The sequence below is a fragment of the Pinus tabuliformis genome, chromosome 6 (assembly GCF_031772625.1).
Source record: "Pinus tabuliformis cultivar Carrire ecotype Pingquan chromosome 6, CPIR1, whole genome shotgun sequence".
Classification (NCBI taxonomy): Eukaryota; Viridiplantae; Streptophyta; class Pinopsida; order Pinales; family Pinaceae; genus Pinus; species Pinus tabuliformis.
In genome coordinates, this window is record NC_142292.1 from 1,684,947,860 (window position 1) to 1,685,019,948 (window position 72,089).

At 37.2% G+C, this 72,089-nt stretch overlaps 1 protein-coding gene across 2 annotated transcripts; it reads right to left on the bottom strand.

The window, feature by feature from the left end:
* Positions 1–22,965: 22,965 nt before the first annotated feature.
* Positions 22,966–39,749, bottom strand: LOC149265444 (small ubiquitin-related modifier 1-like). Of its 2 annotated transcripts, XM_089429399.1 has the most exons (4): positions 39,378–39,749; positions 24,362–24,413; positions 23,478–23,627; positions 22,966–23,331 (listed from the first exon to the last, which is right to left on the bottom strand). In XM_089429399.1, the coding sequence occupies exons 1-4, from the start codon at positions 39,464–39,466 to the stop codon at positions 23,269–23,271; spliced, it is 354 nt and encodes a 117-aa protein (XP_089285525.1). In that variant the 5' UTR covers positions 39,467–39,749; the 3' UTR covers positions 22,966–23,268. The 2 variants fall into 2 exon arrangements, with proteins under 2 accessions (XP_089285525.1, XP_089285526.1); XM_089429400.1 differs by lacking the exon at positions 24,362–24,413 and having other exon boundaries at positions 39,378–39,721.
* Positions 39,750–72,089: the final 32,340 nt, after the last annotated feature.

The window sequence follows — 72,089 nt, forward strand, 5'->3', positions numbered from 1 at the left end:
CCTATTGATTCGATATAGTAGACCCTTCTAGTAGCTGAAAAGACAAGCAGAACATCTAAGGGACCAACCCATTCCAATAGTGAAGAAGAAGTTGTAGAGAGGAGGTATGAAGAGTGAAGCCCATGTGACAGAGAGGAAGAAGTTGTAGGAGCATTTATATCACCAAAGGATAGAGGAAGTGTTGTTAAAGAAACTCAAATAAGAGCCCTTCCATCATCTCCTGTAGAGCCTAATGAAATCCCCAGCGATTACTGGAGGATATTCATGGAACATATAACCTCCACTATTGACTTCCTAATTGGGGATCATGCCACTGGCACACCAACAAAGCCCATTCCTTTAACAACTTTACCTAGCTTTCATGGGCTTAATTTAGAAGATCCTGACACGTTCATGTTTGAATTTGGCATTGTGTGTCGGGGATATGATTATATAATGGATGCTCATAAATTGAAAATCTTTCCTGCCACACTAAAGGGGACAGCCCTGCGATGGTTTATGGATCTTGGGGGAAGGACTATTTCAACATGGGAAGAGATAGAAAAAGGAATTAGAAAGAGAAGGGAAGGTTTGGACCATTTCTTTGATAGAAACTAATGAGAAATAAATCCCATCAACAATACAAACCCTAGATCTAAAGTGAAGCAATATTCACCCACATAACAATATATAATAACAGACAAAATGAGAGAGAAAAATCTCTAAGAATAATATCTTGATTTTTTGGGAGGGCTATCGAACCTCTATCTACATTTACACCTCAAAGCAAATCAAAATGCACTTAATCCACATGTTGGTTTATTTAATTTCTTATTGAAAACAATAAATGCCAATATCAATTGTCAACTTGAGAATTGTCTAGTTGTTTCAAAAATTACATGCAAAATCTATGCAAGCTATAACTTCGAGTCACACATTTGTTTTCTAACTTAATAAATCTTATAGTGAACTTACATTTGGAGGAATCTCTTAAGGGGGATATAAATTATTTTTTTATACATGTTTAATCACAATTTTTTCATATTTAAAGCTTAGTTATGTAATAGAGTATATGAAATAAGGGAACATGTTCAAGCAAGTGTAATGACAAAGTGAATAAATGGACATATTTTCAATATTTGGTAATAAAACAAATGCCTAAGAACAATAGCAAAAAAATGAATGCTAAATGTAATGATACCATTTTGATCTATTTACTTCCAATAGTTGTTCCACTTCAGCATTTGAATTCATACTAGTTGTCCTACACATATTCATGAGACCAATGAGGCAAACTTAGATTGAATTTGACCAAATATTAAATTTAATTGCGTGAATAAATAATAATTAAAAATAATTGAGTGAATGAATACCTGAATTCGCTCCTCTTAGTTTCGAGAATAAATTATTGGAGTAGCTTAATCTTGGATCAAACCTCCTTCCACTCAACGAAGAAAAAACGATGTCAACATTGACTTTGTTGTTGTTCTTTTGGATCAAGGGTGTTTTTCTCCAAGATTATCCAAATCCTAATTTATTCTCTACTGAACACAACCAACCAAGTGAATGTGGAAGCTCTCATGGCCTCTCCCCCTGTCCCCTTGTTCCCCCCCCCCCCCACATCACTCTCAATTCCCCAATACCCAAACTATCTACTAGGAAATAGTTGAAAGTAAGACATTAAGACACATAAAGAAACAAATAGAAAACATTCATTCATTCATTCGTAGATCCACAAAATATTTCATCTCAATAAATTTTATCATAAAAAATATGTTTACATGGAAAATAAAATTTTGCATGATGCTCTGGCATCATACATCAAAAATTGAAATTATTCATGGACTCTTGTCCATGAGGTCCCATTTGACTACCTTTTTGTAACAATTCAGAAGATACCCAAGGTTTCTTCCTTGGGTGGTTCCCCCATTTAGGTAATCCTTTCATTCATTCCTTCCATCATAGTTTCATTAAATGTAGTTGAGCTTTCCACCTTTTATCTTGATACGGAACATGATTTTCTTGAATTTGTTTGTCCTGGATTAATGGTTTGTTCTACGCTACTTCAATGAAGGTAACTCGCATGTACATGCAATCGTATTTAAGGCAACCAACGTATATCTAGCAAACTTACGATTTAGTTAATTCATCATATGTTGATTTTAATCAGTACTTCATTAACTGTATAAATAGTAAATATGTGTAGTAATATTAGAACAAACCATCACACATAAGAAACACACATGAACACCAAGATTTAAGGTGGAAACCCAATGCAGGACAAAAACCACCTGCCATTGTCTTCTTTTAATATAGTAAAAACTTGTTTACAATCTTGTACTAGTGCAAACTCATACCAGTATGAAAGCACCCACCTGCAGAAGGCTACAACCTTCTCTCGTTCTCCAGCTTCTATTGGAAGGGAGCTACAACCGCCTAGCTCTTGTATTAGTCGATTTATTTACTAGTACGTAGGCACCGGACTACTGAAGGCTCCAACCTTCACTCATTTTCCAGCTACTACTAGAAGGGAGCTCCAACCCCCTGGCTCTTGTACTAGCCGATATTTTTACCAGTACATAGGCGCCAACCTACAGAAGGCTACAACCTTCTCTCTTCCTCCAGGGATCACGTTTCATAAATTTTCAGACTGGATATTCTTGGATCACAACATTATAATCTGAAGGACCCCTTTCATCCAATTTTCATACTGGACCCATCAACTACATTGAAGCTCAAAATCGATCACCAATGCAATACAACTGTCAAATACGTCTGCATCAACCAATCATTGAAACTTAGACATCACAATTGAATCAATCAATCACTTTGACAACCCATCATCACTATAGCAAATCACAATCAATCAATCTGATCATTCATAATAATGTCACTAGAATATAGTCACCAGAACCCAAAGTAGAACCTAGAACTTTGCAACAGCAAACAGAAGCAATTGAAACATACTTCACAAGGTATACACTATTTCCCTATGTCTAGCCTACGTGTGTACGCTCTTTCTTCAAAGCTAACCAGCGTATACATCTGTAAATATTAATTCATAATTTTGCAGCTATTCCAGACTTCAGTTATACCCATATCATAACATTTACAGAATAATACATGCGTCAATATTCAGATCTAGAATATACATGATCAAAACCATATAATGATAATTCATTTTAAGCCTTAAGATCATGATCCATCATTAGATCTAATCCCTCATCAACTGCTAATGTTCATCCTTGGTTCAGATCCAACAATGCACCATAAGTGAATAACTTGCATACTAGATCTCACACTTCATCAGATATTTGATACTTTCACAGCTTGGCCTAATGATCTTCTCCTCCTTTTATAGTTTTAGGCCTTTCTCAATGCCATGGACCAAAACCACTTAATACCAATACCTTGGACCAAATATCTAGGGTCAATACCTCAGACCAAATACCTTGGACCAGTACCATGGATCAAAATACCATGGACCAAATACCTCAGACCAAAAACTTAGTTTTCTAAGATATACATGCTTTTCCTTCTGTGAAAGTGTGTCTACTTATACGCTAGTTGTGTTCAGTGAACCTGCATGTATATGTAACTTGGTCAAGGTGAACCTGTGTATACCTCTCTTTCTTCATTCTTTGTAGCCTGATCTGTAATTCTTTGTTGTTAACCTAGTGTACTGTGATCTTCCATCTGAATGAGTTGCCATCAAGGACAACACCTATATCATAATGCCAACAATATCCCCCTTTGGACTTGATGGCAACCATAACACCAAAACACTCTCCCCTTTGACATCAAGGGCAAGGGGTGGACCAAGATATTTTTTCCCCTTGACATAGATTATGTTGTCCATGCTCCCCCTAAGTACATGTTGAAATCTCTGATTGAGGTCCCCCTTTGTACATGCTAAGATGTACTAAACCGTCCATGCTCCCCCTGAGCACATGTAGAGTCTGCAAAAATATTTTTCAAAAGAATAACATGACTCTACAACTTAACTAAGTGAGTATGACCTTCCTATCACCAATGACTCATACATAGATCAATCTCCCAACCAAGTGGGGATACACCGATTTTGACTCATGCACTCAACCAAGTGGGCATATACCAAATGTTTATACATGACTGACATAGAAAATATTACATCATCCTTCTCATGCATAGTGGGGTTAAAAATTACGTATTTTCATGACCTTTACATCAAATTATATACATGACATTTATAACAGGGACAACCGATCTAAACAAGACCATGATAGTCATCGACAACCATCATACACCATATTTGATCTACACCATAAGCATCTGTCAACTGCATCCAGACCTGTAACCTGCAATAACACCATTCTTTTGGCCAACCAACAATAATATGCAACTTATGTAATCATCCATGAATCTAACCTGAATACCAACAATGTGACCCCAAGTATCATCTAAGATTTTAACATAGCAAGATGTATTGTTTAGCCACATAAGCATCATCGTCATTGATTATGTACCAAAGACTTCTAACCATAATGCCAACAATGCTTTATTAGAAGCATAGCATGTTCTGAACCTGTTCCACCTATTCACTATCAGATCTGATCATGCATATATCAGTAAGAGGTATCAAGTAATCATCATGAATCAGATATACATCAAGTTATCAACAACTTGTGAGGATCAAAATCACTTCTAAATAATATCCACAAACTGTAGTCATCTATCATCACGTCAGAAAAGATAACTGATAATTGTCTGAATCATATCAAATCAGTCTTTCTGAGTTTCTCCCATTGCATTTTTCCTCAAATCACATATACACCACTGTGCAGCTTCGAACTCGCGTATATACATGCCTTGTGTTCATGAAACTTGCGTATGAGATTTAGAACATTGAAGTTTCATACTTTTAGCTCCCTCTGAGTCTGTTACATCTGTATACTTTGCTATAACACATCTTTGTGACTGTACTTCATTTTCCTTCCATATCTTCAAGTGTGATGATGATTTCTCCCTTTGGTATGGTGGCCGAAATTTTCTTCTGCATTCCTTTGCTTTATGTCCAAACTTGTTACACACATAGCATCTTACATGTCTCATATTCCTTCTATAGCAGTCAATGGCTTTGTGACCAAACATATTGCAAGAAAAAAAATATCCCTTAAAGTACCTGGAAGATGATGATATTTCTGTGTGACGGTCTTGAACCATTCTACTTCTGCATCTTGCTACAACATGTCCAAAATTATGACATATAAAACATTCAACATTATTCATCGCAGGAAATAACCAACTGTAACTTCCACAGTTAGGAGTAAAAGATTTTCTTTGAAGACTTTCTTTCCTTTGTTGTTGATGGGGTTGACCTCTCATCTCCTTGTTGAGCATTTCAGATTTTGCATAAGAGTTCCTTGCCTCATATTGTGAGCTAGATTCACCTTCAAAAGATTCATGAAAACCAAGACCAGTTTTGATGGTAGGAGACCTTTGACTACTAAGAATATTATCCAAAATCTTAGTATTGTCTTCAAATCATAACAATTTATCCTTTTCTTCTAATTTACCTTTTAAGATATTTACCTCAACCTGATATTGCTCTTCCTTTTCCAAATATTTCTTCTTCAAGATTTCTTCAGACTTTCTTCCTTCTTCCACTTGTTGTCTTAATTTGAGAATCTCATTTTCTTGTTCTTCATCTGCTTGAGGTAGTTCTTTATTCTGCTTATTTTCAAGATCTTCTTTTAGAGAGAGGATCTTAACTTCAAGACTTACATAGTAACTAGATCTATCCTTAAGTCTCTCGATTGTTATACTCTGATCATTTATTGCATTTCTTAATGATGTCACTTCATCCTGCATCTTTTGACATTGACCTTCCCTTTCCTTGTACTACTTCCTTACTTTGTTTCCTTCCTCCAGCTGAGATTTTAGTCTGGCAACTTCTTCTTTGAAGGTACACTCCCTTTTGTTAAATATATCTTGTTGATCTCTGATTTTATCTGCGAGTCTTTCAACTTCTATCTCTATGTTTCTTTCACGATCACTTCCAATAGCTACAATATTGCATGAACAAAGAAAGATATCACTGGAAGACCAAATATTTGTACGTAATGCTTCATTTGCTTGTTCATCTTCAATCTGAGCTGACTGAGAATCTGAATACTTTCTTCCACCTAAAGGCCAATTGTCTCTCCTACTGTCACTATTCATTTGATTTGTGTTCTTCTTCTGAGACGTTTTCTTCTTTAGCTTCTTTCCCATTGTTTCTACGGATCTCCTTCAAGCGATCAAGCTTCTACCAAAGGAATCGCTCTGATACCAATTGTTGGAAATAATACTGAGAGCGGGGGGGGTGAATCAGTATTAGTCAAATCAATAATCCTTTTCTTTTCATACTCAAATTCATATATGCTACTTCAATGAAGGTAACTTGCGTGTACACGCAACTGTATTTAAGGCAACCAACGTATATCCAAGAAACTTATGATTTAGTTAATTCATCATATGTTGATATTTAATCAGTACTTCATTAACCATATAAACAGTAACTATGTGCAGTAATATCAGAACAAACCATTAGACATAAGAAACACACATGAACACCAAGATTTAAGGTGGAAACCCAATGCGGGACAAAAACCACATGTTGTTGTCTTCTTTTAATATAAGAAAAACTTGTTTACAATCTTGTACTGGTGCAGACTCATACCAGTACATAGGCACCCACCTGTAGAAGGCTACAACCTTCTCTCACATCATGGTGGATAGCTATAATAGCACTATCAGAGAAGAAACCTTGTAAATTTAGATTTGAACAAATAATTCTAAAATATTTTTATATAACATAGAACCTTGCAGTATTTTGATGGAGTAGAGAGTAATGCAAAGAAGTGAAAACAATTAACCTCTTGATTATGTTCAATAGGTAGAAGTGGTCAACCATAAGTTTTATAATACATACTTATTAAGAGATGAGAATTATGTGCAAGTTAATTTTTTATTTCATTTTATGTTGTGGAAGTTCTTTCCAAACTTATGTTCCTTTCAAATGCTCATGTGATGGCACAGAGTCTCTATACCATGATTTAAAACTGGTTTAAGATACTTACACATGATAGACCTAGATTCAGATGCTCATAATCGAGCTTGATGGATGAACACATTTGAAATAATTGTAAGGTATGATTATGGAGAGTCTACATGATGAAATTTATTGGCGTGGTCATCATGGCTTATGAATATGAAAGCAAGTGTTGAAAGAAGTAATGGTGGATAAGGAAATTTTGAACCCTATGGGTAATTGCATGTAGATAGGTCTCCCCTTACATAGTGTCATCATATTACTTTTCTTGTATTAGAATTAAATTATGGGTTGCATGATTTCTACGCGTAGTATAATTAAAGACATAGCTTAATAGACTGAAGTTATACTTATAAGAGATCTTAAGGGAAGAAAAGCGTTGAACTCTTATGAGGTAACGAGAAAACAAAAATAGATAACATAATAAGTTATATTTCCATAGATCATCGTGAACATGAAAAAAGCTAGATGGAATCTATATACATCTCACGAAAGAAGTTCATGACATTCTATCAACATAGCTAAAATTGATGGGTAAGTAATTGATTTGGATCATAGTACAAATTCTGGAGATTTTATTTAATTGTATCTATTCATGAATTTCCCATGAAATATTGTTAATTTCATGAAATACAAGTCCCTGTGTGTGATATAAGAGAATGGATTTTTTTTTTAAATTGTCTTTCAATTTAATATTTTGTGTTAATTGGTGTATCTACATGTAATGATGCATTTCATTTTTTGATGTGATTATGGAAACTGGTTGAACCGTTAAAACACCCTTATGGGGAAAATTATTCAATTATATGCTAGTGAAAGGAACTAAACCTTATATGTTCGTGAGCAAGTTGCAGAGAGGAACATAAAGGCGTAATATTTTGGGACAAAGGAGCAAATAGTTGACATCTTCACCAAACCTTTACCGCATGATTCGTTTGAGTATCTTCGATAAAAATGTGGGATTCTCCCAAGTTCACATTGAAATCATTTTTATCCATCCAAACAGACAGGGGGAGCAGAAGCAGGTTACAAGTACACAACAGCGAGCATATTTTCAAGGGGAGTGACCCATTTCCATTGATGTCAAAATGGGAGAGAAAACAGGTCAAAAATATCAGATTCATGGAGTCAAGGGGAGAAATTATCGCAAGGGGAGTACGTGTGTTGCCATCAATGAAAAAGGGGGAAATTGTTGATACGTGGTTGTCATTGATGTCAACCCAAGCAGCACCAAAAGATGTCTCACCTTTGTTTACCAAAATGACATGGAAAATCATGGTATTTCAAGTCTAGATCATCCTTGTTGGATTCTCCTCGTCAATCTGATTCTACTTGTATGTAGCACGCGTGGAGAACCCTCACGGTTTGTGAGTTATGCCAATTTGAATATGAAAGACCCAAGTTATGGACAAAAACCCCAAAGGATAGTGATGTGGCACCCCATCAATGGCCATCATATTATACCAATCATACAAAAAGGTTTTACATAAAAATCCCATGATTAAAATATTTTATGAAAGGTTCCAAAGATGATTTTTTAATTCACAAGCCATAAATGGGTTTTTTTACTTCAAATAAAAATCATTTCCTTATCTAAAGGTAGACGACCTCATTACTTGGGATCCGATTTTTTTAAAATTCAAAGTTTTAAATGTTGGTCTCCCCTCCAAAATAGCAGCTCGGACTGCCCCTTATGATCTCCTCCAAAACTATAACAAGGCACTCGATCTCTCCTCCAAAGCATGAACTTTAACGCAAATATTTAATGACATTGCTCCAATATTATTTAGCCCCTATGGAGACATGGATACATCAGATGACAAGGTATTTTTTATTTGTGTTTATTTTTGGCTCAGGGATTCATTGGATTCAGACAAAAAGTTATTTCAGAGGTTCAACCTCTTGTCTCCGTAGCATTTCAGTCCAACGAAGGATCTATTTATTTCCATCTAGGCCGGGATCTACTGAAATGACATTCAAGAAAGCTATCTATTCTAACCTTGGGTTCATCAAGTTCTAGATTCATTGTATAATCACTCCATCGATAAATGGCTTCCTAAAGTGGTCTTCGACCTAACCCTTCTGAGCATTACTTAGTTTGTTGTATAACTAAATTTTTGTGACAAGCATAAGACAAGACCAACAAAGAAGTTTTGAGTTTTGGTCTTGTGTTTTTGTGGCTCCTCTGAACCAGCTAAACAACAAGAGTGATGGAGTCTCCGGTGAGCTCATTGATCTATGTGATTGTCTTTTAGGGCATAATATTTTTTAGCATTAAAATTTGTCTTTACATCTCTTTAAAACAGCAAGGTGAATCAAAACAAAGTCTAATAAGCTTGTCTCTTCGGCCTTGATTTCTAAACAATTAACACATCCCTTTCAAAGATAAAGCAACATATTTGAGGCATTAGAATTGGAAGATTTCAGATCTTAGTCATGAGGAACAACCTTGAGGGTTTGACATTGTAAACATTTGAGTACAGTGATCTAATCACAGTCTTGAGGGCACAAATTTATATTTATGTATGTCTATTAAAGCGGACTTTTGTGCTTCAAGCAATCAATCCAAGGCACATGTAAAACTAAAAATTGTATCTCCTATGGTATTGAAGCCTCGATCTTTGGATCTTGGCTTATCCTTCTCTATACAAACCATCAACAATTTTGGGATTGTTTGAAGATATTTTATTAGTGTTACAGACCTAATGCAAGAGGTTCAAACTTGAGGGCTTGAAAGGCGCAACAGAGGTACATCTTATCCAGGTTTGGAAGTGTTTTGTCCTTTGTTCTCAGTAATCTAATTTGAATATTTTAAAGGTGTGTCTCAAGATTAGGACTTGCTTGAATGGAGAAGTATTGATTTGTAAGGAATTCATTATTCCATTGAAGTATATCTGCATTATGGTCTTCTAATCGTTGAATTTTGTAAAGGTTTCACTTTATCATTGTAGTACTCCTGCAAAGGGTTAATTGTCTGCAATAAGGAGTATTGGTTATTATTCATTTGGGCTTCACCGATACATTTTCTGCATTATTTTCTAAAGTTTCCTTATCATTATACAAATCGGCTTAACCTTCAAAGGTCTTGTAGCGGCAGTGATAGCAACCAGTGCTTGAAGAATTCTGGAAGTTTAGATAGTAAGAATTCAGTGACACGTCATTCCATAATCTTGCAACAGGAAAGGAATCATTATCAATAAGTTGCATTGTCTCATATTCAACAGTACTATTACTAGTAAGAGTGTTTGTCATCACCATATCATGTTGTAACACTTGGTTCTATTATGTTGCAGCAAGGGTTTTTTTAATAAGGGTCTTAATGGTTTCATCGTTGGGATCTCATTCTTATATTAGCATTTATTAGTAAGTGGGTCATTGTCCTCGATACGGGGTCCCACTAATATGTTGCAGAAGTATACTCATTGTAAGTGGGTAATTGTCCCTTATATGGGAGCCCACAATTAGTGTCAAATTCATTATCATTTTCAAGGTGGTTGGGTGGTGATACGTAGGTGGTTGAAGTAACCTTCAGGTTGCAGCCTAAAAAAATTGTAGGTTGGTAAGGTGGTCCTAGGGCAACTTAGAGCTTTCTAGGGTGTTGGAGCATCCTTTCAACAATTGGTGATTAAACTAAGGCGTTAGAGTGTCCTTCTAGTTGGAGATGGAAAATTGAATGATTTTTAGAGTACTAGGGAGTTGGGGCTTCCCTTTTTCAATTGGAATTGAAGCATTTGATGTACTCACAAAATTATTAGAAAAGTGTTTGGTGGTTTTTTGTCTCAAATGGGTTTCCACCTAAAAATTTGTGTGGCTACCGTCTATTGTTTATTTATGCTTTGAATTGATGTTGAAAATTAATTAATGCTCTAAAGAGATTAATAAGTTACTAATTGCTAAGAAACATTGGGTCACCCCCCTCTCAGTATTTCTAATAGTAATACCATAAAAGAAGGCTAAGGTACACACCTTTATCTGAAGAATGGACCTTACTTAGAATTGTTGCAAATTCTAGTAAGTACAATCCATTCTTCATATAAGGTATTTACCTTAGCCTTATTTTATGGTATTACATGTGGTATCAAAGAAGGTTCCAACCCTTGAGACCTATGGATCTTAGTCTTATCATAAAATGGTAAGTCTGAAACTATCATAGCCCAATTTGTAAATATGACCACCTTCTTATAATATATTCTTTTAATAAATCTATAATTTTCAATTCATAGTGAGTTGCAACATGGTAGTGATGTGTATTTTGGATCTATAGTAGAATTAATAATATTGATAACCAAGTAAACCAACACATGAAGAACAATTGTAGATATGGTGGATAAGTGTATGTTGTGCAAATCCAGAGCATGCCCAAGTCTAGATAAGGTTAAATTGATATAAGCAACTTTTGTAAATTTATGTTCAACAATCTGCATAAGTTCTCTATGATGATAAGTGCAGTCTATGCAGATCCAAATAGAGCTCAGACCTAGATCCTTTATCTGGAGAACGGATCCTACTCACTTGAACTTGCTACAATATCCAGCTCCTTCTCGATTTTTCTTTAGCAACTACACAATGAAGGTATGGGGAATAACACTCCTCCCAACCGTAGACTCGGCTCAACAATCAACCACCCCGACCCTCAATCTACTATTCCCATAATTAATAGTATATTTCTTCTCACCCCCCAAAAGATTCTATCTTCTTACTTTCCACTTTATTATATAGTCCTTCCATTACAAGGGACTCAATCCCAAAATTCCACCTGTCATAGTTATCTTATCTTGAATTGTCTTTTCCTATGTCTTTATTTTTGTGCAATTTTTTTAATTGATTTGAGGCATGATAATTAACAATATTTCCCAATCTCTCGGATCCGGGTGTCTGACGGTGGTACAGGTACGTGGGTAGCTGTTTGGATGGGCGCGTGGCTGATCTCCACCACCACTTGGCCTCTCACAGCACCGGTCATAACTTCCCCTGCGCTCAAGTTTAATGCTGCTTTAATGCAGCCAGTACCTCCTCTTCCGCCGGTTTATTTCCTGATCATGGCGCTCTCAACTTGCCACATTTGCGTTTCTCCTTTACGCTTAAGTCCCTCCTTTGCAGCTGCAGCGGTTTGCTTTTGAACTTTCTCAGGAATACACTAGGCTCTGGTTCGTTGGGTGAATTTCTGGCTATGCCTTCAAGCTACTCACTGTCTCACCTGCAATTTCGCTAGCCACTCTTATGTTGCTCTCCCTTTCGCCCTTTTGAGTGTTGAAGCCAAGCTTGTCCTCATCCCTCTCTGCCTCCATAGTTTATCAAGCCGCCCGGATCACCCTGTTCCTCCAGTTATGCCGAAACTTCGCCAGAGGATGAGCTGCAGAAGAGGCAGCTCCCGGGGGCAAACGGGCCACCAGGCCTCCTCTTCCACGACGGACTCCTCGACTTTTTGCTCGGACTTCCGCATGGATCAGTATCCGGCTACTCGGAGTGGACGGGGTAGGGGCAGAGGACTGCACAATATGGCAGCGAGCTCCCTCAATTCTTCGACTAACTCCGCTCGGTTACAATTCCCCTGTAGTCATGGCACCTTCTCCTCTATGGCCACGGTCACCATAGAGCTTAGCGAGCTCAATTCAAGTCAAGAAGTAGGTTCCCTTGGGGCGACTACAGAAAGGCTGGCGGAAGATAGACATGGCTCCATCCAGATGAACTTTGAACCGAGCAAGGCTTCAGGCTCAGGCAAAAGCAAAGCTTCCCAAATCATGAAGGATCAGGCGGGCTGACGATGATTACAAGTATGGATGTCGCATCATCGAAGAGCCGCCCGATCCCTCTCATGATGTTTAAACAGGTTGGTGCTTTTTGGTTTTTTGGGAATTCAGTAAGCTCGAGAATGTTCACTTATCACCTTCCTTACTATCATGATAAGTGCTCTAGCTCAAATCGCCAGTTTCTCCTGCGAAAGGGGCACTCTGCTAGCCTTCGGTGTCCAGCCTCGGTTGCAGTCACAGCTACTTCTGAAGTCCGTATTCAGTTTTGAGTTTCAGGCAATGTCTCTCGGTTCAATCGATATGGTCTAGTTTTCCTGTTATGGTTGTCGTATGGCCCCTGCTTAATTCTCAGTTCCATGTACAACAATGGGGGTTTTCTAATTTTTTGCTTTAGTCATGGTCAGGTTCTTTGCAGTTCTTCAGGGCAATACTCAGCTGGGTTTTTTTGCATATTGATCTGCTATGCTTGTAAACATGCCGCATCTTCGGGCTAGCTTTTACGAGTCCATGACCTCGGTGTAAAATTATTTTGTATTAATATAGAAGTAGACATATTCAATAAAATAAAAAACACAATATTTCCTAAGCATAAGCCCTAATCAACTAAAGAAATATTGAATAAATTAAGGATAAACTAAAGAAATATTGAATAAACTAAAGACAAACTAGAATATGGTCAAAACAATGAGTTAAATACTTTGACTCCCTAAGGTTTTTCTAATCTGTGCTAAAAAAAAAACTTTTGATAATTCAATAAGGCCCAGGTGAAACAACACAATCTTCGGCACTTGAGAATCCAAAAATTATTGGGGGGTGGCAGGAGGGAGAGGGGTCCTTTATGGCCTTGGAGAAATCAAAGTTTGAGTATTTATAGGGCTTGGTGAAGATGAAAAATAATCAGACATAAGCATGTGGTTTGCTCCAAAGCATTCTTCTCACACAAGAATTTCAAGTCTCTTCTCTCATTGTGTTGGGTAACTCCCTTTTAATAATTATGTGTTTGGTCAAAGAATCTTCCCCTAGAGACAAAATTCTAGATAATCTCCTAAATCATATTAAAAAGGTATCAAAAGATATGCAAAAGATGAGTTTCAAGCACATTCTAAGGGAAAATAATCAGGAAACAGATCAATGTGCGAACGAAAGTTGAAACTTGAAGTTTGGAGAGTCAATGGTCAATACTCAATTAAGACCATCCTCCATCCTTTAGTGGATAAAGCATAAATCTTGTGTTCAAAAATCTAAAATTTTATAGGAACTGCTAATCAACATGGATCCGAGAAATATGTTGTAATCAATTATTATATTTTGAAAGAAGCTATATGTACTACAAGTTTTGCTTCATTTTGAGGCTCTATTGGAATGGATCCTAGAAATATGTTGTAATCAATTATTATATTTTGGAAGAAGCTATATGTACTACAAGTTTTGCTTCATTTTGAGGCTCTATTGGAAGGTATTCACCGCCAAAAACACGTATATGCTTAGTTTTTGTTTTATTCTTCTTCGAAGGATAATTTTTGTTCAAGAATTTGTAGATGATACTAAAAAAAAAAAAAAAAAAAATAGTGTAATTCTCAATGTACAACTGTGATTCGAATGTGAATTTTAAAATTAATATAAATTTTCTCATTACCTTTAAAAAAACAGAAAACAAAAAACAAACAAATATATATATAATTGTTTACATAATGGATTATGAATATGAAAAATCTACAAATGCTTCTCATGGAAATTTATTTAATTTCCAAAACAAACCTTATAAATACAAAAAGAAATCCATTTTTTTTAAACTAAAATAGCTATTCAATACTTTGTTCACAATATCCTCGTCCAAAAGAGGATGGAAAACCAAAACATCCTTATCTACCATTATAAAAATCATAATTATTAATTACGATACTTTATTCACAATATCATTTCATGTCCATGAGCCAATGTGAAACCAGGTCTATCCCTTTTCCATCTGGATGATAATCATATTCATTAATCACCTCAGAAAAAATCATATTTATTATATGATTTCCACTACGGAATTCCATTATTTCGTTTCCCAGCTGAAGACGGTCCATCTTGACCTCCAGTGTTCCCACTCTTTGATTTATGACAAAGTCCAGAGCACCGGCCATTTTTGCGAGCGTGATGTTGAGCTCTTCCTCTGCGTTTTCAAAATCTTTTTCCATAGACTTGAAACTATGCGAGGTCCACTGACAAACTTGAAAAACTACAGCTTTAATTTCAAAGTCTACGTTTTTATAGTTTGAATTGTCTAACTAAACAGAGAAATTGCCCATACGGCTAAAAATAGCCAAAATCAAACGGTTTTCATAATTAGATTACAGCTTCCTCTGGCTAGTTAAACTACAGCTTCCATAGTTGCCTCAATGTTCTATATATACCAATGAGCTTTGTTTCCTTGATTTAACACCACTACATTCGCCATTAATGTCGTCTCGAACCATAGATACCAATCATTTAGAGGCCATATATATCTCTCCTTAATAGAAGAGCAACATGAGTTTTCCCGAAAATATTTCCAAATACTTTCTGGAAATTTGAATGTTCATTAAAAATTATACTTTTATCTTGACTAGTATTTCATAATAAAAACCTTACATGGATCAATCTACAAAAAAAGAACTGGCACGGTCCAGCTATCTGCTCAATCTGTCTATCTGAGACAGAGGACAACATGCACATATTTCTTAACTGCCCCACACACAGGACCTATGGAAACAGCGGGCTTCTCACTTTGGTTTTTCTGTCAAAACACATTCTTCCATTATGGATGCTTATGAATGGTGGGGTGCCCCGAAAATCATCTAGCGGCCTATTCCACTTATTGTCTGTTGGCTCATTTGCAAATGGCGAAACAGAAAGAGTTTTCAAAATTGCAAAGAGGACTTCAAGCACATAATTGACAAAATTATCCCCTATTATCTTTATATCCTCCCATATATTCCCCAGCGAATGAAAGCTCATGCTAATGCAGACGCCCTTCTTCAGCACTTTTTCCCGCGGGCTCACTTTGACGGAGCTACAAAAGATGGTCTATGTGCTTGCGGAATTTTCATCAGCATTGTAAAGGATCAGCATTATTCAATCTTCTGGAATGGAGGCCCAGGGACTAGCAACAAAGCCGAGGCCATGGCTCTACATGGTCTTCTCATCCTCTGCTCTCTTTTGAACACTGGCCCAATTCAAATCTTCGAGGACTCCAAAATTATCATAGAGCATGTGACCGGAAAACAATCTATAAAAAACGACAATCTATCTGGATGGTTGCGTGGGATTTCAACATTATGGAAGTCTTCACTCTTCCTTATTTCACATATTAAACGTTCACAAAATGAGGTGGTGGACGAGCTATCAAAGAAAAGCTTGCAAACACAAAGCCGCGTTTGGCATCTGAGCATCACTGTAGAATCCAACAAATACTATATTCATCCATTTTCCATGCCGAATATATAGAAATATTATCTATCATGGTATGTTTCATGATCCTGTTTCTTTTTAATCTGGGATTATGTTTTTGGCTCCTTATCTCTCTGCATTAGAATCTAATATTTCTATCAGTCAACAAACTAGATCTATCAGCAAATACACAAACAATGAATCTGTAGATAAAGGGACCCATCTTGTTTTCTGGCGGGAAATATTGTCTATTTCTCCAAACTGTACATGAGTTTTTATTTATAATATAAATAATATGCAACTTTTTCTTCTTCTGGTCTGAAGCTTTGAACATCTTTCCCTACTCAAGCCGGAAAAAAAAAAAAAAGAAAGAAGAAAATTACAATTTGAAGCAAATTCCAATATGAGCATGAAGAACACACATGCAAATTGTCTTGTATGCAGGGATTAGGACCTCACACATTCGAAGGGATTTATTATTCGTAGTTGCCTCTCCCCATTTGTCCTTTGTCGAGCACACCATGACAACCACTACCCAGGTGTCTGCATAAACACATTTCTTCATGACAACCAGGAGTCGATGCAATACTGCAAACACTAAGGAGGCTTCGACATAATGTGAGGCCAGCTTATTGATAAGACTCGATTCCTTATTCCAAGTTTAATTCTTACGCATGTCAGAAACAACAAAAAAAATTAATTTGACTCATCATGGTATTGGTTTTGTAACCAAAATCCCTTCATCAATCTTTAACAAACCTTGTTCTAATAATGCCCTTGATTGGCCAATGAATCTGCGACCATGTTGAGCTTTTTTTTGACATGGAAAAATTTAATCAAATCAAATTTTTTCAATAAGAACTTGATTCGATGCAGAATATATGTCGAGATTTGCTCATCATTTTCTTTAACTTCGTTTATTTAGTAGATTACAATCTCAGAATCGTCGAAAACCATCAATTGCTAAAGAACCTTAGCGTGAGCGAATTCCAATCCTTGCCAAAGGGTTAAATATTCAGCCTGGTTATTTGTTGAAATCTCTAATCCCTGAGCAAATTATATCTTCTTTTCTTTGTCGGGGGAAAGACAATTAATCTTGCTTTTGTCTACCCAGAGCTAAATTATGTTATTAAAAAGAAATATATATATATAGGAGTCAAGGATTTTGAAAAGAAAAATGTTTGTATTTTTTAGATTTTCTATTTACTTATCAAATCCCTTTAAAATTTGTGAAAATTATAGTAAAATTGAATATCATACAATGAAAGTGTTTTTATGTTTTAGGTTAAAGTTATCAAATTCCTTTGAAATTTATGAAAATTATAGTAAAATTGAATATCATGCAATGAAAATGTTATTATGATAAAGTTATTTGATTCGTATTATCTCTATATTTCAGTTTTGTAAAGTGAGGGGCTTGAATTCTTCAATAGTTTTTAATTTATTGTATATCACCAATTTTAGGTGAAGTTAATTTTCTTGTTAATGTTTATTTTAATTAAATTACATTATTTTTTGAGCTTTTTCTTTAGAATTTTGTCAAATAGTGATTGAAGTGTGTAAAATTATTAATTTTTCCCGAAGACTTTAATTTGCAGTAGGACCTTACACATTTTCTTATAATTATCTAATTTAGAATAAAATATCAAAAATATCAAGCAACAAGCGAGATCAAATATTTATGACACAAATTTCATTTTTGCTCCCCTCAAAGATTGCACATTGAGTGAATTCAACCCTCTTGATGCTTGATAATATGAGCTTAAGATGGATCTAAATTAATTTATTTACAAGAATAGTCTATTCTTGTTAATTTTAACATTATTTGACTCATGTCAACATTATCCGCATTACAAATTTCTCCCATTCGAACTGAAAAATGCATCTTGACAAAAAAATGAAGAAAACTAAAAGATAATGTTTGACATAAGGGGCATCCTAATTTTGTTTACAACACCCAAGAAAAACCCTTAGTACTTCCCCTTATTATGAGGATCGTAAGCATAAGAGGGTAAACATACATCTTTTGTGGCACAAGACTAAGTCAACAACACTGTTCAAACCCATTATAAATATAATTAATAAGAGATTAATATGTCATTACAAGAATATAATTTCCCACAACCACTTGTTTAGACCCAATTCACACAAGACATCATGACTTTTCACTAAATAATGCTAGAAACCAAGTATATAGAACATACAAAATACACATTAAGAAGAAAAAAAAAGTCCTTTGGTACAAGAGGAATGAGTAGACTTGCCCCCTATCACTGAGGAGGCTCAAGGTCGAATCAAAGAGATTGTTCCTCTACTCTTGAGCCTAACGCAACCACCTACAAGCACGCTAAGCAAGTTAACCAAATTTCAATCTCGGGCAAGGCTCCAACTTTGATTACCAAAAACTTTTTGATCCAAAATACCCACTATTCAACCTAGCCTAATAAACTTATATCAAAAGCAATTATATCTATATATAATAGTTTAGTTGAAGAAAATCCCAAAAATTATATTGATTTATGTAAAAGTTAACAAAAAAAATTATTCAAATCCTATTCAATCTTTTAGAATTATAGGTAATTTCTAATAACCAATTAGTACTACTTTCCTTTTCAATAAATTTAAAGAAAAAACATAAAATAAATTTAAGAAAAACATAAACTTCATATGAAAATAGCAAGTACCAGCATCCTCCTTCAAAACACTTTGTACCTTGTTCAATAAATAACATTCACATCATAAAAATAAAAATAAAAATAAAAATAGTAAAATGATTATATTAACAAAATGACATTTGAAACTAACATGTGTATAATTTTAATTATTTATGTTGGAATATGACATAATATTATCATCAAACGTTCAAGCAATACTAAGAACTCTTAAAACCTTAAATCTACTTCAAAATAACCATGATAAAACAATTATCAAAGCAGGTTTAACCATACATAACAAATTTGTATAACTATCGAAAGTTATATTATTTATTATTTTGGTCCAAAAAAATCTTTGGTTTTAAAATTTTTAAACAGATTTCTATGAAGTTTATTAAAGTTTTGAAAAAAAATAAAATATTAAACTAAATATTCAAAATATATATAAAATTTGGTATATAAATTGGTTTTTCTAATTGGTTGATAACTATTTTTATGTAAATTATATTAAAAAAAATATTTTGGTCCAAAAAAAACCTGTGGTTTTAAAAATTTTAAACAGATTTCTATGAAGCTTATTAAAGTTTTTGAAATATATATATATATATATATATATATACACTAAACTAAATATTCAAAATATATATAAAAATTGGTTTTCTAATTGGTTGATAACTATTTTTATGTAAATTATATTAAAAAAATTTAAAAAAAAAATCTAAAAAAAATTATATCCAGTGTCTGGTAATTTAGGCTTTGTTACAATGTCATAACTTATCAATACCACATGCCCAAAAACCATAACTCATTTCAAAATCAAAATATTTTAATTTAATTTAATATTATAACATTTTTTAAGTTGAAATTTAATATTTACAATATAACAAAATAAAATTAGTTATAATACCATATTCTAGTACCATGGATTATCAATAACAATTGCCCAAAGACTATAACTCATTTCAGAATGAAAATATTTTATAATTATTTTATTTTATTTTTATTTTGCTACATATTACACTTCCTCGATGGGGGTGCCTTAATTGTTGGACACGTGGTGGAGGCGACTGCGGAGCTTGTCCAGCATCCACGCGCGCCCCACCCCCATATTAAATAGATGTGACAGCAAGGGCCAGCATCTGAGGTTGTCACCCACGGCTATTAAATCCCATCCTTGGAGTTGGTTATGCATTGCTTTGTCGTGGTGGGAGATGGTAGTGATGTGCAATGCGATAAGGGTTGTGGGGCTCATGCACGCCTCACCGACGTCTAGGCCTTGGGGAAGAGGCAAAGAAGCTAGCAATTGGTGCAAAACATGGGGTGTGTTGGTAGCCTTGGATGGTCCTTGGGACCCTAGAACTTCCAAGGAGAACAAAATGGTTGGCATTCTCATCAACCCAGTTCGTTTGCATGACGCAGTACAAGGGATAGAAGAAGAGCCAGGGTTAACAAATCTTGGCCAAGCATTAGCAAATTATCCTCTTCTGGTTCGTGAGCAGTGGGGAACTTGTTCAGGATACTAGTGGTTTGACACTGATTGGCATTTGTGGCAAGACTTTGGTTTCTCAAGGCCCCCACGAGGAATTACAATGGGGATGGGCTCAATGTGATATAGGAAATACGCAAAGGCAAGTTTAAAAGAGGTAGAAGGGCGCCGCGTTTAGCGTCCAAAGCCCTATGATGAGGAATCCTCGTCTCGCTTTGCCTAGGTATGGAGTTCATTACGATGATGACTGGTGCAAGATAGCCCCTCAATTCTCTTTGGGGGCAATGGTAAAAGTTACAATGCTTTTTGTTGCTCTGGGGGTTTGGGAGGGTGCTTGCGCCCGTCACCCTTTCAAGTGTTTTGGATACGTCGAGACGCCTCGCCACCAAGGGAGACCCACGTTGTGGGGGGGAGGGCAATCTGCGGCAAGCAGACCAGCCAGAGCGGGAGAATGATGCCTTGTCAAGTTCGTTGGGCAGCCGTGAGAAATAAGAGAGAGTTGATGGCTCCCCGAGGCATGTGGTTGCTCTAGCAACACTGGAGTCTATCCTGCTTAAATACAGAACATTCAAATGAACATGGACAACCTCAGGAAGCAAATGTATGATGACTACAACGCTGGAGTCTATCATGCTCAAATCCAGAACATTCAAGTGAACATGGACAACCTCAGAAACCAAAGGTATGATGACTATAACAAGCTAGTAGCTTTTGGCAATGACATTCAATTTGGCCAAAGTGAAATCATGGACCAATTGGATAATCTACGACGCCAACAAAGGCGCACCAACAACCACCTTCACGGTCTGGAAGCGAGAGTGGAGCATAAAGGAGACCACGCAGTGGGGGTGGCAATTTGCGGCAAGAAGATCAACCAGAGCTAAATTTCCTGAGCTGTATTGGAGATAAAAGTTAGTAAGTTCGTATTGCAACTGGACTCAACAGTGACAATATATTAATAAACATTAAGTAGAGAGCCACCTGGTAGTTCAAGCTCTCAACATGAAATTTTGCTGGTGATATCAAGTTGTTTAGCACAAGCCAAAAGTTCTCAACTTGCAATTTTGTTGTGTTGTCAAGTTGTTGTAGCACAAGCCAAAGTTTTCATGAAGTGAGTTAACTCGAGTGCCTTATATTTCAAGTGCAAAGACACGAGAGAGTTTATGAAAGTGAGTTGCCTCGAGTGCCCTTATATTTTTCGACTGCAAAGACCAAAGGAGTTTGTGACAGTAAGTTGCCTCGAGTGCATTATATTTTCAATTTGCACAGACCAAAGGTAAAGATGTACTCATATCTTAAGTTAATGGAAAAGTGTTTGTAGCCTTTTCTTCACATCCCACATCTAACTGATCCAAAGGTTCATAACTTCACATTTCTGACAATAAAGAGCATCTACCATCATTAAATGCTAATCACAGATTGCAACCTTTAAATGCAAAAATATCCAAGAAATGGACCACATGTCCATCCTAATCTACACTAGATCAGTGATTTCATCATTACATCATTAAATGCTCATCACAGATTGCAACCTTTGGATGCAACAATATCCAAATGGACCACGTGTCCATCCTAGTCTACACAAGATCCGTGATTTCTCCATTAAATGCTCATCACAGGTGGCAGCCTTTGGATGCAAAATATCTAAGAAATGCATTACGTCTACCCTAGTGTAAACTAAATCAGCGCGTAAATAGGTTACGATAATCGAGAGATCAATCACGAGACTGATTGAAAGAAATCGATGTTGGGATTGATAACGAAGAGATTAATTATATCAGTCGATGTCAGAAATACAAGGTCAACCTGCTGAGTCTAGCTAGATCAGTTGACAAAGATCAATAATCGAGAGGATGGCAATGAAATTCCGGAGATGTGAGGCATGCATCATGCAGAGAATCTCTAGAACATGTTCAAAATCACCTTTCTTCATGAGACGTGCAAAAAAGACCATATGACCCAACCATTGTGTGAAAGAAATGGGATATAATCCAAAAATCACCAAAAACGGTTTAAATAAATCAGCCCCAAGAGGGAAAGTAGTCGCAAATCAAATGGGCATGTGTGATAACATAATAAAAAGGAAAGGTAATAATGAATTAATATAATAAAAGGGATGCACCTTCGTTGGAGAACTCAACCACAGCTACTCAACACTCCTTTTAGCTAGATTTGTTCATAAATAATTGTCAAGACGGTGGAAAAATGTGGATGCATTCAGAATCTTCATCAAAGTTCGAGATTTGTTAGCAATGTCAACAACCAACTAAGCATTTAGCTGATAATAAAAACAAAGGTAACTAATACTGCAATTTTAGGTTACCCTTCACAGAAAATGCAAACAGCATCTTACAAAGAGTTGATCCTTTATGTAGCATTCCATGCACCTATGAATTGCTCAGGTTACGGTTAAACCCAACACCAAAAGCAGCAGAGTTAAAGTGATAAATGCTAAAATCCTACAACCACATTGCACAACTTCTCCTCTCGCATCTCCACACCATTACACTAATACTGAACACCTGTATTTGCAATTACAATTCAAAGAAAAGACATATAATTCACTTCAAACAACTCAATTTATGGCCAAGCACAAGAATGAAACCAACATTGACAAAATTGAGCGTACTTCAATCAGATGTTAACGCCAAAGATTTGATATTATGTGCCAAACATGTACAGCAGAATATTACCATAATAGAGAAAAGGCAATCAAGACAGCTTCGAGTTCACATCCATTGTTTATTGCAAGGTTTTGCATACAAAGACATCTATATATTATCTCCGAGCACATTAATTAAGTCTATGAAAATTAATATTACATGCCGAAACTAAGTTCAAAAAGTTCTGACATATTTCCAAATTCAAACCGTCTTTCAAGTGACAAGTGGTTGTCATCCAGTTTGCAGCACTTTAACACCTGCCTCCTGTTTGATGAAGCATGGCATCAATCTCATCCCCATCTTCCATTTCAAGCTGTTAAACATCAAAGAAAAAATGTTGTTCAGTTAAAAAAATATTCCTTAGAAACATTATCTGTTAGGTCTGCCAATTTCTGAAAATAGTCCAATAACAGTAAAAAGGAAGCGTGTACTCATACGCATACAACAGAAAAATCTTACTTCTTCAGGAGTTTGTTCCCCTCGTAAACGCCTTCCATCAAACAGAAACGCTATGGAGTTAAAATCAACGGATTGCCTATCACAATAAGCATTCATTAACTTCCGCAGTTGAGTACTACGTTTGATCCTGAAGAATACTTCATTTCCATCCTGTATGTGGTAAATCATTGATTGTTAGTACTCGGCATAAAATTAATCAATCTGATATTGCAACATAGAATTCTTGATGAGAAAATGAATATTAACCAAAACGAGTTGTCTCTCTGGAGTCCAGAATAGGAAAGGCAAGTAAAAATTCAATAACTGCGTCAGAAAATTAGGGGCTAACATCTGCCACTGGAACATTTTTACATTTACTTCCACAAAGGATTTGCCAATTCTATAGCATCGAACTGGTTTGTTTTAGTCTTTCGATGAAGAAAACACAAATTTTCTACAAAATAAATTAAATCCTTTTTAGTGTCCCCATATATTTGCAATTTGGATTTTGGGAATTCATTAAGACTTGCCAAATATTCTACAAGTGTAAGTATATTATGGTCCCGTGATAGATCCCCTCGAGCATATATATAGAATAAAGAGAAAAAGAAACGCTGTCTAAAGCCTGAGCTGAAAACATCAACATGAGCACCTACATACTCAAATAGAGTTTTTTTTCATCTTTTACCAAACGACCAGCATCACAAACAAAATCCCAAAATCTTCAAATTTTCCCTTGATAAACCATTTTAGTTATATAGCATGCTCCTTTATCCTTGTACTGTGAGAAAGCAAAAACTTTTTTCAACTGCCTTCAACCCATCAATAACATTGCACCAGAAATTTCTGCGACTCTAATTCCCCCTCTTATCAGAAAACCCAACTTAATATAAAAAATATTTTACCCAAGGTTCAGGTATGACAGGTTCCATAACAGCTGGTTCATATCCCGCAAATCTGAGGGGGCAGCCAAATGCAACAAGAAAACATATTTAAAAATTGAAACTAAATTTTATAAATCTAGAACACATCCATATTATTTTTTTGCGAACGTATATTCCATAGCATCCCCAGACGTGTAGTTCATTTAGAAATAGTGTACTGTTAAGGCACTCCTTGTGACATCACTGGTTCAAACCTCAGTTAGCCCATGTGTCATACTTGGGGGTGTGTGTACTATGTAGTGCACCTAGAGATTATAGTATGTCAAAATCAACCCCGCATCACACAAGTACGAACCCATCGTAGTTGCCAATTCCTCTAGATTGAACCAACTAACCAAAAAAATAACCTAGATTCTTCTATAACAAGAAAAAAAACTGAACACCAAACTGGATTACTACCAATTGGAAATATGAAGCCTTGAATATCAAAATCAGTTATTAGAAATATAATGTGCTGCACACATATGAGACACAGTAACAGATAAATAACCTATTCACTCATTATTAGGGAGAATGTATGTATATCATTGCCAATAATGAACAGGATCATGATTCATGGCATACCGTACATAAACAATGTCAAATTTCACTCATTTAATGTTAAGAAAACATAAAATCATATATCTATTTGACATGAATATTCAAGTAACAAAAAGTGTACAGATAGCCCAAGGTGTTAGCTCAACCAGCATCACCTATGTTAATGGGCATCTGGCTAGTTCCATATCAGCAAGTGCCCAGTTCGAATCCCCTGGGCAAGGCATGTTAGGCTATGATGATGAGTTTGGACACTAACCACCAATGTGGGGAAGCATCCATTGAATTTCCCCACGAGGTTTCCTTCTAAAACACAAGAGGCAAATCTAAAGTAAAAAGAAATTAATTGCTATTGATGTCAAAGGATTCCAGCTGAAGAAGAAAATTACATAGGCTTAAAGAGGACTTTAAGCTCTTTCCAATGAGTATTTGCATGCCTCCTAACTCCTCCCCATTGTAGAGAAATTGAATTTTCAAGTCAAAATATACCTATTTCTGGCCTCTGTCCAAGTCGACCCGCCTAAAATAGACATGTCAGTTCAGCTGCCTTTTGAGCAATCCATAAACTGTTTTGAAGCAGACTTTGTACCAGATTCTGAAGGAACTCTTGAAGAATTTTTGTGCAGACCTTGGAGGATCTTTGAAGCTGACTTGGGTTAAGTTTGAAAGCATCCTTGGGGGCAGTTATTTTGGAGCATTGTTGAGTACTCTTGGAGCAGACTTGAAGAGCTTTTGTGGCAGCCCTTTTTGAAAGCATTCTTGAAGATTTGGAGCAGAGTTTAGTGAATCCTTCATCAGCAATCTTGCAGCCATCTTTGGTAGTCATCCTTGGCGCAGTTTTTGGAAAATCTTGGAGAAGTTGATTTGAAGTATTTGTTTAGGTCAGAGCCTAAGAGGATTGGTGTCCTCATCGAGGCCAGGTCAGTGCCTGGATTTGTGTTTGAGGATTGTAGCAATGTTTTAAAACTCTGACTGGGCCGAGGGTCAACTCTAACTCCGACTCCGACTCGATATCAACCCGGTCGGCTCGATTTCAATGACTCGGTCGTTGTAAAAAATACATCAAATATTTAATTTTTATAAAAACACATAATTTTAAAGATTTTCATTCATGTTTCCAAACACACAGCGTTAGAATATAGATAGAAGACAACATATGATCAAAGTAGGCTCATGAATATATCCATGATATTAAAATGGCACCCAGTGCATTGTCCAATACATACACGATGATGATATAGAGATCAAAACAAAAACACATAACCAAGGAGGCTAGAAATGGCCTCTACAACAAAAGTTTGTGACCAATACCACTGGCTACTGCTAGAGTTGCCAACGTCATCTGGCTCAGTGTTACTTGGGAGCGGGAGCAAAAGCGAGAGCGAAAGCGGGGAGCAGGAGCGAAAACGGGAGCGGGACCAACATTTTCAGAAGCTCCCGGTTTTGGAGTGAATCCCGGAGGAGTTTGACAACCAATGTCACTAACATCAAGGTACATAGAGGGATTGGTGCTCTTGATTAAATACGAGTTCCATACCCTAATACATGACAAAATTCAATGGAAACATTACAATCCCCCAATCCTGAAATCCTGAAAAACCGATAAGTCTGCTGGATTTTGAATGAAATCTAAAATTCTACTTTCTCCCTATGAAATCCAATGAGGCCAGAACCACTCTCAAACATCCTGAGTCATTTCATGGTAATGTTAAAAATTTAAGTAAAATGATGAAAATGAAGATTAAGGAGAATGTCACTTTTACTAGGGTTTGGGAGAGGGGAATGGACCCCAAAGACCAGCAAACTAATTCATAAACCCCTTTGGAGTCCCCCACACTTAGAAAAATTTAAAAATAAAAATAAAAAAGGCGTGTTTTTATGGTTCACTGGCCACTGTCAACTACCCGGCCGAGTAGTTACAGATCCAGCCGAGTAATGACCGACTCGGCCGAGTCATGCTATGACCCGGCCAACCGAACCGAATTTTCTACCAGGTTGAAAAAAAAAATTCCCGGCTCGAACCAACTCGGCCAAGTCGGTTCCGAGCCGGCCGGATCTTAAAACAATGGATTGTAGTCCTCATTCAAGGTTGAAGCCTTGAAGAAGTTAGAGATTTTGTTGTACATGTCCTTCATCAACAATCTTGAAGCCATCTTTGGTAGTCATCCTTGGCGCAGTTTTTGGAAAATCTTGGAGAAGTCGATTTGAAGTATTTGTTTAGATTGGAGCCTAAAAGGATTGGTGTCCTCATCGAGGCCAAGTCGATGCCTGGATTTGTGTTTGAGGATTGTAGTCCTCATTCAAGGTTGGAACCTTGAAGAAGTTAGAGATTTTGTTGTACATGTTGGACCCTGAATTTTTGTAAAAGAAGATTGGAGTCGTTTAGAAAATCTTCGGCAAAATCACATAACCAATCTTTTGTCGACGCGTTTCGAACCAACCAGTGTGGTTCATCGTCAGGACAAGTTGAAGAACCAATCCGGCTTAGCTTGATTAAATAGAGTGTGCAGAGACTCCAACGGCTAATTTTGACCAGAGGTCCTAGTCAAACCACTAATTTAATTATTTCATATATTAAGAGAGTTCATTAGTTAATTTGAGTATATCTAAAATATAAAAATTATATAATCCATTTTTTATTAATAATAATCTATATATATTATCATTCCAATATTATTTAAATTTAAATAATAGTATTAAATCATTATTATTCTAAGAATTTTGTTACATTAGGTAAATTGTGTATTTAATAATAATTATTTAAATCTAATGGTTAATACCCTAAAATATAAAAATTATTATATATTAAGAGAATTCATTTGATAATTAAAATATCCATATTTTAATTTAATTCTAATGGTCATTATATAATATAAATACAAAAAATGGTACTAAATTACTATTATTTTTAGAATTTAGCCACATTAGGTAATAGTGTATATATTTAATAATACTTATTTAATGGTCCATTAGATCTTCTATATCATTTTTATTTATTATTTTAATATAATGGTCCTTAATAAGTTATATACACTAATATATGTTTAATAAATAATCTATATTTACTTAATAATTAAAAATATACAATACCATTAAAAATAAACAAATAATATTCATGTTAAATCATTATTATTCTTAGAATTTGGTTACATTAGGAAATTACCAAAATTGAGGGTTGTTAGAGTTCATGTTTATTAATAATAATATAACTAATATTATCGGTATATCATACATTTGTTTATAATATTTTCTTATCCTTTAAACCTAATGGTCTTTTGGTAACTAGATCTCCTCTTATACTTAAATTAATAATTTATATTCATTAAAAAATCAATATTTATTCAATAATCTGTTATTCAATAAAATTATTAAAGTTAACTCTGTCATTAGGTAATTATATTATTACTAATACAGTTTAAAAAGAGTTTTATTTAGACAATAGTTAAAGGGAATATTAATTCTAAAGTTATAGTAGAATTAGAAATAATGGCATAAATAATTGAATGCTAATCTAATCATAGTATACCCAATCGTATCATAAACAGGATAAGGTTAATTAATTAATAACTGAATAGCTCAAACACTCCAAAAAATAGAACTATCTCGCCAAAAACAGAGCTTAAGGAGAGGGAAGACAGAAACCCTAAGACCTAACAAAAGGGGGAATGAGGAGGCTAGGAAGACAAGGCTGGGACCCAGCAACTGCTAATCCTCTAGCCATCATCCCTATTAAGATTGTTCGGCCTTTTTTCAATCTCCAGGGCCTCTCTAAATTTACGATGGTGAAACTGTGCAACTTTGGCAATGACTTGAGCCTCCTCTATACATACATGATGCATAGTCTTCTCTGCATGCTCAGCCAAGGCTGAGGACTTGGTCCTATCATGTCTTAAGTCAGCCAAATGCTCGCTAATCCGCTGATTGATAGAGCGACCAGTCTCACCAATATAGGGGGTCCCACAGGAACAGGGAATGACATAGACGCCCTTCATGTCCTTAGGGTCAATCGGGTCTTTCACCGACCTGAGGGAGCCACGGATAGTGTTGAGAGGTCTAAAAGTTGCGGGCACATCGTACTTCCTCAGAATCCTCGCAATCTTGTCCGTGGTCCCGTGGATGTAAGGAAGGTTCACACCCATGATATGATCTTTAGGAACCCTTCGGATTGAAGGCTCCTTCTTGGCCCTGAGGAAGGCTTTTTGACCGAGGTGCCTACTGTAACCATTCTTCTCAAAAACATCAAGGAGATGAGCCTTCTCCGTTTCCAGGCTCTCCTCATCCGAAATTCTTACAGCACGGGTGGCAAGCGTGCTAAGAACCCCTAACTTCTGAGCGGGGAAATGATGTGAAGAAGCATGCAAGTATTGCTCAATATGCGTCTTCTTTCTAAAAACCTGATGAGAAAAGGAACCATCCACCTTCTTAGAGATGAGAACATCCAAGAACGGAAGACAACCATTATCTTCTTTTTCCATCGTGAATTTAATGGCAGTGGATTGGTTATTGAGGTGACTGAAGAAACGATCCAGCTCGTCAGGACCATGAGGCCAGACAACACCAGTGTCATCAACAAACCTTTTCCAAGGCTTCGGTAAGAGACGAGAGGAGGCCAACGCCTTGGAGTCCTCACTATCTTCATTAATAAAATTATTTGCTTTCTACTTCTTGTGTTCTGATTTAACTTGTGATAAAATCCTAACTGGCATAACATAAAAATTGAAAGAAACAATGATTCACCCCCCTTCTCACTGTTTCCAACACAATACACATCCTAAGGCATGTTCTCAATCCACTTTCGCAAGCAGTCCAAAAAGTTTTAGATTGGTTTCTTTCTTTTCAATGTTGAAAAAAAAGAATAAGAAATTAAATGGAAAACAGAAACAGCGAGACCACCCCACCAATATTTAAAGTGAAGAGCATCATACAATGACCCATATTGGATGGCCTCACCAAGCAGGAACTTTGCCCAGGATGCTGAAAACACTGGGATGCTAAAGAACACAAGGAACACATCCCTAACAGCTGTGGAACCTTCCCTTTAAAACATAGATAACAACGTAAACCACCACCAAGCACCCTAAAAGGTAGCCACTTTCCACTTAAATTTTGGGATGGCCTACTCAAGTATCTTGGGTAAACATGCATATCTATAAAACGTCTATTCTATATTAGTCATTTTGTAATCACCAACTTGCAATGGCCTACTGAAGTATCATGGGTAACCATGCATGTCTATATAACGTCTATTCTATATTAGTCATTTTATAATAATTGATTTTTATGAAGCACAGAATTTCTCCACATGAGTTTTACACACTCAAAATTTATAACTTCATTCTTTTACTTTATTGGGAATTATGTACAGATAAATAAGGATCCCGTATCAAAATTTACAATATATCAATAAAACCTACACAAAAAGAAGGCAGATACATTCTCTTCCTTCCAGTTGACCAAAGTCAAAAGATTGAGGATTATTCTAATTTCTAAATCATCATCAGATGAAACTATTCCAAAATCCTTGAAATGCCCAATAAAATAGTTTACAAGCAGACAAAGGAATCATACACACAATTTTACTCAGGAGCTCACACATTTGCCGTCATTGATATCTGAGAAACAAATGAAAACTCAGTAAGAGAATAGAGGACATCTTATATCTCTCCCCTCCATCACTAATCTATCCTGAATTAACAGTGTCTTTGGTTGGGACATGGAGTAGATAGGACACAAATACAACTTGTTGACTTAAATTCAAATGATTAGCAACATTAGAACAATCAGCTGAGACCTAACACTCCTGATAATTGTTGAAAGTCAGAATACAACCCATGAACCCAAGAATCACAATGTTATGAGAGGATCTATAGGTGTATTAGCCACCTAATGAATCAATGATTACAGTGTTGTTGATAAGCAGGGCATTTCAATCAGACTGGAGTATGGCCATTCAATATAAATCCACAAAGGTTATATCAACTTCGATTGCCTTGTAATAAATGTTACATGTGTGCAAAATATGTTTCATACAAAGCTGTATCTGTGAAAGAAAAAATGCTCTGTATGTCAAGTTGAGCGAGGAATTGTGAAGGCATAAAGGAAACCAGAGTGAGAGAGAGGCAGACAGATACTCCCTAATGCTAACTCCCCTCTTCTTTCATAGACATAGAGCACAGGTGTTCATACATGTCTGGCACAAGTTAATTGACCTCTAACTTCTATAATGCTGTCAGATACATTATACGTCCTATGTGTTTCACATGAAGCCTTTTTCTGAGAGAGCAGAGACGCTTGACAGACATTGTCCAGCAAGAAACTGCGTAGGACGGCAAACAAAAGAGATGGGAACTCTATTCCACTAATTCTTCTCTTCTTCTCTCGCAATACAAAAAATAACAGTTAATATATGTGGGCTCTCAAGATAGTTGAATAGACTATAACTTACAAAGAGAAAAAAAACACAAAAACAAAAAACGAAAAAACAAAAAAAAAATTAATGAGCATGTGTAGGTGCTATAGAAGCCAACACTAGTTAGAAATTAACATCAAGAGGAGCAAGAAGTTGAAAGCTAAAACAAGCTTGGAAGCACCATCTCCTGTAAAGCCATGGATGGTTCTCTGTTGTAGGCATGTTGGGTAAAGGGTAAGTTCTCAACTTAAGTACAACAGTGTGCTAAGTCCACAACATAAGTACAACAGTGTGCTAAGTCCTCAACATAAGTACAACAGTGTGCATAACAAAGTACGTCAAAGAAAAACAATAGATACAAAGTGGGCAAGATAATGATTGTACTCAGAGGCCTTCCAAAATGTTGAAAATTGCGCAGCTATAGGATAAATTTCCCATAGATTCCATAAGCCCTAAAGTGCAAGTCCTAAGGTCAAACGAGAATATTATTTTTGGGCAAACAAATATTAAAAATAAAAATCTTATATAATAATTTGAATTCAATCTAAGACTACCATTAGGCAAGTGAAATTATTAATTTGAAAATTCAAATTTGCCGCTAGATTGCATATCAGCTTCATATGACTCGGGTCAGCTCATTCAAAAGTCGTGTCCTTTCGTCCTCATCAATTATCTATAAATGCCCAATTGGATAATGCAATTCGTACGGCATGAGATTTTCTGTGTGTAATTTTCGCCATAATAAAGGATTGGCTCAGGGCTTCGTCTATCTTTATGGATCAGTGTTTCACTTCTCTCCATGACAAGAATTTTGCATTTCTGCCTATAATATCGTTTTTCGACAGTCTTTGGTTTTGTTTCTGTTCGAGTGTTCTGGTTGGCATAGCACCTCTCTCTCGCTTGGGTTGAACCCTCTGTATTTTGCATGGGTTGGCAATTCTGTTCTCACAGATGGCACAGAACTTAGTGTTCTATGGCACAGCACTTATGTCTCGCTCCACTGGCTACAGTCTCTTGCAATGGCTTTTTTCGTTTCACTCTGGTCATGGCACTTTGGAAAATAATTTCACTCTTGACACAATTTTACAGTATTGACGTGAACAGCATTGGCATAGCAGAACCATATTAGTATTGAACAGCATTGGCACAAGTTGATCAGGGTTGCGTGGGAGCACCAAACCGGGAGCTTCTGAAAATGTCGCTCCCGCTCCCGCTCCTACGTAACCTTCGGCACAACAATACTGTATTGGTATGACATCTCTGCTCACTGATTCTCAGATAAAATGTATGACTCAACGTTCTTGGATCTTGTTGGCATGGTTCCTTGGCACTATAATCACGGCATATCAGAGTATTGCGGAGTTTTGGCATATTAGAGTATGGTATGGTTTCAGGTCATCAGAATATGATATGGTCTCAATTCTGCCGAAAGAATGCATTTGCCAGAGAAGTAATGGTATATGCTGAGCAGTGGAATCAACATCATATATATAATGTCTGCAGTGGTATTATATTACAATGGTATGACAGTGTGTTGTATGGTATCATCATCATCTCTGTTCCTCACAGTTTAGCAATAATCTTTCTATGAAGCGACTCTAAAGCCATTGATGTCAGTATTGAGCAACAGCATTAACAATAAATCTTGTTCACAAACGATGTTGTGAACAAGATGTATAGACCCTAGGTAGTCTGATGTTCTGATTAATATTTGTATCCTTTGTACCTCTATTGAACTTTCGATGACAATCTAATAGAAGAAGAATTTGGTAGGGTTTTCCCCCTTGTAGGGGTTTGCCCTGGTCTCCGACCAATCCAGGTATCTATTTGTGTGCATGTTTTTCTTCTGACGTTCCTCTTACTGTTCTGCTGCATTACTAATGATGTTGTTCTTTCTACATAATTGCATATTTTGTAACGATGTTACAATGCTGTGGGATAAATTCAATGTGTAAGTAATGTAATGCAATTATCGTATGCAAAGAACAATATATCCCTAAGAAAATTTAACACAAAAATGGCCAATGAACATAGGGTCACAGTTTAGACACAATAGATGTCAATAAGTCAATGTGCCACTATACATGCAAAAACCAAAAGCCGAGCTACCCTGTGTTCAAGAGACAATCATGCTCCAGGTGACCATGATAACCATTTCAGAAAAAAGGATCAAGAACAAACACAAGCAGGAGCTTAGTTCGAGGTAAACAAGTATGATGGTACATCCTGACAAACGAAATCACAAAGAAACAGGTAAGTATAACTGCTGTTACCTGTTGGTTTATCATGCCAAAATAAACACGAGGCCAACTATGTATTTTGACATCAAGAAGCATGCATTGCTTATAAAACTGAATGTGAAGATCCCCAAGAGTCTTGCTGCCATCACAATGACCAGCTATCTTATCATAATGAACTTCTCAGAAAAGTTGTTAGAATGCTCCTTCATATAAAAGCATTAGGCCAAGTTGAAATAGGAATTCAGTTTTCCAAATGTCAACCATGTTGCAGGTCCATGTATGTCAATGCAAAATGGAAACATCAATTTCAATGCTGAAAAAGTGGCTGAGGACAGGAATTATCAGCTTTTTGCCGTTACCTCTCTAAATATGGTTAAAAGGCCGCTCGATGTGAAAGAAATTAAGTAAACTTACTCTACAAATTGCAAGAACAAAGAAGTTTCAGAGATGCATGAGGTCTAAAGGAAGCCAATCTCAATAACCTAAATTAATGTATATTAAAGCCCTGAAGAATAATGTCAATATGGATGGATTATTGATGTCAAAGTTAACACCAAGATCATATGCATTCCTGATTGCTAACACTGCCAATGGATTAAGGTGCATCATCAAACAAGCAAAACCGACAAAGATATTCTTCATGCTGCTTTGGAGAGCTTCATCATTAAGGGTTTGACTATAACCAGTTTATAAAATTCATTACATGTGTCATGATTATTGGCAATTTGAAGCTGGCTAATACAAAGCACAGGAAACTGGCCTAACAGACTTAGCAGCCAAACCTCCTGCTTTCTATATGCAAACCAAGTCCACAAAGGCATAATAAGCAGAGATGCCTTGTTGCACATTAGTAAATCTCCGATACTGACTAACTCAATTACATCACAAATGATTTATTTGGTGATACTGCAACAGGTAAAACTGTGTATAAACAACTGATATAGAACCCCAGGAACAGTATGAGGTCGGGAGCAGATAGAACTCATCGGGAAGCGAGGACTGATATGAGGCCAGGGGCTGATATACCTTCTCAGAAGCGGGGACTGGTATGAGGCTGGTGGCTTATAAACTCCCCTATGAAGTGGGGATCAAAATGAGCCCAGCCTGATAGAAGAGCCCACAAGAACATGTCAATATAGATGTGGCCCAATAGAAGGGCCTCCAGTAGGCCGAGGATTAGGATAAGCCCACACAGAGTGATCCAATATAATAAACATTATAACATAGAAACCATGAGTTACCGTGAACTCGGTCGGTCTTAATCATGGTCCTTAATCTTCATTTAATGACATTAATTGGGATTAAAGATGGTTTAGTGGAGCTCCATTCCAAAAAACTAAGGTCAGGCTGGTATTATGTGGCAAGTCCAGGTGGTGCTAGGTGGCAAAAGTTGATGACATGGCCGCCGGAGGTGATGAGACATGGCATTCATTTTTGGCATTTTTAGGTGGTCAAATGGATAGTTGGCAAGTGACACATGGCAGACACACATCACTAGTTGGACATGTGGCATGCTCCGATTGGGTGCATGGAATATGCTACAATGGCAAATGATGTGGCTTGGTGGGACCCGTACCAGGGCAACGAGTACCAGAGTCCTTCCAATTTAGTGTACAAATGCCACGCCTGAGCCAATGCGACATATAAATGATGTGCCAACTTACTTGGCAAAAGGGCACACGCAGCACTTTGTGATTGCTTCATGTTGGCATGATGTGGCAAGTACAAAAGTTTTGATATATGTGTCAAGAGGTTGTTTTGTAAAGTCTTGCATTGTTAAAATCTTTCCCTAGAGTTCAAAGGTAAATGGGTGAAGTGGAAAGCACAAACTTTTATAGCGTTATGGGGCCCATCGGGCCACAGGAGTGCAAGAATGAAGTGGACCACCGAACACCGAAGTACCAGGAAGTTAAAACAAGAGTGCAAGAGCAGCCCGGTGTGAACCGATATCCGATGTGCAACAGTCACAGCATGTCGTCACAACCGAGGTCGCAGGGTGCTGAGAGCTAAGCGTCGAGTGCTAGGCCAATATCGATCCACCAGTCACCAGGAGGTTGCAATGATCATGAATCAGACCAAAGCGGTATATTTGGGTAAATGCTCAAGCCCTGGATATATTATAGAGGGCTTTCATTGGTCCCAAGTTCCAACTCTCAGTCAAAAGGTTGAATCAAGTGAAAAGTGTTGAGATGAATTCAGTTTGAAAGTGGCAGTGTCGTGCAAGAATAGAAAAATAATTGGCATTAAGATTGTGTTTAATATTTCCACCAATACTACCAATCATTCTTTGACCTAAATATGTTATTCTACATATCTTGACTAGACAAAATGCCTCTTTGATTGATTATTTACTAGTTAAGTTACTTTTAGATATGCTTGATTTCAATATCTTAGGTTTCTCATCATCATAAATGTCCATATGACATGTTATGGAACTCAAAGGTATACTTTGGCACAATTTGGCCAAGCTTTTCATACCAATACAAGCACACTTGTCTTCTTGACATCCAATGAAAATAATATATTAAAAGGTATCCTTACAGCATTCCATTGTTTAACGGAGTCTGGTCAAGCATACTTATTACACAAGTGTTTCACACAACAAAGTGTGTTTGGTACACATTTAAGTATTAGTAAAACAATTTTTTTATCGTCAAATTAATTTCACCATTTGAAGCTGTTGCAAACACACATTAAAGAGTGTCTTTAAAACATTCCATTGTTTAATGGAGTCTTGTCAAGCATAATTACTACACAAGTGCTTCACACAAAAAAGTATGTTTGGTACTGATTTTAGTAGTAAAATAAATCTTTCTTCATCGTCATATTAATTTCATCATGTGAAGATGTTGCAACAATTCTTTAAGTGTTGGGAGCTTTAACATCAATTTCATCATTACACAACGGAATGTCAAGGTCAATTTCTACCTTGAACAACCTTCATCCACCAAATAAAAACTAGGTTTCATAATCAACCTAACATGTTGATTGCGTTGAAGGATTCTGACACAAAAAATTAAGCAAACTAGTCATGGAAATTCTTGAGTTGACTTTGTGAGCCAAATTGTATGGACGTGGATATTTAAAATTTTAAATACTAGCAATATATTAATATAAGATATATTAATAAAAAAATTATATTATAAATATTGTATTTCAATCAAATATTATAATAACATTTAAAGTTCAAAAATAAATTATATAGTTTAATACTTTTATATTTTAAAAAATTTAGCATATAAAACTTATTTTTTTAAATTTAAAAATATACTACAACAAACCCATAACATATAAAATAAGTTCTCCTTTATTTTAAATAGAGGAATCGACAACCTGGCCAAGTTCATTCTCATGTAACACAGGGTCAATTGCAACCACTACCACTATACCTCTAGGTGCCTAAGTATGCCCCTTAAGCAACCTTGAACCTCATAGTTTACATAACACTTCATAACATAGTGATTGCCAAATGAGTTGCCCCTTGGAGGCTAATAGATGATTAAAAAGCAATGTCACATGGTTTGAGTTCGAGTTCGGGTTCGACAATGATTAGGTTCGGTTTGAGTTCGAATGTTTTGATGAGGTTCGTCATTAGGTTCGTCTATATATATTAATTTAAAATCAATTATACGAGAAAATAGTAAGAAATCAACATCAGTAAATATCAAAAATGCTATCACAGACATGGAAACTCCAAGCATAAATTACAAGCTTGAGGAAGTTATGAGTTTTGATCGATGGACTTGGTCAATGGCTATGAGGTTCGATGAGGTTCGCCGAACCTCAAATTTTTTTAAGGTTCGCCAAAATTCGAACCTCAAGGTTAAAGTTCGACGAACCTTGTGACATAGTTAAAAAGTATAATTTCATAAAAATAAAAAATAAAAGAACATACTCTGTCATGAACCCCTTTAAAATAAATTCAAAGACATCATTTTTTAAAAATTTACAAATAAAAAAAAAGGTACCATTTCATCAATCCCGTATACCATAAACAAAGGGTTTGACAACAACTCCCCATAGCAGATAGGAGCATACTCCAAGAGGTGTTTTTATAGGGGTATTGACAAAAACATCATCATTCCCCATAACAACTACCCACAGTTATTAGGGTCCTTCAAAAGCCCTTGAAACTGGAAGGGCAACTATCAATCCCATAACCATTGCATCAACCAATATGATTTTCTCTTAATTATTATATTTTCTTCTAGGTATTTAGGAAAGGGCCATATCCAAATACAAATTCATATGTACATCTACAATCATATCACCTTTCAATCAAAAGGGAGTCAAAGGCATCCATGCATTTAGTACGAGAAGAGTTTCCACAGCTTTGTCTATTTCCTTTTGGACTGGTGCAAGGATATCAAGGTCACTCAACACAGAAGAGTGGTGGTGATATATATGCTCGGTACCTATTCCATGCACCCAAAAGTGCATTGATACAAAGAGGTACTCTCTCTCTAAAATGTAGGAGAAGAGTTGTGATATTTGACTTTCCAATTTGCAACAATTGCTGGAGAATTTCCTACACAGTTTATATTCCTACAATGGTTACCATTCCTGTGCAGATCTACAAGGTGAAGTTGTAGCTGTAAAGAAGGCCCACAGTGTGCAGCTGCAATGCACCAGTAACCTCACAAACAAAACTTGCAATTAGTTCCACGACAGAAGTTCACAATTTTGAAAGAAACAACACTTTCTGGTCTGCAAAGGAGGACTCTGAGGAATGCTGTTTATCTCGCATTGAGAGTTTTGATGAAAGCAAAATGAAACCGAGAGGGCTTTGACTCTAATTATTAATATATCATATTTATTATTCAAATGTACATTTAAAAATGTTAATCTAAATAATTTCAACCACAAACTAGACCCCACAAAAAGAACGAGCCCACAAACTAGGCACCAGAAAAAATAAAAAGTAATCCCACAAACTCGCAACTTTGAATGCAGAACCCCAATACATAATTTTCAATTGATAAGGGAGACAAGATAACATAATTTTATGAAATGTTCAAGATAAACTACAAATATAGGTCAATGGTACTAAAAAAGTACATCCAGTGCAAATACAATGTGGGAATGCCAGATTAGTACCCGAATCAGGAAAAGAGACAAGGAACAAAGTATCTAGCTAAAAGTTATATATCGAAGGTGCAAGTACAAGAGAGATTCGGTGCACGAAACAGAGGAGCAAACACCTGACATCCATATATGCTCCAAGAACAGTGTAGAAGATACCTGACATCCATACAAGATAGCAAGAACAGAGGAGAAGACACCTGACATCCCTATATATCTTTAGCGGGTAAATAATGTTACAGACATCGTCCGTAGGCCGCTTCACAATAGAGTATAATTTACAATTCCTCGAAAATCTAGCTAAGGGCAACTTAAAACGAAAACGTGGAACGTATCATCCATAATAGAGAAGTTTAAATTAAATTGCTTAACATAGATAATAAGGAACGCAATACAATATGCGAGGCAAGTTCAGCGTATCTGCAAATTTTGAACTGAAAACGGCGATTGTCATATCGCCCAAAATTTGTCTTGCCCAGCTAACCCTCCAATTTAATGTCCAAATATAATCCCTCTTTAGTACTCTTCCTATTTTTTTCTCCTTATTTTGGCAGGCCCGTTAACCCTCGTTTCTGTTTAGAAAAATGGCCATACCCCAGAAACCTGGGGCAGTAAAAGAAGGAAGCCCCACTAAAATAGACCAGCAAAGGCACATTATACGCCAAGAAATTAGAACCGAGAACATTAACTTAGGGTAATTAATGCATACCTGGCCCTTGACCTTGAGATTAATGTGGGCACCCTGGTCCATGGGCTTCCTCTCTTCCTCCTGAGTGGTGACACTCGGGGTTCCGCCATTGTCAACGCCAGACATGGCTGATTCTTCTGCTACAGCAATTTTTACAGAAAAAGACTAAAAAATGACTCCGAGTAACTAAAACCGGCAGCCGGGATTCAGGTTAGAAGCTTGAATTTGAAAGGCAAAGGAGCCCAATCCTCTCAGGCACAGAGAACCCGCCCTAATCACTTACCCTGTGTGTTTGCATTACAATGAGGCTTTAATGGCAGCCGAATGGAATCGTAAAAGTGACGGAGCGTTTGGAAATTTTACTTTGGTTTAGTGCCCTTTTGAAATCCGCGGCACCTTCTCCTTTTAATGGATTTTTTTGCGGTTTTTCGGCCGGGGAGTGATTAAATGATAGAAGGGGGGCCTGGATCGAACGGTTGTGATTTGTTTCGTGTAACTGATCGGTCTGTCATTAAAACTATCTACTTCTGCAAGGTTTGAAACCTTGTGGATATGGACTCGTACATATCGGAACTCTAATATGGGGTATATCACATGTCGATATTGTTTTAAGTTAAAAGAGGGTATATTATTTCAATAAAAAATATTATAGATATATATCTTTAATCCATATGTAGGATTGATATGGTCAACCTGAGGGAGTTTGGTGAGCTATCCACGTTATTAATCTTTTATTATAGGAATTGAGAGGTTATGATCTAGTAAAGATCACTCATGACATGGAGTTCAATGCCTGTGTAAGCTTAGTTCTTATCACCTCAATGTTATTCTTTATACTAAAAACTTCTGAATGGTCCAAAAATCACTTTAATTAAAAAAATTATGCGAAAGTTACATCTAATACAAATTGACCTACTATATTGACTAGCGTAGATTTATTTTAATTCTAGATCTAAAGTGCAGAGAGGGATCAAATCTCTAGAGGTACAAACTTTTTCTCAAGTTTTGCACTCAAAAAAAAAGTTTAAAGATTGAACTTGAGTAAAGCTTTGCACCAAGAGAGATTTGATCTTTCTCAACATTTGATAGATCCGGAGTTAAGATGGATCTACACTGGTTTACATAATATGTAACTATACAAAAATAAAGCAAAAAATTCCAGATATAAGGACTATAAATACATAATTCAAAATCATTAAAATGGTATTCCCTCAATTTTTTTTTGAAAACTTTGCCTATAAGACATATTAATTTGGGGTGGCATCGGATGTGCTATAGCTACGAAAATTGGTGGAGAGGCTAAAGCACATGAGATCTCCAATACCCAGAAATGGTTTGGGTAGATTCTAAACAGTTTGGGATATATTAAAATAATTAATATTTTTAATGGAGTCCCTAAGTCTAAACTTAGGGAAAATAAAATATTAATGGGAATTAATATAAAAATGTGTTAGAAAGGTCCAAAAGTCATGGATCAAGTCAGATTTAATCTTAGCCGTTGATTAGAGCCTTAATCTCGGTCATTGAATTGTCAACGAGAAAAGTATAAGAGAAGGCTTAAGGGTCACTTAGAGAACACACTGAGTTGATCAATATTTCGATTTTCTCAACCAGGGTTTGCTGAGGAAGTCGAAAGAGTGATCAGAGTTGCAACTGAGGGGAAATGAATACAGAAACGGAGAGGCAAAGAGTGTACTGGGAGAATCAACGCAGAAGCCGGGAAAGAGGGATGCAAAGCCAAGTAGAGGCCATGTAGAGCTAGCTAGAGCCCACTCAGAGGCAATCAAGAGTTGTGCAGTGCCTCAAAGAGCCAGCATGCGTGACGCAGAGGCTCTAGAGGCTGACGCAATGCCTCCAGAGGCTGACACAGAGGTTATTGGGCTGACGTTGGTCCAGGAAGGGCTGACGCAGTCCCTAAAGGCAGACGCTGGGATTTTCGTGGGGCAAATTGGAGCGGGGAGTTGTCAAAGTGTTTATCCGAGGTTTCATTCGGAATATTTGCTTCCGAGTAGAGAGGTACTACTGCCGAGATTATTCTCTATTGGGTGAGCTGGTTTTGGCACCCAGATTGTATTCAAAAACTGCATAATAATAAAATCCTCAGATAATTGCACCGGTTTTCCCGCATTGGGTTTTTTTGGGAACATTGGTCCAAAAACAACGGTGTCACTTGTGTGCTTGTTTTTTTTCCTTCAGTTGATGATCTGTAATGTGTTGAGCATGTACTTGTATTTATTTTCAGTACTTACATGGTAAATAACTTGTTAATTAATCAGAACACGTAGGCATAAATAAATCAGAGAAGTACATAAAGGGTTTCTAATAGTTAGCCTTAGAAATTCCAACAAGACATACAAAAATAAAGCCTAATTTTTCAAACATAAAGATCATTCACAAAAGTTTTAAAAGAAAAAGTTAATACACTTTCATAAAAACACTCTCATGCAGGAGGACAATAATAAGTAGATGTATTTTTTGTCGCATTTTTTTCTTTTATTTACACAATCCCTTGGTTGCCTATAAAACACTATCAAGAACAACAATAATTATACAAAAGTAAAGCCTAAATTTTTAGACATAAGGACTATAGATACATAAATCAAAATCATTGAAACCAGATTCTCTAAAAAAAAAAAAAAAAAATTGCTTATAATACATACTAATTTTTCAAACATAAAGACTATATATACATGAATCAAAATCAATGAAATAGAATAAAGAAAAAATAATTCTTCTTTTTATTTAATGTTAAAATTAAAAAGCATAATGAAAAATGTTTTATAATTTTATTTTTATTTTTTTGTCGATAAGACACTCTCATGTTGGAGGACAACAACAATTATGCAGAGGTTATGCAAAGGTAAAGCCTAATTTTTCATACATAAAGACTATAAATACGTTAACAAAATCATTGCCTACAAGACAGTGTGATACAAAAAAAAGAGATATTTTGGGATTGGGATTTTTCTTTTATTTACACAAACCATTAAAAAAAAAAAAAAAAAAAAAAACTTTTTTTACTTATTTATTTTTAAATTAAGAAATTATAATGAAAAAGTTTTAACAAAAATTTTCTAAACATTGTATGATGTTGTGGAGGGGAAGGCTTACCTTTAGCAATAATAGCCACCTTTAGCAATAACAGCCACCTATGAGACTGACCACTCAGGCTCTTAATCCCTAAATTGCTCTATGAATCTTTTATTTTAATTAATAAATTTATTTTTTTTACTTTATAGGGTAGATTAGATAAGAATACCATGGGGAAAACCATGGGTTGTGAAAACTGAGAGCCAAAATGTTTCATAAAGGTAAATTGGCTATTTTATTTTAATTAAATAATTTTATTTTTATTTTATTTTATTTTTATATTATTATTTCTTGTTTTATTATTTTATTTTTATGTTATTATTAGTTAATTTAATTTAATTTGATTTGATTTAATTTTGTTTATTAGATTTTAATTTTATTTCGTTTTTATGTAATTTGATTGAGTCAAATGTTAAAAATTACAACATCTCTCCTATATTAGGCTCGTGAGTTTTTAAATTTTATTTTATTTTTATGTTTATGTAATTTGACCAAGTCAAAATGTTAAATAGGACATGATAACATCTATTCCATATTGGGTTGGAGAGCGCCTCTCAGCGCAACCACCATGGTAAGAAGTGTATGTCACATATACCCCCAATACTCACACATGTTGGGCTAGTCATATATGAACCTTTAAGAATATTCTAAAGGGCTCGAAATCCTACATCAATTGAGAGTTCAGGCATGTGAAAACCCTAACCCTGACTTTAGATAACTATTGGGCTATGTTAAATAGTGAGTCGACAAGGAGAGATGGAGTTCCATTATTTTGGCATTATTATTATTCCAGAGTTTACTATAGCACTTAGGAGTGGGATATTGAAGCATAACGGGGGAGGTAGAAGATTTTGTAGCAACAATTAAAGCCTCAATGTCCATGGCAACTCCATGATGATTTCCCTTTCTTTGTGTTTGCATCTCATGACAAAGAAAAAAAAGAGAGCAAAGCATAGGGTTCACCTTCTAGTTGGGTTATCTCTTGTAATGGGTTTCCTATGTCACATCTTGTGATCATTTGTGTGGATGATGTGTCTACTTTCATGTTTCTTTCATTTTTTATTTTGTTTTGTAAATCGAGGTTCTATTCATTCACAAAAAAACGAGTACATAGATATCAAACTGCAAGTAGTCTCACCCTGACTAGGTTTGTTGACTAAAGCTAACAGCATATGGCAAATAAATCGAAGCAAAACTAAAGAAACAGTCCACAACTTGACAAGCCAGAAGCACCAGAAGACAAATAGAACTAGTAGAACACATGTAGAAGACAAATAGAACTAGTCCAGTCCCCAGAGGGGGGGGGACGATAAGTACATTGAAGATGTTGATCGAAGTGATCCATCCATGTTTCCAACTTTTCCACCTTTTCATATAGTAGATTCTGACCATGCCAGACCACCACGATTGTTTCCTTGACATGGCATTGAAAGTAATGTAGTTAGTTGAGCATGGCAATAATAGCCTTGTGTTCTTCCTTCCTAGCCTTATTATAAATTTCCAGGTGATCCAGGATGGACTATACTAGGTCTTGACAAGCCTTGGAACACCATTGTCATCGAGCAACCCCTGCACACCCAGAACAACACTTACAGCCTTGCCCACCAGCTCCAACCCCACACATCCCACTACCCTTGTTTCCATTCCCCATTGCACAACCACCCCAAGCTTCTCTCACACCACCCCTGCCACCACAGGCCCCCGAAGTCGCATGGACCATACTTCTATTTGTTCTAACATCCTGCTCTGAACGCTTAGTCACTCGGTCCGTCACTGCTACCTCCGATTCACTACGGTACCCTCCCTGGCTAGCCAAAGCTCCCCTCCACTAGGGCTTGGAGCGGGAAGTACATCGCATAGGTCGCATTGTGAAGGCTCGTGGATACACTTCTAAGACAGGAACACCAGCAAACAATAACACCTCTCGACGCACTAAGAAATCCAACAAAGCAACAAGCAACCCTGAATTATTTGCCAGACTTCTACCTCGTGGAATTGTCGACCTGTGCTCTCCAGCTTGGGGAATTACAAGTGAAACCATAGCTAGAAAACACACCAACTAGACTAAGACCTTGTCGTTGCTTCTACCAGAGGAAGCGCCTAGAAGCAAAGTCGCAGACCGAACAACTCGACACCCAACCACAAACACACTAGGTACAAACCCAAACTGGTAACCCGTCACCGCAAACACCTTCAAACAATTTTCTCACCACCATACCCAATTTTTGCTTACCTGGCAGTGAGTCGTAGGAATCCACAGGAAAGCCACAAAGATAAGAAGACCCAAAAGATAATCAGTTGACAAGAGACATAGACGCCCTTGCAAACTCAGAGGCATGCAAGAAGAGAGTTAATTATTAGCGCAAGAAAGGGCTTTAAGGCCGATCTAATAACCATGCATAAATCATTCAAACCTCTAAATAAAACAAGAAACCAAGTGCGGGGAGAGGAACTTAACGCTTTTGTGAGCCAGAGGCTAAGGAGGAAACGACGGTGGCAGAATACCCACCATTCCCAGACAAACTAAAGGCTAGAGAAGCTCATTAGACTACCAGAGCGCAGACCTCGAATAACTAACCACCAAATCGACACAGCATAATAACTATCTTGAAGCTCGATAGGCACCATATATCAACGGCCCTCTCCTACTCTCAGTCGTGAAGAGACAGAATGAAACATCGCACGTTGCATCGTTAACTTCCCCGTACAACAAACGTAATGGAAGGACAAGGAGATAGTCCTCCTTACCATCTGCTAGATGTTCACCTTCATGACACACGCGTCAGAGTAACCTCAGGCCATCGGGGATCATGTTTCTTTCATTTAAGTGTCAATTATGTCCATAATTTTGAGTGTTAAGTTATAATATGAAATCTAAAATCCAATATAATAAATTGCATGGTAAAATATTTCATAGCATTGCAAGATGTGTTATGATGAATTGTTCCAATGAAATATCCATGATACTTTATGATCATATTTGTTTATCAATACACTATAACCTAGTTGACTTTCTATTGAAGTTTGAACCTAAGTCGGCCACATGAAAAACACATTAATTCACCATTAATCCATAGTCTAGTGGATTAAAATACAAAGTGTATCTTGATAAGATTAGTTTAGGATTTCTTTTAGGAGTAGAGGACATTGTACACATATCAGGACAAAAGAAATGAGATGTTCTTGCAACCCTAAGGTAGGAGAAATTTATAATCTCATATGTAAATTATGCACAAAAGTAAACTATGCACAAAATATGAATAAATAAAATCGAAATAATTTTCTCATTTGATATTTAATGTATAAAAATAACTAGATAAATTTGACGTGACAATATTGATCTAGCTTAAATTCAAAACTTATAAGCATTGGAAAGTTAACAAATTATTTTTTATATCCTTCTCAATGCTTAATAGATGCATGCTAAAATGAATCTATGTTGGGGAGAAGAGCAAACCCTCTTATCAAGTTGCATAATTTTTAACTAATCAGTTTGTATGTTTTATTCTTGAGAGAAGGGACAATTAAGAGTCAGGATTGTATTACACATTTTGATATACACAATTACTTTAAAAAAATCAAGCCACATGCATGGCAAGCATTATCAATTTGAGGTGGGAAACATCACTGTGCAATGAGATTGCAATTATTAAATGGTAGTATGAACCTGCAACTAGAAGTGGAGACTTTGTATTTCATGTTGACACCAAGCCTCATTGGGTGATCCATGAAGAGAAAGGTCTGTGTGGCCAAAGAAAGGTGGGAAAAGAAAAGAAATCAATCATTATCAAAAGGAAGTGCAATGACATAAGAGTCCAATGACTCAAATAACTCGGAGACAAAGAGGAATATGGGTTCATTAATTGACCAAGAAAGGGCTTATGACCCAATATTGGGACTACCTTTATAACCCCTTCCTCCAATTGTAATTGCATCTAGAAGTCAACGAATGTGCAAACTTGATGCATTTTGACAATCTAAGGTTACTTGCAATGCAACTTAGGAGCATGTGGTACTTGTACAACACAACAAAAAGCTCAATTCATGAATACTATAATTTCATCGAGTGCACCACTTTTAGACAACAAAGGAGGGCACACTCCCTCCACCATATACCTTGACCACCCCTCAACCATCTCTATAAACATGGACATTGATTACACAACCTAGGTTTTTCTTAGGTACCACGACACTAAAACCCATTTTTATGCCCTCGAAGCGGTTGAATTCAAAGAGGTTTGGTTGAGGCACATAAGAAATCGAAAGGGAAGAAGCATTGTTATAGATTGGCATGTAGTTCATTCACCCATTACAAGAAGAACCATGGTAGGGCACAAGATAAGGTGGGAGACATTAGGAAACCCCAACCAAGACATCGTCACAACTATAGCTAAAAAGAAAGTCTAGGACTTCAAGCTTGACAAGATAGAGGGTTATCAATAAGAAGGGGATGACAATGGAGTATGTAAGAGAAATTGTGAATTCCTTAAAAGGCACTTTAGATGGGTAACAATCCAAGATGACGAGAAACAAGGAGAAATAGTAAATGGATATCTATTAGGTCATAGAGAACTTAGAACTATATAGGATTTATTGCAACTTCACATAGACTTTCTGACCAAGGGAGTACCTCCCTCAACACCCACTACAACACCTCTTAATGACCACACCAGTATCTTAACCACATTGTAGCCTAGGCCTAGCACAATGTATAATCCACTAGCCACTACACATGTAGTTAGGTTATAGTTTGAGTTTGAATTCTAGATCTAATGGAAAGACTATATAGCGGAGTCTTTAAGACAAGGAAGTAATATAGCAGATATATTCAATATGCCCTAGGTATCCCTCGTGGCAAAAGAAGTATGAGAAGGGTTGAGGTTTAGGTGTAGCATGTCATTGACTTGTTGAAGATGGACTTACCCTGTTGAAAATGCAACAAGATGATGGAGCTTAGTGAAAAGAAGTCGCCTTCACTAAGTGGGCCCGCAGGCTATTTTTGGCGCAAAGTCTATTTTTAGACTATGTCTATTTTTAGACATATGGATCATGGTCTATGAGTTGCAGGATGCTATTTATGGATGATTGGTCATGTTGGTAAAAATAGATGGACCTATATTTTTAGACATATGGCCGGAGTCTATTTTTAGACTGCCAGTCAAAAAATAGAACAGTCGAATATTATTAGCTCTTAATAATATTTGGACTATAAACATTATCTTTGTAGAAATTTTGAATAATAAACACATATTCAACAGAGGTTATCCCGATTATACACTATTGCGGAAAACATGCATAATACATAACCTCCTCTACGTTGATCATCAATTTACAGAAGCAGAAACAATAACATGCGCACATAGAAGCATCAATCACACATATCAACACAGTGTTTTCCCAGGGAAAGCATCTCGCTAAAAACCCCAACTATCTGTATATTATATTGATTGATAACATGTAACAATACATAGTACAATACTCCTCACAAGTATCCAGCACTATCTCCACCTATTACACACAATACAGCTCAGACTAATCTCCAAATCTCCTCCACTGCTTGCCTGCCTCCACTACACAATACCTGCTGAGAATGAATGAGAATGGCTGATCCAAACTCATTTTTACCTTGTGAAAGTCACCCACACTGTAAATCACGTGAGCACAAGCTATATTTCACTTGGTATTAGCCCACACTGCGCAGAGATCATTGGCATAACTCAATCCCATGCATGTGCACAATCTCATGCACAACTGATAGCAATCTCAACCTCTAACACCTGTCTCCACTGAACTGTACATGCACTAAGTTAACTGATGTATTCTTCAGTTGCATTATGAGTTAATAATTAGTGAATTAATTAATAACTAATTCACACAACTCATCACTTAGTCTATTGATCAGTTAGACTAAATACAACTAGTTCAACTAAGTCAAACTGAACACAACTCCATTAACTGCTCATCCAACTCCACATAACTCAACCATATGAGTTCTAACTGATGTCCTGCATGCAATAGCTCAACTAACACATAAGAAAACGTATTTCCTTCTGACAGCTGCATGTGCCACATCTGTAGCTCAAACTGAAGTGCTCCAAGAGGATAAGATAAAGTTTATAATCTAAATATTATTATGAGACAATAATATTTGACTTTTCTATTTTTGACTAGCAATCTAAAAATAGACTATGATCACTCCTGCTGTGATCACTCCTGTTGTGATCACTCCTGTTGTAATCACTCCTGCTGTGATCACTCCTGTTGTGATCACCCCTGCTGTGATCACTCCTGCTGTGATCACTCGTGCTGTAATCCAAAAATAGACTTTGCGCCATAATTTTACTGCGGGACCACTTAGTGATGGCGACTCCTTTCCACTAAGCTCCATCATCTTGTTGCATTCTCAACAAGCATTTCTTGTTGCACACTTTTCAACACTCCCTCTCAACAAGAAAGGCTTCCTCTCAAACCCGATCTTGTAACTCTGGAATGTTCTGCATGCAACACATCTGCCCAGTCCACTTTGCTCCAACAACACTCAGAACAAAAACACTCCCAACTGACCACTCTGTTGGGCTAGGAACATACTCTGATGTTGAAGCTCTACCTGCTGCTGACAAGTGTTCCCTCTTTGACATCTGCACTACTGCAACATCTTCATGCATCTCGCACCATTGCACACTTCTATGTGCCACCTACTGTGCAAAACACTTGTGCCCCTCGCATTGCTGCAGCGTGCATGCTATGCGTTGTCTTGGGATTCCCTGCACTGTCGCTCTCTCTGCCGCTCCATCCACATCTGTCTCTACCCAATCAATCAGTTCCTGCTACTCCACATTGGGGCTCCCGTAGCAAGGTCTCATCCAAGAGGTTGGGTACCTCAAGGATCTTGCCCCTCCTCCTTGGGACGATCAATCCACATCACCCCACCTCCTACCTGGAGGTATGGCTGCATGCGATCCCTCAGCCCACCTGGCTCGAAGTTTCCCCATACTAGAGGTCTCTGCATGAGTAGATGTCTCTACTCGATCTCCTCTCAGCTCCCCTTGTTGTGGCTGCTCCACAACCTCCTGAAGCTGCTGCACCAATCATGGCTCCTCCACAATCGTCTGAGACTTCTTCTGGCTCTGCATGTTGAGAGGTAATATACCCTCCCTCTCAACCACCAAGTCTCCATCAGTTGCCTTGCTGCTCAAGGCTTTCCGTGCATCTACATGCAACTGATAAAGGTTCCTGACTTGAACCCCTATTTTTCAGGTTTCTCCAGTTGTCTTGCTGCGCAGGAAAGCCTTTCCCTCGCTGAAGACAACATCATATCCCTTGTCTTCTAACATTGCCACATAGATAAGATTCTTCTTCAATCTTGGAACATGCATCACTTCCTTCAATACGAAGGGTTTATCGGACTCCCTCTCAAAGGAAATGGTACCGATATCGATCGCACTGTATCTACCATCATCGCCCATATCGATGTGCACTCCAAGATCTTTCTCATCCAGATCAGAAAACAAATCTCGATCTCCTGTCATGTGAAAAGACGCACCACTGTCCAAGAACCATACCGATCCAATCACACTTGATACCAAGCATGCGATCAGCAAAAAATCCAGCTCAAACTGCGAGGCTAAGGCCTCTCCCACTGCAGATCCAACAACTTGCTTATTTTTCTTCTTCTGCGGACAATCTGTGGCATCCCCATTCTCAGATTTGATGTTTCTGAGTTTATCCTTGAGCCTCATTCCACCAGCTCAAAACTCAACCTCTTTTGATCTAAAATTTGTGAGAACAAGGTATTTCTTGTACAGAGATCGACTGTATGGGCATTCACCAGATATCTCACCTTCCAAAAGAAGGATGAATCCAGAGGCTACCTGGCCCGATCATAGACTCTGCCTAAAGAAATAAAATGTAAACACTTTCTGAATAATAGATCTGATGATCAATCCTCGCTTTGATATCCTGTATAATTTTTTCTACAAATCAACCAACTCTGATACCATGTAGAAATTTTGAATAATAAACACATATTCAATAGAGATTATCTCGATTATACACTATTGCGGAAAACATGCATAATACATAACCTCCTCTATGTTGATCATCAATTTACAGAAGCAGAAACAATAACATGCGCACATAGAAGCATCAATCACACATATCAACACAGTATTTTCCCGGGGAAAGCATCTCACTAAAAACCCCAACTATATGTATATTATATTGATTAAGAACATGTAACAATACAAAGTACAATACTCCTCACAAGTATCCAGCACTATCTCCACCTGTTACACACAATACAGCTCAGATCTGATCTCCAAATCTCCTCCACTGCTTGCCTGCCTCCACTACACAATACCTGCTGAGAATGAATGAGAATGGCTGATCCAAACTCGTTTTTACCTTGTGAAAGTCACCCACACTGTAAATCACGTGAGCACAAGCTATATTTCACTTGGTATTGGCCCACACTGCGCAGAGATCATTGGCATAACTCAATCCCATGCATGTGCACAATCTCATGCACAACTGATAGCAATCTCAACCTCTAACACCTGTCTCCACTGAACTATACATGCACTGAGTTAACTAATGTATTCTTCAATTGCATTATGAGTTAATAATTAGTGAATTAATTAATAACTAATTCACACAACTCATCACTTAGTCTATTGATCAGTTAGACTAAATACAACTAGTTCAACTAAGTCACGCTGAACACAACTCCATTAACTGCTCATCCAACTCCACAGAACTCAACCATATGAGTTCTAACCGATGTTCTGCATGCAATAGCTCAACTAACACATAAGAAAACGTATTTCCTTCTGACAGCTGCATGTGCCACATCTGTAGCTCAAACTGAAGTGCTCCAAGAGGATAATATAAAGTTTATAGTCTAAATATTATTATGAGACAATAATATTTTACCTTTCTATTTTTGACTAGCAGTCTAAAAATAGACTCTGACCACTCCTGCTGTGATCACTCCTGTTGTGATCACCCCTGCTGTGATCACCCCTGCTGTGATCACTCCTGCTGTGATCAATCCTGCTGTAATCCAAAAATAGACTTTGCACCATAATTTGCCTGTGGGACCACTTAGTGAAGGCGACTCCTTTCCACTAAGCTCCATCATCTTGTTGCATTCTCAACAAGCATTTCTTGTTGCACACTTTTCAACAATCTTATCCTCTTGCAGCACTTCAGTTCGAGCTACGGATGTGGCACATGCAACTGCCAGAAGGAAATACGTTGAGCTATTGCATGATGGACTTTAGTTAGAACTCAAGTGATTGAGTTTGGTGGAGTTGATTGAGGAGTTGATGGAGTTGTGTTCAGTTTGACTTAGTTGAACTAGTTGTATTTAGTTTAACTGCCAAATACACTAGTGATGAGTGATGTGAATTAATTATTAATTAATTCACTAATTATTAACTCATAAATCAACTAAAGAATACATCAGTTAACTTAGTGCATGGACAGTTCAGTTGAGACAAGTGTTAGAGGTGGGTGAAAGGGTGAGACTACTATCAGTTGTGACTATAGCTGTGCATGAGATTTGCACAATCATTGATTGAGATTGCCAATTAGGATTATGCAGTACAAGCCAAGGGAATTCGAACTTGGATCTCATCTATTCTCAACTTGGATTGCGCAGTAGAAGCAGGCAAATAGTGGAGGAGATTTGTACCCGTGACTTGTTCAGATCTGAGTTAGTTTATGTGTAGCATGTGGAGATAGTATTGAGTACTTGTGAGGAGTATTGTACTATGTATTGTTGCATGTTCTCTATCATTATAATATACAGATAGTTGGGGGTTTTCGATTGTATGCTTTCCCCATTACATACTATGTTGATATGTGCGATTGATGTTTCAATGTGCGCATGCAATTGTTTTTTTAATTCCGCAAATTAATGATCAATGGTAGAGGAGGTTATGTATTATGCATGCATTCCGCAAATAGTGTATAATCAGGATAATCTCTGTGAATAAGTGTTATATTATTCAAATTTCTACATGGTATCGGAGTGAAGTTGATCATCAAATCTATTATTCAGAAAGTGATTACATTTTTATTTCTTCAGGCAGAGTCTGTAATCGGGCCAGGTAGCCTCTAGATTCATCCTTCTTTTGGAAGGTGAGATATCCGGTAAATGCCCATACAATAAATCTCTGTACAAGAAATACTTTGTTCTCACGAATTTTAGATCAGAAGCGGTTGAGTTTTGAGTTGGTGGAATTCGAATTTGCAACAGTGTTTTCTTGGTGTCAAAGTTGAAATGTCTTTCAACGGATTGAGATTGGAGTATGCCCTTGAAGGCAGATCGAATTATATTGCATGGAAAGACAGGATGGAGGCGGTGTTAGATGACAATGGGTTGAAGGAGTTCATAGAGGCTGAGGTCCCAAAGCCTACTGATGCTGCTCAAGTTGAGGCTTGGCAAAAGAAGACAGCAAAGTGTCGAAGGATTCTATTGGAGGGCGTGAAGGATCACATTGTATCCAGCCTGCATGGAAAGGCTTCTCCATACTTGATGTGGAAAGCATTGACAGATTTATTCCAAAGCAAGAGCGACCAAAGGAACTTAGCGCTCAAGGATAAACTCAGAAACATTAAGTGTGAGAAAGGAGACAATATGCCCAAGTATCTCACGAAGTTCACCTAATGCCGGGATGAGTTGGGAAGTGTGGGGGTGATTGTCGATGACGAGGACTTGGTGAGCTTGGCTCTCCTTGGTCTTCTAAAGAGTTGGCATTCCTATCAGGACTCTGTTAATGGTCGGGAGAAATTGCCAGGATGGGAGAGACTTTGGTCTGATCTTGTGCAAGAGGAGATTAGGCGGACCAGGGACAGATCTTCATCAAAGGCATCTAATGAAGAAAATTGTGCTTTGGTTGCCAAAGCAAAGAAGGGGAAGAACAAGAAAGCTTCTCATTCCAGTGTGAAAGGCAAGAAGCAGGACATGTCCAAGGTGAAGTGCTTTCACTGTCACCAGCACGGACATTATGCCACAAATTGTCCGCAGAAGAATAAAAATAAGCAAGCTGCTGGATCTGCAGCGGGAGAGGCCTTAGCCTCGCAGTTTGAGCTGGTTTTTTCGCTGATCGCATGCTTGGTATCCAGTGTGATGGGAGCGGTATGGTTTTTGGATAGTGATGCGTCTTTTCACATGACAGGAGATCGAGATTTGTTTTCTGATCTGGATGAGAAAGAACTTGGAGTGCACATCGAGATGGGCAATGATGGTAGATACAGTGCGACCGATATCGATACCATTTCCTTTGAGAGGGAGTCTGGTAAACCCTTCGTATTGAAGGAAGTGATGCATGTTCCAGGATTGAAGAAGAATCTTATCTCTATGGCGATGTTAGAAGACAAGGGATATGATGTTGTCTTCAGCGAGGGAAAGGCTTTCTTGCGCAGTAAGACAACTGGAGAAACCCGGAAGATAGGGGTTCGAGTCAAGAACCTTTATCAATTGCATGTAGATGGCTGCGCAACAATGGCATGCAAGGTAGAAGGATTGGTGAGTCGGGATGATGGCGAGTTGTGGCATCGGAGATTGGGCCACCTTCACCATGGAGCCTTGAAGATACTGCAGCAGATTTTTACAGGGCTTCCTAAAGGCACTCTTGCATAGTCAGATCAGTGCAAGGGGTGTACTTTGGGAAAATTTGTGAAATCCACCTTTCACGAGAAGGATAGTCGCACCACGACGATCCTTGAGAGAATTCACACAGACGTGTGTGGACCTTTCTCAGTAGCTTCGACAGCAAAGCACAAGTACTATGTGATCTTTGTTGATGATTTCTCTCGAAAGTGCTGGATCTTCTTCATGCAGAAGAAGAGCGAGACATACTCAAAGTTCTGTGAGTTCAAAGCACTAGTCGAGAAGGAATTGGGGAAGAAGGTGAAGGCTCTTAGGAGCGACAATGATGGTGAATTCATCTCTGGCGAGTTTAAGAACTTCTGCAGCGCAGAAGGGATTTGAAGAGAGCTCATAGCTCCCCATAACCCACGGCAGAACGAGGTTGCTGAGCGGAAGAACAGAACGATCGTGGGTGTTGCACGGGCGATGTTGCATGATCAGGGCCTACCCCTTCACTTGTGGGCGGAGGCATGCAATACTGCAGTATATGTGCAGAACCGTTGTCCTCACAAGATACTTGGCATGAGTACACCCGAGGAGGCTTATTTTGGTAAGAGGCCTGATATTTCCCATTTGACGATTTTTGGTTCTCCTGTTTACATGCATGCGACGAAGGATGCCAGGAAGAAGCTGGAGCCGACCGCAGAGGTTGGGATATTTGTGGGGTACACTGATACGCCCCACAACTATTGTGTGTATTTGCTAGACAGTCGCAAGACTGTTGTGCAACGGGATATCAAATTTTAGGAGGAGAAAGCCATGAAGTGTTCGCTTGAGAGGGAGCCACACTTGCATGCAGATGAGGAGCTATTAGTTACTAAGGATGAGCTTCAGGATGTGGATTAGCCACAAGATGAATTTCATGGAGTGGAAGAGACCACTCATGCAGCGCCAACCATCAGAGGGCGAAAGCGCACTACAGAAGCTGAGCGACTGGCTCAAGATGCAGAGAAGGTTGTAGGACCACCTACAGCATAGCGCAGACAGAGACAGTCACCTGATCGGTACACTGGATACATGGCTCTTGTGAGAAAATGTGTCGTGACTGAGCCATACTCTTTCGAGGAAGCTGTGGAGGATCCCGCATGGGTAGATGCCATGGTGGAAGAGTATGATTCGATTGTCAAAAACAGTGCATGGGAGATTGTCCCAAGACCGAAGGGGAAATCAGTGGTGGGTTCGAGATGGATCTACAAAGTGAAGTAGGCAGCTGACGGGAGTGTGGAGAAGTACAAGGCAATATTTGTTGCCCAAGGCTTCTCACAGATAGAGGGGATCGATTATGAGGAGACCTTTGCACCTGTCACAGGGTATTCTTCCATACGGACGATTCTTGCTCTCTCAGCGCAGATGGGGTGGCACATCCATCATATGGATGTGAAGACTACGTTCCTCAACGAAGTCTTTGAGGAGGAGGTATACATAGAGCAGCCCGAAGGTTTCAAGATCTTCAGCAGCGAGTCGCATGTGTGTAGGCTCGAGAGAGCGTTGTATGGGTTGAAACAAGCACCTCGTGCTTGGTACACACGGATAGACAGTTATTTCACCAGACTTGGATTCTCCAAGAGTGAGGCGGATCCTAACCTATACCAGATTGTGGTGGAGGGTAAGTTGCTGATCATTGTACTTTATGTAGATGATTTGATTTTGACGGGAGATGAGCTGTTGATACTTTCATGCAAGGAGGATCTTGCTAGAGAGTTTGAGATGAAGGACTTGGGCCTCCTTCATTATTTCCTGGGATTGGAAATTTGGCAGCGCAGTGATGGACTATTTGTTTCTCAAGGTAAGGATGCCTGGGAAATATTGGAGAAGTTCAACATGCATGGCTACAAGCCTATTGATACTCCTCTTCCTGGAGGTTGGAGGAAGGAGGATGCTACTTCAGCGGAGGTAGTGGATGCCACTGCTTATCGACAGTTGGTGGTGTCACTTATGTATCTGGTCAATACACGACCCGATATATGTTATGCTGTTAACCAGCTTTCACAAGCTATGGTTAAGCCAACCAAGCTCTTCTGGAATGTAGGCAAGCATGTATTGCGTTATCTCAGAGGCACATCGGAATATGGATTGTGGTACAGACAGGAGGATGAGGTGAAGTTATGTGGCTTCACGGATGCAGATTGGGCAAGGAGCCCAACGGACAGAAAGAGCACATCTAGAGGGATCTTCAGTATCGGGTCGACATCAGTTTCTTGGTACAGCAGGAAGCAGAGATCCGTGGCACTCAGTTCAGCAGAGGCCGAGTATATGACAACAAGTTTGGCTGCATGCGAGGCTATATGGATGAGGAAGATCCTGGTTGGGTTGTTCGGGTCACACTTGGAGCCTACTGTGATTTATTGTGATAACCAGAGTTGCATTAAACTCTCAGCTAATCCAGTATTTCATGATAGATCCAAGCACATCGACATCAGGTACTATCATATCAGAGATTGTGTGTAGCGGAGAATCATGTTACTTTCTTACATTCCCACGGAGGATTAGGATGTTGATATCTTGACGAAGGCGCTCACCAGGAGCAAATTCAAATACCACAAAGGCAGGATAGGGGTTGCAGATAATCCATATCTTGTTGAGAGGGAGTGTTGAAAATGCAACAAGATGATGGAGCTTAGTGAAAAGAAGTCGCCTTCATTAAGTGGGCCCACAGGCTATTTTTGGCGCAAAGTCTATTTTTAGACATATGGATCATGGTCTATGAGTTGCAGGATGCTATTTATGGATGATTGGTCATGTTGGTAAAAATAGATGGACCTCTATTTTTAGACATATGGGCGGAGTCTATTTTTAGACTGCCAGTCAAAAAATAGAACAGTCGAATATTATTAGCTCTTAATAATATTTGGACTATAAACATTATCTTATCCTCTTGCAGCACTTCAGTTCGAGCTACTGATGTGGCACATGCAACTGCCAGAAGGAAATACGCTTTTCCTATGGGTTAGTTGAGCTATTGCATGATGGACTTCAGTTAGAACTCAAGTGATTGAGTTTGGTGGAGTTGATTGAGGAGTTGATGGAGTTGTGTTTAGTTTGACTTAGTTGAACTAGTTGTATTTAGTCTTACTGCCAAATACACTAGTGATGAGTGATGTGAATTAATTATTAATTAATTCACTAATTGTTAACTCATAAATCAACTAAAGAATACATCAGTTAACTCAGTGCATGGACAGTTCAGTGGAGACAAGAGTTAGAGGTGGGTGAAAGGGTGAGACTACTATCAGTTGTGACTATAGCTGTGCATGAGATTTGCACAATCATTGATTGAGATTGCCAATGAGGATTGCGCAGTACAAGCCAAGGGAATTCGAACTTGGATCTGATCTATTCTCAACTTGGATTGCGCAGTAGAGGCAGGCAAACAGTGGAGGAGATTTGAACCCGTGACTTGTTCAGATCTGAGCTAGTTTGTGTGTAGCATGTGGAGATAGTACTAGTACCTGTGAGGAGTATTGTACTATGTATTGTTACATGTTCTCTACCATTATAATATATAGATAGTTGGGGGTTTCCAGCTGTATGCTTTCCCCATTACATACTGTGTTGATATGTGTGATTGATGTTTCAATGTGCGCATGCGATTGTTTTTTTAATTCCGCAAATTGATGATCAATGGTAGAGGAGGTTATGTATTATGCATGCATTCCGCAAATAGTGTATAATTAGGATAATCTCTGCGAATAAGTGTTATATTATTCAAATTTCTACATACCCTTCCAAACTCATAACCAAAAAGGTATTAAAGATATCAAGCAAGCTAAGGAAAATGATGATTACATGAGGGAACTACAAATTCAAAATCTATAAGTCAAGGAATAAGTCAAACAAAGGGAAAAGACAATAGATATGTTGCAAATGAAGATGGAGCAAGTAGTGAAAAATGTAAACCATTGTAATTTTGGCTAACTAATTAGAGTAGAGCACTACCATTCTGGAAAGATTAAAAAACCAATTTATTGACACTTAAAAGCATGGAACAAAAGTCCACAAAGCCACATCGAAGAACGTAGGGTAAGGTCTCTTTAAGTGTTTCAAAAATCTGCTCCCATGCATGTCTAAAGCTCTGGAAATCACACAATAATAAAATAACAATGTGACCAATATAACAACAACCTTTTCACTTATTACAGGAAAAAAAGAGAAAAATAATTTTTGGAGTCAAGGTAAAAAGAGAATGTGAGAAGAAGGAAAAAACACAAATGGAGGCAACCAAGGTGGATGTTCATAGGACATGTTGATTATTAAGCATATGATTATTGAATCCCTAACACTAGAAAAGTTAGAGTGGCCATGATTGAAATGCTAGAGTTTATGGATGAAATTCTAGAAGCATGTAGACATCCTTGTAAAGCACAAGTAGAGAATCCAGTGAGAGAGAGTCACTGCAAGAATAACATGATAAGGTGCACTTTGAGGCCATTACATCAAATTCTCTAGATGACAAGATGGAAGAGGTGAAATACATAACGATAAGGCATGATGTTTCGGAAGATGAAAAGAAAAATATAAGGAATTTGTCAAGAGAGCTCACAAGGAAAGCATAATCCTAGTCCACCACAACCAAATAGGTGAAGCAAAAAGAAGGAGTCGAGGCATTGAGAAGATTGACACAAATAGTACTAGATGTATAGGACCTAACAAACTTGTAGTATGCACAAAAAATATAGGAAGCAAGCAAAATTCAAGATCAAAATTTTAAGGTAATCAATAGAATAGGAGATGTGCTTATGAAAGAAATTTCATACTTGGAGCCCATTGATGAGAATTGAATCTTGAACATAAATCATGAATGAGGATTGTCATTATCCTTCAAATCGTCAAAATATGCAAGATGAATTCTAAGTAATATATCATTTTGGAGCTCTTTACTGTTATCTTTGAGGAGATGGTCCTCGTGTTTAGAACTAAGGATGGGAATAAAACCTACTTACACCATATGGGTAAAGCTTTTAGGATAAACATTGTGAAGGAATAATTCCTACTAGTGAATTATATTTAATGTTTAAATTATGTAATGAAAATTTTATGAAGTAGATAAACCATAGAAGTATGCATAAAAATGAGAGCTTTGAAGAAATGAGTGATGTTAGGGATGGAGATCACTTTAAAGATTTGAGATTCATGGAAATATCGTGGAGGAAGTTGAGGAAATAGTTTGAACTAAAAATATAATTTGGACAGAATTATTATGGTGACTTATCTTTATGTATTGTGACTATTTGTATACAACAAACATATACAGAGGAATGGTTTTACAATATATCCCCCCTAGAGGGGTTTCTTACATATAATTCTTTGTGTCCCTTGTTCATGACTGGCTATTATAGCCAAAACTTGGCATCAGAGCTTGAGTGATGAAGGAGAGAGTAGGGCTTTGATGGTGGAGATTCATGACAAATTTTTTTAATAGTAAATGGAAAGTCAATTTGCAATAATTAAATAAGCATAAATTTAGTATGACCTTGGGATTGTTACTTGTAGTATTATTATAGTCAGGGATGCTCAGAACTAAGATCACGCTCTGTCCTTTATGTGTTTGTGGGAGTGAATCATCATATAATTTAAGGAAAGCATTGTCATCTTTCCTTTTAATCAAATCCAAAATGTACACCTCTCAAATTCTTTTGTGAGTGCGTTGAAGTAGTTTTGAAGCAACAAATACAAAAGTTTGTGTGATAGACAAGTCAAAGATAGTCAATTTGTTAAGTGTGTGCAAATTGGAGAATACATGCTTGATGCACAAAGAAGTAGTCATGATAAAGGCTCCAATGAATTGTTCATTCTTGCATTAACCATATGTGAACTATGGAGAGGCAGATCTCACATAGGAGATAAGCTTATATTTCCATTAACATAAAGTTTCGAATGAAAAGAAGGTAATGCACTTTAAAAAAGTAGAGGTATGTTATTATTACTTTTTGGGCATTCCCACGCATTATAATTTCATTTTGTTATTATTTTGAGTTGTCCTTTTTGTCTCCTTGTGGGATGACTGAGTGGTTGGCACAATGGGATGTTATCCCTTCCACCCAATTTTAATTCCCATGAGGGGACATCTTTGGCTCGTTGTGATAAGGCTCAAGGAGTAGGCTCCCCCACCTTTGTGGAGTCTCATCTTTTGTTAAGTCATAAATTCCTATTTGACTTACAGGCTGTTGGATATACTCTTGGTGTCAAAGTGGCAGCCCCTAGGTTTGATATTAGGCCTCGCCTAGATTACTCCAATGAGTTATAGATTCACCATGGTAAAAAAGATATTGAGCTACCCTTTTCGAGTAAGAAGAAGTGTAAAGAGGAAGATATTTTTTAAAATATTTGGGACAACAAAATATTGGATAAAGTGAAAACATTTAAAAAGAGGTGGCAAGGAGGTTCAAAAAAGCTAATGTAATTTCCGAATGAATATATATCATTGTATGTAATGAGGTCTTGCAAATAACCTCGTTTTTTGGCATGGATTCCTTTGAGTCAAAATCTTTATAAACTTGTTTTAAGGTGGAAATCATGAGATAGATTATGTAAGTGTTCAAGCAAAAGCCAAAATCAATTGTAAAGCAAAATCAAGTTTTTCAAAGAATTTATTATAAAAATATTTATGGAAGCATCAAAGTCGAAACTAAAGTTGTAATGAAGGTTGAAGTTTGATGAGAAATTAAAGTCAAAGTGAAGTCTGGGGTGCATGATCGTTGTTACTTGGCACCCTAACAATTATGTCAAGTAATAAGTAAAGTCATGTTTAGAATCTGGAGCCAAAGTTAAAGTCTAAGGTAAAGCCATGTCAATCATGACATTGGTGCATCAATTAAGTTTCCCATGGCCAATTCATAGGTTTTTTTGTTGGATATTGATATCAGTGCAATGCAAAAACATATTTGTATGCATATGAAGAAAATTGTAGGTGTCAAACAAACATATGAATAGATTAAAAAGTAGATTCCACGACAAAAGAAGATGATAGAGAAAATTGTAAGCAAGATGTAGAAAGAAGAAGATGATAGATAGAAAGGACCCTTATACTTGAGAAGTAAAAAAGAATGAAGCGGTAGAAGCAGTCAAAGGGAAGATGAGAAAATGAAAGAATAAGAAAAAGGAAGATGGAGATATAGGCAAGAAGAAGGACACAAGCAAGGTAAATAAGAGTGCCATTTGTTCAAAATTGAAGTGTATATGTAATGAATCCATTGAAAACAAGATCCTTAAAAAGCTCAATGGTCCCTAATGTATTTGATGTGGAAATGAGATGTTTGTATGAGGGATATATTTTCCTTTAAATTAAATGCACTTGAATCAATGTGATGCTGGATGATGCAAGTATACCCCCATTCAAGAGGCAGTGGTGCTCAATAATTGCTCGTCATGAGAGACAAAGTGGTGTTAAATAACCACTTGTTTTGAGATAGGTAGGTTTTGTTGAAAACGTAACTAGTTTTAGTCTTCATAATTGTTGTACTCATTTCAATATGTGTCATATGTAACAAACAAAAGAAGAAAAGGAAAAGTTATTATTATTAAAGCATGGGTTTCATGCTTCTTATTGATGGTCTTCCAAGTAAAAGCATGTTCTTCGTGTTTCTATGATTTGTTAGGTCTTAGGATTTATTGTCATGAGTCAAAGGAGTCAACATCATGTTTATAAGACTCTTCTGGGCAAAATGTGACTGGAAAAATAATTTATTTTGAGTCTAGAAAGTCATGGAAACTCCAAAAGTACAAGTTGGCTATGGCAACTTTAAGTCGGTTTGATCCTTAGAATGGCTATATAAAGGAGGTTCGACCTCATTTGGCATCCACTCACTAAGAAGTTTGATCTCAAGGGAAACATTTGATCTATAGCTGGGAAACAAAAGAAGAAGAGACTGAAGGTCTAGGAGAAGAAATAAGGATGAAAATCTTGTTTTGGGGTTGAATCTCTCTCACACATGCGAAGGATTAGGGTTTATGCAGCTTCCAAGAAGGGTCGAAATTGCAGGACTGTGTTGAAGTAAGACAAAGTGCAATATCTTGTTGCTGGGAGAAATAATGCCCTATATTGACCTTGTTGACCTTGGGAGGAGTTGTCTTGCTCTAGGAAGGTCTCAAGAGGAAGTTGTACTCGGGTTTATGTAGTAGCAACAAGGGCCGAAGTTGCAAGATGAAGATTGCAGGTTGAGTTGCAGTATTGAAGCTGGTAGGTCGAAGTTGCAGTTTGAAGTTGGTTGGAGCAAGATCAAGGAAGGACTTCTTGAAAGGGCTAACTTGGTACTTGGAGGAGGACTTGATCTAGGACTTTGGTCTTTGTGTCTCATTTTAAGTAGATTATATAAGAAGGTAAGAGTTTTCCAGGTTTTGCCTTGCCTAAGAGCCTAATTTTCGTGTCCTCTATTGTTATTGTTTCATTCTTGATATTTGTTTGATGAAAATATCTAACTAGAGAATAGAAGAAGATTATGTAAATTCACAAGCAAATATTAAGGTCAAGGAAAATTGATATAATAGGCTACCAATTTGAATTTTCCAACATGTTTGTCGTCCTCCAAAACCACTTGATGTAATGTATGTATGTGGTACGCTGAAATCACCCAAGGTTTGTATGGTTAAGGGCAATCTAAGAAAATGCAAGGTATGGTTACGATAAGCTAGAAAACCAAAGTTGATGAATGTTGATGATGTAGAAGGATTTGAATGTACGAGTATAAATATATGTTGTTGAACATGTACATGAAAAGGTCGCCCATAGAACCAAAAGATACAACATCTAGTGACCCATGTGTTTTAGTGGATGGTTACTTTTTTATATGGGCTTCAAAAAACATATTATTTATGTTTGCAAGTACAAGACTAAAGTTGAATATAAAATAAAAGCGCTAAATAAGGGGAGAGAAAAATACTAAAGATGAAGATGGGATTAGTTCAAAGGATAGGTAAATATATAAAAATTATAAGTACTCGGTGAGGGGGGGAATATGAAGGAATAACTCCTACTTGTGAATTATATTTAATATCTAAATTATGAAATGAAAATGTAATGAAGTAGACCAACCATAGAAGTCTACATAAGAATGAGAGATTTAAAGAAATGAGTGATGTTAGGGATGAAGATTGCTTAAGAGATTTATGGAGAGATTCATGGAGATATTGTGGAGGAAGTTGAGGAAATGGTTTGAACTAAAAATCTAATTTGGACATAATTGTTATGGTCACCTATCATTATATATTGTGACATATTGTACAATATAAACACACAATAAAGGTTATATAGTACGTTTTCCCATACAAGGGTTTCATGCATATAATTATATGAGTCTCTTGTTTCATGATTGGTTATTATAGCTAACACCTTGAGTGTGAACTCCTAGAAATTTTAAGGAAATAGGTTACAATCCACAATCCTTTATAGAGATGGATGACAATTTATCGAGGGACTCATCTAAAAACATTGCAACAATTTTAGTATAGTCGGAATCAAGGGAAGGACTACTTGAAGTTATAGGCACCAAGATTGGTAAATGGAGATATTCTCAAACGCTTGACCATGTTAGAGATATTCTCAAACTCTTAAGTATGTTATGGTGCTTTTTCCACGTGTTGGATGCCATATTTATGGTTATGTGGCAAAATATTGTTCTCTAAAATTCTCTAAAAGAGAACTAAGTAGAAAAACTCATGACTTTAGAGCCCCAAAATGTCTAAAGATGGGTTTTGGTTGAATATTAGTGAGGGTTCAAACTCTTCGGAGGAAGGGGAAGATGGAATAAATGTAAGTAATAGTGTGATGGCGAAAGGCCTTAATCCCAATGCAAGAATTCCCAAAAATCTTATCAATTCAAATATTAGGGACAAGACCATGATGGAAATTAGTATGACAAAAGGAATGATAACATTCTCTAAAATTGTCTAAAAATCAATAGATTTAAAAATCTACAAGTCTTCACAGCCCAAGGGTGCCTAAATATGGTTTTGGATTAAAGGCAAAAGGCAATTTTAACTTTTGGGATATTTTGGGAGAGGAGAAAAAGATAGTTTCATGGAGAGGTGGAAAGGCATCCATTCATAAATAGCAATGTTTGGGAAGTAATTCAAGAAAAGGAGAAGAGATGATACGAAGAGGGAATTGAGCATGATTGGAGTGATGATGGTATCTAGGCTTTGAAGAGGGAGTAGAAAATGGATACAATGATAAAGGATGTTGAATAATTGATGCACCAACAATCTCAAGTAAGTTAAATAGAAATCTATTTTCCAAGTATGCACTAGAACCCTCAAGTCCCCTGAGCCTTCCTTTTGACCAATGGGATACTTTGGGGGGGCAACTTACCAAACACTTAATGGTCTAGGTATAACGAGGGAGTTTAAAATGGAGTAACAAAATAGCTAGGATATGCAAGGTAAATGGGAGTATAAAAGAAAATGCCCTAGTTTCCATGTATGGTAAAGGCAAGTCTGACGAATAGGCTGCACAATGTAGACCTTGACCATAACACTGCATAGCATAAATAATTATTGAGAGGAATAAATATAAAAATAACCAGCAACAACCATAAACACATAAACACAAATGTTTATCCGGGAAAACCCCAAATCCGGGGAAAAACCCAACTTAATAAGATCTTATTAGCATTGGCCAAAACCCTAGCCAATCCGACCAAGTGAGCCTTCATCGCTCACGTCCAGGTCTTGCATTACAATGAAGTCCTTCCAGCCTTTTATAAGCTCCATTACATATAATACCACGGGCATAATACTATGGGTGCACAATACCATGTGCCCCAAAACCATCACTGTTTAACCTCGTCAACTTTGACTCTATCCCGTGTCAAGTTTACCTAACACAAAATAGCTAGGACATGCAAGGTAAATGGGAGTATAAAAGAAAATGCCCTAGTTTCCATGTATGGTAAAGGCAAGTCTGACGAATAGGCTGCACAATGTAGACCTTGACCATAACACTTATTGTTACACACCCAATTGCCATTCTAACCCAAGGGAGGTGGTTACTAGGTTACCCAACTCTCATGTTATAGTTACAAGAATGGGGTAAGCATATTATTTTATGATTATTATTTTTTCATTAGAAAGCTCTCAACAATTTGTATGACAAGGAAACCTAAAACATGTTTTTCTCTAGCTTTAGACCCAAAGATACATTATTTGTTTAAGAACAAGAATAAGCACTTGAAATTCGAATCTTTATTGCCAAATTCAGGATCCCTCATGAGATGGCCTTGGCAAGATCATGACTTTGGTTTTCCCACTTCAAAAAATAAATCAAGAAGGTAAGTGAATAACATGATCCATTTTAGATCACTTGTGCACAGGTTCTAATTGGTTGAGTAAATTGTTATGTTCCAATTGTGTAAATAGAGACCTCTTTGTGTATAAAGAGTGCCCCCCCACCCAATTTCAAATTGAATTATTATGAGTGGAGGCAAAAATGTATGCTCTGCATCTATAGACTACTTGTGTGTCACTACGAGTTGAACATGAGCTTAATAGCATTCCTCATGACTCTAAAACCCCAGTCTAAACCAAAATGTAACCTACACTACATGGGTACATATCCTATTAGAATTTTTTCCAATACTACCTTGAAAAACATATACTGTGACTCCCAATTAGAATTGAAAATAGCAATACATATGTGCAATCATATATCCGTCGACATATCTCGCATCTTGTTACACTTTGAAGGTGGTTGATCAAACTTTGTTGATTGCTAAAAAAACAAATATGCTTTGTTCATAATGCTTCACATCTAGGAGGAACCTTTAAGATTGAACCAAATGATCATTAGCAAATGAGGAGACTATATTTCCAACATGACAAAGCTAATGAGGAATCACAGGGATAATTGTTGTTCCCAATAGAAATGGATAAAAAAATAGGAGCACTAACACTGTAGGAGCATTGTATTAGTTATAATTGTTTCATTGCATTTTAACCTTAACAACCTTATAAAAATAGTATCTCTTCACTCCAAAAACAAGTAGTCCAAGACTCTAAGCATTGAGAGAAAACATGGAAAAGATATGGTTCCAAGTGATAAGACAAGTAAAGGAAGATGTTGGGGTGTAGCTGCATATTTCTTTAATTCATTCCAAAATAGATGAGATCTACAACAACCCATTAAATTTGTTTAGGTTTCTATTGTTGCTTGGACATGGTTCCCCTCTTATTGATTTATAGTCATGTTATAGGATGCAAGTGTGGTACCGACAAAATTTGACAAATTTGATTCCTCGAGTGATAACCCCCATAGAACATAACTATGAAGAGAGTAAGTTTGTGGTCACTGGGCATAAAAACTACCTTCTATATGTTATGTGCTTTTATGGGTTATGTAGCTCAAGAAATTGATTGAAAGCATTTGGATTACTAGCTTATTGACTTCGCTAAGGCATGTGCCAAGGTTCACCTCAAATAACAAGACTTTCGTGGTTGAGTAGAGACAAATGATCTTGAAAAACCTCAATCAATGTCTACAGTGGAGTATTGTATAGATAAAGATCTGCATATATTCTTTATGACAAAGTCTCGCTGAGACTATTAACATAACCCCACCTTTAATTATTGTGTATCTATACAAATGTACATAAGTTTAACAACAAGGGTATAATTATTGAAGAATTCAACACGAATAGAGACCATGGGTATATATGAGAATTTAATGTCGCTGAGAGGCCATGAAGTCCACATTCCCCTTCAAGAAAAGGAACTGGGAGTGGACTCTCAACGAATTAATCCTCAACACCTTGCACAACATGGAAAGTTATGTGGAGAGAGATATGTTAACTTGGATCCAAACAAATTTCAAGCAGAGTGTGGTTGAATGCCTAGACCCGTTGTTAGCGATCCTTAGAAGCCTAGACACTACTCTATTTGTTAATAAAAAACTTGCTTGATTTCACATGGTCTAGTAGCAACGACAATAAGTATCAATATTTGTAAAGTTGGGTCATTTCATAATAATAAGAACCTAGAGATCACAATTGTGGTACTCGTAACAACCCTGGTTAAAAATCCATGTAAAATATATATAAGACCACAGTCATGGGACATGTATTCCAAGTTGAATGGTGGGCAAAACATCCTAGTGGGTTTTCATTTCGGTTATTATGGGTAAGGAAATTGGCAAAGGCAATGGCAAAGACTTTGGAAAGGCATGAGGCACTAATTGGCATTTTATTTATGAAATAATGGAAATTAGGAGAAAATGAAGGTGAAAGGTCACAAGTTGCATGTGAGGAGGAAAATGAAGGAAAATAATGGAAAATGAAGAAAATAGAGGCTTCATTAATAAAAAGGCTTTTGAGGATCAGTGGCTAAGACTTTTGTCAGTGCAATTTTGAAGCTCTCTCGTTATTCTCTCTCTCTCATACTCTTGGATACTTAGATTTTTCTTGGAGCACTCTTGGAGAGTGTGGCATACTTGGATTTTCAGAGCAAGAAGGCAAAGGAAGAGCAGGAAAGTGCAAGAGGACATTAGGATCCACATCTACAGTGGGTTTTTCTTGTAGGTACTGAGTTGCATGCGTGTTTTCGTCACTAGTTTTGGCATGCATGGAACATGCATGTGGTTTCTTGGTTATGATTTGTCACTAACATGGAGGATTGTGTGGATTGACAGTGGATTTGGCTAGCCTTGCCATTTCCTAGATATCCATGGTGTTGTGGGTTTATTTCTTTGTTTTTTCTGGTTGGTTCTCATGTTTCCTTTAGCTTGGGTTGAGTTATTAGTTCCTAGAGCCTTGGTTGGACAAATGCTCTGGAAGCCCTATAACAACTTGGCTTGAGTTATTAGTCCTGGAGCCTTGGTTGGACAAATGCTTTGAAAGCCCTATAACGTCTTGGGTTGAGTTATTAGTCCTGGAGCCTTGGTTGGACAAATGATGTGGAATCTCTGCAACAACTTGGGTTGAGTTACTAGTCATGGAAGCCTTGGTTGGACAAACGTTCTGAAGCCCTTGGTGGGTTGTGTTACTAGTCTTGGAAGTCGGGTTGGAACAAATGCTCTGGAGCCCTAGAAGACTTGGGTGGAGACCAATCTGATGATGGTTTTGTGATATCCAACCATGAGGTGGAATCATTGTTTGATGGGTCGAGGTGGTTTGGCCTTTGGAAGCCCTAGATGGTTTTGATTGATGTCTTTTATGAGATCCCACATTCATGCTTGGAATATGGCACAAGGGTGAATGGCTGTAGAGAGATTTGGCTTAGCCATTATACAGCCGTGTGGAATATGGTAGTCCCATATCAGGTTGGATTTCGCATCATTAATACGAGGTTATTTCTCCTTGTTATCTCATGAGTATCATACTAGTTTATATGTGGATTTTATTGCTATTGTATCCTTGGTATTCCTGTTGTTATTATATTGGTTATGAATATGTATTATGACAGTGGCTATGTATGGCCCCCATCATGTTTTTACTTGTATATGAATGAACAATGTATGTATGGCCTAATGGATGAAACTGCAGCTAAAGTGATAAGTCAACAATACCTCATAACAAATCTCAGATAAGTATGAGACCCCTATGCTTATATCTGTTATTTAAACATGTAGATTTCATTCATGCCAAGTGTTTGACAAAATGCTAATCCCAGTTGGGGTTTGTCAGGATTAGTCCTAGAGTTTTTTTTTGGTTATTAGTCATGTCATCATGTGTTTAATGGATTTTGTAAGTTACAGCAAGTTCTGGGCAATGGCCAGAATTCTAGGCTTGAAAAGTGCCTTAAATTCCCTGGACTCTGGCATAGGTATGCTGGAAATTGTCCCTGGACATAGGCATGTAGGCTTGTGGGATCATACATAGGTCCCTGGACGCTGGCATGCCCATAGCATGAGAGCGTCGAAAGGTCAAGTGGTCAAAAACTCAGTGGGACCTAGGGGCTAGTTAGCAAAAAGTTTGGGATGGTTCCTAGGGGTCCTATTGCTGATTTTGAAGGTCTATATGGTGTGCTTTTGTCGGTTCCACTTCCTTAACATGACTTAGGAGGTCAAATCATATCATAGTAACTTCTCGTCACATGTTTACCCCGGTTCGCTGGTTACTTGGGTAGATGTGGGAGGAGGTTGTTACAGAGTAGTATCAGAGGGGAGTTTTAATGCAAGGCAATTCAATGACAGCTTATGAGTCTAGAAAGTTGAAAACCCATGAAAGAAATTATGTTGTATATGATTTAGAGCTAGTTTTTGTCATACATGCCTTAAAGATGTGGAGGCATTATTTGTTAGGAAAGAAATTCACTTTGGTAACTGATCATATCAGCCTAAAATATCTTTTCAACCAACCAGATCTTCCATTCCCATTAATCTTGCCTTAATCCCTTTCTCTCTTGGTTTCATTTCTAATACTTCCTCTCTGATTTAGAACCCTCTACCCCGAATCTCTCACACAATCCACCCTCATCCCCCTCTATAGAAAATTATATTCCTATCCACATTTCTTCTTTGATCCTTAGTGACATCTCCACTACTTTTGTCTTTGTTTTTGTTAAACCTAATCTCTTCCATCACTCTCATGTGACCCCTCCATATAACACATCCCCTTTTTGTAGAAATTGACCAATCTTTGTCCTTAAATCTCTCCCCCATTAAGCTAGATTGTAGCCATTGTAGCCTCCTGAATTCCTCTTGCCCATGACAAACATCTTTCACTCACATCCTTTCCCGTTCCTCCTTCTCCACATTCATTTTCTCCCTTCTCCTTGCTTCCATTTAGAAACTCCCCTCTAATTTCTCAACCCCACTCTCCACAAGGGCCTGCTAAAATTCCATTATTAAAATTTAGAGATCCCTTGTTATATTTGAATTCATCCTCCTCACACTTAGATTCTTCCACCCTCTCGTTGAATACATATTCCTCCCATTCTTATCCTTCTATTCATGCAAACCTGATAACCACCCCATATTTCTCCCAAGTCACTACCTCCCACCATTGTTAAGTTATCCTATAAGAATCTCAACCACGCCTCCCTTCTTCTTTTCAAAAATGGATTTAATTTTGTTTTAGTCCCTTGATGGATTCATTGCAAAAAGATAATTTCTTCAATTAAATCCATCTATCAACTTCTACCTACCTCCCACATCACTAAAGAAATCATGCAAGATTATGGTCATATTCTCCATAAGTCTAATCCTCCCATACCCAATATTTCAAAAAGTGAATTCCTTGCCAATAAAAACCTTAATAACAACCCAAATATCACCATTTTTAAATCTGAATTATGTAATGCTTCCATTAATATAAACTTCTTTGCCTATAATCTTAAAATTCATGATCTCCTTTAATCTCCACCCTACAAACGTCTTTCAAGGCACCTTATCAACTCCATCACTAACCTTGCCACCAAAACTATTAAATCTTATTCGTTAAATCGACTATTTAACAATTCCTTCTGCACAATCCCCACACCCTTAGAATCTATAGGCTACCTAAAATCCACAAAAATGATATCTGGTTTCAACCCATAGTTTGTGCCATTGATGCTCCCACCCGTGCCTTGTCCAAGTTCTTGCCTCATAAGCTTCAACCCCTTTTAGGGCAGACGTCATCTTTTACTAAAGCCTCCTCTAACTTCATCCTTAAATAAACACCTCCATCTTGATGATCATGACATCATGGTTAGCTATGCCTTTGTCTCCATTTTTAGCATAATTCCCATTCCCAAAGTTTAATATGGTTGATTCTCAGACCCTCAACCTAATCAAAATTTGTCTCACTTCTACATTATTTTCTTTCAAAGGAGTTTTTTTACGAACAATATAAAGGTACCGCCATGGATGCTTCCCTCCCCCTTGTAATAGCCAACATCTTCATGGAGCATTTTGAAACTCACGCCACGGATAGCTTCCATTTGAAACTTGAATTTTGGTTCGACTATATTTATCATACTTTTGTTATTTTACCCCATGGTATTCCAATGTTGAAATATTTTATTGACCATCTTAATCACATCTCCTCTAATATTCCATTTACCATGGAAATGGAAAATAGCAACTCTCTTCCTTTCCTTGACATTATGATCTCCAGGCTTCCTGATGCATCCCTCACTCATCAAGTTTACTGGAAAAAAGTCTCATAATTATCGATATCTTCATGCTCATTCTCGCCACCACCCAGCCAAAAAAATGGTTGTCCTTAAGATGTTACTCAAAAAAATACTCATATTGATTGGTATCTTCATGCCCATTCTCATCAGCACCCAACCAAAAAATCGATTGTCCTTAAGACGTTAGTTTCTCCGGCGATTTGCATATCCACTATTAGGTCTCTATAATACTAGTGTATCCCCCTTATTGCTATTGTTAGTGTAGTCCCCTATTGTTGTTTTTGTGCCCATGTATTCCCCATATTGTTTTTGTTGTGACCCGTAGAATCCCACTATTGTTATTGTTGTGACTCGTAGAATCCCACTAATGTTATTGTTGTGCCCTTACATTATTATTGTTATGTAGGCTCTGATTATATTGTGACCCCTTAGACTCCTATATACACCAAGGAGGTCTTATCATCCAAGAATTGTTCATTTACGTAATGTAAAGGAGGTTGCTTCCCCCAAGAGGCTAATTTTTAAGTCTTTGATCTATCTTTTCTTCTATTTTGTGAGTTGGTTGCTTAACATCTGGTATCAGAGCTTTGGATTCTAGAGTTTTTCTTCTTCAAACAGGTCATCTTGGAATTTTCACTACAACTTTTTTTCTACGATGTTTCAGAAGCTGAAATTGGAACCACATGGAGCTGAAATATTTTTAAACTTCGTGTATGAATTTAAGATCTTGGTTCGTTATATTTTCGGATATATGATCAAAGGAACTTAGGGTTTTTGTAGGCTCCAGAATTCCTTCTCAAACAAGTGACCTATGGAAAATCGTCATAACTTTCTCTCCGAGCATCGAATTTGAATTTCATAAGAAGTGACTGAAATTGCATAGATTGTAGTTTTTTGTGTATCATTTTTAGGGCCAAATGTTGAAACAGTGACACATGACACTCTAT

Excerpts from the sequence above, each read along its gene's own strand:
- LOC149265444 (XM_089429399.1), bottom strand. The coding sequence starts at position 39,466 with ATGGCGGAACCCCGAGTGTCACCACTCAGGAGGAAGAGAGGAAGCCCA. Across the intron at positions 24,414-39,377 it reads ATCTCAAGGTCAAGGGCCAG|ATTTGCGGGATATGAACCAG; the intron begins GTATGCATTAAT and ends CTGCCCCCTCAG. Across the intron at positions 23,628-24,361 it reads CTGTCATACCTGAACCTTGG|GATGGAAATGAAGTATTCTT; the intron begins GTAAAATATTTT and ends TACCACATACAG.